At 41.0% G+C, this 54,122-nt stretch overlaps 6 protein-coding genes across 7 annotated transcripts; 3 read left to right on the forward strand and 3 right to left on the reverse strand.

Moving 5' to 3' along the window:
- Nucleotides 1-4,227: 4,227 nt before the first annotated feature.
- LOC311133843 (uncharacterized protein) lies at nt 4,228-4,947 on the forward strand (the record flags this gene model as incomplete). Its single annotated transcript, XM_084167439.1, has 2 exons — nt 4,228-4,331; nt 4,776-4,947. 2 exons carry the CDS (start codon nt 4,228-4,230, stop codon nt 4,945-4,947), a joined length of 276 nt encoding a protein of 91 aa, XP_084023565.1.
- A 9,144-nt stretch (nt 4,948-14,091) lies between these two features.
- LOC311128105 (endonuclease domain-containing 1 protein-like) lies at nt 14,092-19,407 on the reverse strand. The gene is made up of 2 exons (XM_084160077.1): nt 18,880-19,407; nt 14,092-16,498 (listed from the first exon to the last, which is right to left on the reverse strand). Exons 1-2 carry the CDS (start codon nt 19,159-19,161, stop codon nt 15,872-15,874), a joined length of 909 nt encoding a protein of 302 aa, XP_084016203.1. The 5' UTR covers nt 19,162-19,407; the 3' UTR covers nt 14,092-15,871.
- On the reverse strand, nt 16,828-17,880 carry LOC311128116 (type-1 angiotensin II receptor-associated protein-like). The gene has a single exon (XM_084160088.1). The coding sequence runs from the start codon at nt 17,673-17,675 to the stop codon at nt 17,208-17,210; it is 468 nt and encodes a 155-aa protein (XP_084016214.1). The 5' UTR covers nt 17,676-17,880; the 3' UTR covers nt 16,828-17,207.
- Nucleotides 19,408-24,276: 4,869 nt separating the features above from the next.
- On the forward strand, nt 24,277-29,816 carry LOC311137142 (UDP-glucuronosyltransferase 2B31-like). Of its 2 annotated transcripts, none has more exons than XM_084171489.1 (2): nt 24,277-24,424; nt 27,663-29,816. In XM_084171489.1, exon 2 carries the CDS (start codon nt 27,673-27,675, stop codon nt 29,278-29,280), a length of 1,608 nt encoding a protein of 535 aa, XP_084027615.1. In that variant the 5' UTR covers nt 24,277-24,424; nt 27,663-27,672; the 3' UTR covers nt 29,281-29,816. The 2 variants fall into 2 exon arrangements, with proteins under 2 accessions (XP_084027615.1, XP_084027614.1); XM_084171488.1 differs by having other exon boundaries at nt 24,277-24,429; nt 27,663-29,815.
- Nucleotides 29,817-38,646: 8,830 nt separating this feature from the next.
- LOC311127223 (receptor activity-modifying protein 1) lies at nt 38,647-41,029 on the reverse strand. Its single transcript, XM_084159019.1, has 4 exons — nt 40,975-41,029; nt 40,383-40,436; nt 39,897-40,026; nt 38,647-38,938 (listed from the first exon to the last, which is right to left on the reverse strand). Exons 1-4 carry the CDS (start codon nt 41,009-41,011, stop codon nt 38,692-38,694), a joined length of 468 nt encoding a protein of 155 aa, XP_084015145.1. The 5' UTR covers nt 41,012-41,029; the 3' UTR covers nt 38,647-38,691.
- Nucleotides 41,030-47,271: 6,242 nt separating this feature from the next.
- On the forward strand, nt 47,272-50,753 carry ccr10 (chemokine (C-C motif) receptor 10; the record flags this gene model as incomplete). The annotated part of the gene is made up of 2 exons (XM_084169821.1): nt 47,272-47,368; nt 49,462-50,753. 2 exons carry the CDS (start codon nt 47,272-47,274, stop codon nt 50,751-50,753), a joined length of 1,389 nt encoding a protein of 462 aa, XP_084025947.1.
- Between the last annotated feature and the right edge of the window lie 3,369 nt (nt 50,754-54,122).

The raw sequence follows: 54,122 nt of genomic DNA on the forward strand, positions 1-54,122 counted from the left end.
AAGAAATACACTTTTTTGTGTGCCTGTCACAAATTTCCAAGAAGCAATTTGTGTCTATTTCACAATAATCTGTGATACTGGGTTGTAAAACTGATATACTCTCGGGTGGCAGCAGGAAGTGCATCTGTGTAAATATTACAGATGCACTATGCAGAAATCACTCCACCATCTCTTGATCGGTGGTTAGGCTATTAGCTGGCCAAATTAGGCTACATGAAAAGTGCAATACTGTAATATAACCGTGGGTTTTCAGTGAATTTATGTCAATCATGATGCTCATTTGCATTTCCTGCGGCGGAAAATTCTCAGCGACAACAGAGTGATCAGATTTAGATCAACATCTGTAGGACTTAACTTAAAAAGGCTTCAAAGTTACTGTATCCTTAACTTTTGCCTTAGTAGAGTATAGGGGTGCTATTGAGCCAAAATGGGTAAATGGATAGAAATATTTTCCAGAAATTACTTTGTTGAACAGAAAGGGGTACACCTCCACCCACCCATGAGCAAAAGTATATTGTTTGCCAAAAACTAAGGATTTGTGTGGTGTTCATTAGATAAGAAAAAAAAAAGCCAAAATTGGATGCAAACAATTGGCTTCCATACTGGATCTTAAACAGCAGGTCTAGTTTCTTGGCCATTTATTATTAACATGCTGTCCTTCGTGTAAAACGTTTAGTCTAAAGTTTTAAAAAACGTGCGTTTAATAAAAAATAAAAAATATATATTTTATTTCTCCCTATATAGGCTAATTAGATATTGAAGTGATTCCAGACATCTCTGTTTGGGTCCAAACCTAGCTGAGATCAGTCAGTCTCCAAACCATTACCTTTTCCATACAACAACATCCTGACCTCTACACAGAACTCTTCAGTGATCCTCAGTGGTGTATTCCTATTACAATGTGAGTTCTGCTTTGATGAAGTGGGTCTCTCAATCAAATGTATAGAATATAAGCATGTCTCTTGGAGCTCGGAGCACTGTGTCACCAACCGGAGGGTGTTTGAGATGTCAGACAGAGCAAAGCCAGTGGAGAGTTACTCAATAATGCTGTTATGGCCTCCGACAGTATAGCTTCATAAATGCAGGGGGCATAGCAAAGATGATTCCTCTTTCTCCTATTGGAACCTGACATCATGAAATGTTTGTAACGGTTGTAATGGTGTGTGTGTGTGTGTGCGTACGTGCGTGTGTGTGTTGTTATTAATTAATAAATTACAAAAGGTTTAGATGAAACTGTGATGGTGTTTTGTGTTGCACAGATAATACATGATCAAATGTATCTTATGTACAAAAGAGGTCAAGGAGGAAAAGGGTGATATTATGGCCTAGTTCACTAAATTCCTTACAGTCACTTTTTGGTTAAACGTATAGACATTTAAATACAGCAAAATGTGCTCTCAAACAAGTTGTATATCTTGCTACATTAGACAAGGACTCCCCCTAGTGGTCAAATGTATACTAGATTTAGGTGTGTTACTGCTTGGCACTGCTCACAGACATGTATAAAATTTAAGGACAAAAAGAGGACATCAACGTCTTGATATCTTGCCTTCTAATACATTAGACCATTTTTTTTTGCCCAAAAATATTGGCATATCACCAAGTATATAAGGGCAAGGGGTCGATTTGGAATGGGCATTAGACAGAATTATTCCGTCTACCATTGACAACATTGTCTTCAATTACACTGTGAGTTCTACTGGGATAAAATGTTTCTCACTCAACCATAGCTGTATCTCATACGAGCACAGGGGACATGGAAATGTTTTGTGTGGGTCAAGGAGCATTGTGTCATCAACCGGAGGGTGTTTGAGACACAACAGAGGGGACGGTGACTCAATAATGCTGTCATAACCCCCGACAGGATAGCCTCAGAAACGTGGGGGAGTAGAGATGAGGATTCCTCTTTCCCATTGGCAAAGAACAACATATACCCTAAGCTAAACACGATGAGCATACAGTATAGACTTGTCTATGGGACAAATGTAATGAGATTGTTTTTTCTTGCATAAAACGGTAACTGCTGGCCTTTTTCTGAGGCACCTCTAGGTATGCAATTGATATTTTAATGCTAATAATGCATAATCATGTACAACATTATGTATAATAATGTGATAATGCCTCAGACCTTGCGTGGGCTCACTGTGTGGAAACAGAGCAAGCTGCTACATGCAGACTGCAGAGGAATATGGAACTACTATGCACACATGAATTGTCTCCTTGTCAATCAATCTTTCCCTTGGTAAGCATTATATGTATTGCAAAAGAAAAATACTTCAGCCATTACTAAGAGTCTGCTAGTAGGTGGATACCATAATGTGTCCCAAGAGATAATGTATGTCCAATACAGATCATTTATGTGTCCTTTTATAAATAAGGCCTCTGTTTCACAGGCCCACAGAGTAGGGTAGACACATGCACAAGACAATGGATGCGTTCTCCTTTCATAGGAACTGGTCCATGAAGTTGAATCTTCCTAAAGTGACTCAGGGGTAGAGGTTTAACAGCACAGCCCTAGAAGTGCATGGTATTATCAACTCACACTTGCCAGATACCACATTTCATTAAAGGTGCAATATGCAGAAATTGCTCCGCCATTTCCTAGTTGCTAAAATTAGAATATTCGTCTAATTTCAGTTTATGTGACAAAACAAGCAATGTGAAGAGTAGAGCATCATTGTACCATCTAAACTGCTGTGAAATATCTTTTCAATAACCAAAACTATTGTATTTTTAGCTTTTTGAAGCTGGTGTACAAAACCGAATGTAAAAACGCAAAAAAATTAAACTTAAGATTGGGAAGCATAGGAATAGCGCATCTAGAACATATCTACCGCTTCTTAGACTTGCTTTCAATGAGAATTACGGATCTATAACTCTTTTTTCTATATGAATTTGGTTGGGTCGCCTAAAAGGTTACATATTGCACCTTTAAACAACAGCCAGCCAAATATGTGTTGGCTTTCTGGTTTCATCCCTGGCAACCTGAAGCCACAGAACCTGCTCTATGCACAAACAGTACTGGTAGCCAAGTATGTCTGTAAAGGCTTTTAGATTTCCGACCAAACCTGGCAACCCTAAGCTACTGAACCTGCTTCATGCACTAACAGTGACTGGCTGTTTGGGATGTTTTTCCACTTACCTTAATTGTACTTTATGTACCCTGTGATGAACGTGACTATTTTGGCTGTAGAGTATATGGCATTTTGCATTGGGTTTTTTCTGATACATAAAACAAGAGTAAAACAACATATACATTTAGAAATAGAAATTCTATCCAATCATCCTGAATAATTTTATTGATAAACAATTAGTTATTTAATACAGTTTTGTTATTTTAAGAATGCATTTCTATGTTACTATTAGTTATCTGTGGTATATTGTTTTTGAAATGTGTAGTAATTAAAATATAATTCACAATACAGATGTACCAATGTACCAATTATTTTCTGCATTTTCTGCAAAAAGCAGAATTTATCTGGAAAACACTAGTTCCTTCATTACTTCCTTATTAATTCACTGCTTTGATGTCATTGTTTGATTAAACAACATTTACAACATTTGTGAGTGGAATTTGTGTGTTGAACCGACAACAAAAATCACTAGAGTATAGCCAAAGTAATATCTTAAACCTTAGAAAATGGTTGCAGACATACCCTATGTGTGAGGGTGTGCCTCCAAGTTTGTGTCGTTTCCTCACCTGTACATGTTGTCAGAGAACTTGCAGCTTTCTATGTGAGACTTTTGAAAAGTACTGTAAGTCTATAGGTACTTTCAATTAAATGCACAGTACAGTTGTTCTGAACTCAATAGTGTAGACTAATATGAAATAAAGGAAATATACAATAATGCATCTTTATTAGGTTGTAAGTGTCATTTTCAGAGGAAGATAAAAATTCAACAACAGATAAGTACAACAATGTAAAAAAAAAGTGTGCTTTTGTATTTAGCCTTTTCAAATTGCTTGTAAGATAAAAAAAGGAAAATTATTGAATTGATACTGATAGTTTTTTCGGGGATAACTTTCAGTTAAACTTAAACTTAACGTCAGTTTTCACTCATAATAGTGACTGTCTCTCCACATAGACATTTCTGACATATTGTATCATTCTAATGACAGTGTTATGTTATGTTATGCTAAGCTATTCTATGCCTAAGACCTCACCATGGTGCTGTCAATGACAGGTCCCCCCTCTGTTTCTAGTCTAGCCATCTAAACCAGCCAACATGCCTGAGACTGCCGAATCCCACGCCGCCTTATTGACCACTAACCGCAACTGCACCGTCGAGATCACCAATGTCAGCGCATCTTATTGCCTCATCAACCCAAAGTAAGATGTGACCATTTAGCTTGCTTTAAACATGAATGCAATTCTAAACCAGCCAACATGCCCGAAACACCGAATCCCACGCCGCCTTACTGACCACCAACCGCAACTGCACCGTCGAGATCACCAATGTCAGCGCATCTTATTGCCTCATCAACCAAAAGTAAGATGTGACCATCTAGCTTAGTAAGATGTGACCATCTAGCTTGCTTTAAACATGAATGAAATTCTAAACCAGCCAACATGCCCGAATCCCAAGCTGCCTTACTGACCACCAACCAAAACATGTTTAAAGCAAGCTAGATGGTCACATCTTACTTTGTGGTTGTCTTACCTAGTACCTTAGTTGAATGCAATGACTGTAAGTCGCTCTGGATAAGAGCATCTGCTAAATGACCAAAATATAAATGTAGTTACCCATGGCATTTCTTTCTTGTGTCTTACTAGGATCTACATGTCCAGCGGCTTCAGCTTCAACCCACCACAGCCCACGGTGCGCACAGCCAAGAACGAGGTGTGCTCCTTCGACAAGGACGATAACACGGCGTCAGGTGTGGTGGGCGTGCTGACTTACGAGCTGTCCGTCATGTTCTCCGTGCCCTTCGACTATAACATCTAAGAACCTACTTGGCCACTGTTATAACTGTAACTTAAAGCGGGTACAGTAAACGCGCGCCAACAGTTGCACAGAATTTTCACAGCGTTCAAGTTTGCACTCAACAGACCTCAAATTTGCTCCCCAAAATTAGAGGGAACATTGGTGACACTGACACAGTTGCAAAGATCCAAATCTTTAGAATTCCTCAATTAGAATTCTTAGACAAGGATGCCCCCTAGTGGTTCACTCAAATTGATGCATAAGTGGTTCCAGTTTGTGAAATCTGCGGGCATTTTAAAACATTTTAGAGATTTCACAGTCTTTATTATTTAAAATCATGTTCAACATCCCTTCAATCATATTCTAACATTTTCTGTTTCAATGATACTGTAGACCAGGGGTGTCAAACTCATTTTAGCTCAGGGGCCACATGGAGGAAAATCTATTCCCAAGTGGGCCGGACCGGAAAAATCATGGTATACATAACTTAAAAACAACAACTTCAGATTGTTTTCTTTGTTTTAATACGATCAACATACAACATAAAGCTGGAGCCTGAGGACAGTGTGTCCAAAATAGTACAAGCACAACATCACTATTAATCATAAAACACGTCAAGTTTATTTGAAAATTCTAAAGAAAAAGAACACACAAACACACAATGCCTCAGTGATTAACAGAACTGTTTCACAGATCACAGAACTATATCAGGGTGTCATTTCTCAGGCGGAAATGTAGATAAAAATAATGAAATCCTGTTCCCCAAACAAGTGCAAGAACCACAGAGTCAAGAATAGGTTAAATAAACAAATAAAATAAAAACAATTAAAAACAATAGCACATCAACATAAAAACATATAAACATAAAGCTGGAGCCTGAGGACAGTGTCCAAAAGCACAACATCACTATTAATCATAAAACACCTCAAGTTATTTGAAAGTTCTGAGGACAAAGAACACACAAACACACAATGCCTCAGTGATTCACAGAAGTATATCACAGATCACAGAACTATATCAGGGTGTCATTTCTCAGGCAGAAATGTAGATAAAAATAATGAAATCCTGTTCCCCAAACAAGTGCAAGAACCACAGAGTCAAGAATAGGTTAAATATACAAATAAAATAAAATCAATTAAAAACAATAGCACATCAACATAAAAACATATAAACATAAATCTGAAAGCGTTGCTCAAACTCCCGTAACAGTCCAGTTATTTTATCTTTGAACCGCTTCATGTCTGCCACATGTTGGGTCGCGCACACATTTTTCAGACAGGGGAAGTGAGCTGCATCACCACCGGCAAGTTGCGTCTCCCACAATGACAGCTTCAACTTGAAAGAACGTATGCTGTCATAATACTGCGTGACAACTTTGTTGCGCCCTTGCAGCTGTTTGCTCAAGTTATTCAGGTGCTCTGTAACATCCACCATAAATGCAAGGTCCGGCATCCATTCTGCGGAATGAAATTCTAACACTGGTTTGCCCTTTTCTTCCATGAACTGTTCAATTTCTTCTCGTAAATCAAAGAAACGCCTCAGCACAGCACCTCGGCTTAACCATCTTACCTCAGTGTGGTATGGCAGGCCATAGATGTGGTCTTTCTCTCTGAGAAGGCTGTCAAACTGACGGTGATTCAGGCTTCTGGATCGGATGAAATTAACAGTTTGGATGACCACCTTCATGACGTTATCCATCTTTAATGACTTGCAACACAAAGCCTCCTGGTGCAAAATACAGTGAAAAGTCAAAAAATCACGTCCTCCATTTGCAGATTGCACTTTCTCTCTGAACTTTGTCACAACGCCTGCTTTTTTCCCGATCATTGAGGGGGCACCATCTGTAGCCAGGCTGACAGCGCGGGACCAGTCCACTCCGACCCTGTCCAGCGCGCCGACGAGTACGGTAAAAATATCAGCTGCTGTCATTGTATCTGTCATCGGCACCAACTCCACGAACTCCTCGGTGACGGTCAATGTGTCATCAACTCCGCGGATGAAAAAATGGCCAGTTGTGCAACATCTGTAATGTCCGTGCTTTCATCAATTGCAACCGAAAACGCAATAAATGACTTTACTTTTTGCTTCAACTGGCTGTCCAAATCCACTGAAAGATCGGAAATCCTGTCTGCAACTGTGTTTCTTGTCAGGCTGATATTTGCAAAAGCCTGCCGCTTTTCAGGGCACACAATCTCCGCTGCCTTCATCATGCATGTTTTTACAAATTCACCCTCACTAAATGGTTTTGAAGCCACTGCGATTTCATTAGCAATGAGGTAGCTAGCTTTCACTGCAGCGTCACTGATGTCTCGGCTGTGAGTAAACACAGACTGCTGTTTCTTCAGACCCGCCAACAGTTCATTCACCTTCTCTCATCTCCGCTGTCCTTGAAAGTTGCCATATTTGTCGGCATGAAGACTCACATAGTGGCGACGAAGGTTATATTCTTTCAGCACTGCAACATGCTCTGAACACACCAAACATACAGCTTTCCCATTCAATTCCGTGATTAAATAGGATTACCATTTTTCTTGGAACACTCTGCACTCTGCGTCCACTTTTCTCTTTTTTGACAGAGACATATTGGGGCAATGAGGGTGCCAAAGCACATAATGTTAAAAGTAGAAGCCGTAATAAATATCGCGGGCAAAACAAAGTAGCTCATTGGCTGCACGTGCTTGACCTACTTGCTCTGCCCCGGTATAAACAGTTTGCTTGCTTAACACAATTGCTATTGCGCCATCCAGTGGACGCAATTGGAACAGCAGTTTATTTTATTGAAAAATTGCAGCGCATTTTTATACTTAAAAAAAAACAAAAGAAAAAAACATTATTATTATTATTATTTTTAAATCATCTCGCGGGCCGGATTAAACCCCTTTGCGGGCCTGATCCGGCTCGCGGGCCGTACGTTTGACACCCCTGCTGTAGACAGTGAAAGAGAGTGGGTTCGGTTAGACTGAACTGGGGTGCATCGCTTCATTTTGGCCCGTCACGTGAAAAACCAGTGAGACAGAGCGTCCTACTGAAATGGAACCAGTAGAGCTGAAGGGTTGGTCAGATGAAGAGTGTGAAGTGAGGAGTTTCATTCAGTGTCTACCCTACATCTCACTGCTGAGGTGAATCAGAAAACACTATTACATCTTGCAGAATTATAACATTGATTAGAAATCTTTTAAATTATGCCAAACCTAAAGAAATATCTGACTACATCAAGCTTGTAACTCTACAAACTTGTTGGATGCATTCGCAGTTTGTTTTGGTTGTGTTAGCATAGAACCATCACCTCTCCCAAAGAACCCTTGAGGAACTCGGGTTCTTTAGTGTGAGCAGCAAAACAGTCAACAGACATTTTCTTTATATTGGAAATGTTTGTCCATGCAGCTTCTGTGAAAGGTTTGGAGTCATTAGGCCTACATGTACGATGCCCATTGAATGAAAATTGAATGAAACCCCCACTCATTATCAGAATTAATTTCAAACTGTTCAGAAACATCTTATCTACTCACTTAGAAAGACAATTACGCCAGTCATCATTCACCATTCCGTTACTATTGGGCAAAACACAACCAAAACAAACTGTAAATGCATCCAACGAGTTTGTAGAGTCACAAGCTTGATGTAGTTATTGTGTGCTAGGAATATGGAACCAAATACTAAACTTTTGATTACTTGAATACATTGTGGGCTCTATTTTAACGAACATAATGCAGCAGGTTAGCATTTTCCGTCATGAATCTTGTTCTGGAGGCAGCTCTGCAGAGTGGTTACTAGCTGGCACAGCCACAATGTCATAACATATGATTGAAACCTAACCCTAACCTTAACCTTAACCACACTGCTAACCATAATGCCTAACCCTAACCTTAAATTAAGAAATATAGTTGCTATTTTCACAGCTGGAATTATGGGCACAGTAGCAGGCAGTGGAGCGAAAGGGCTGGGTTTTATGTGGGCGGCAGGTAGCGGGCGGCAGGTAGCTTAGTGGTTAAGAGTGTTGTGCCAGTAACCGAAAGGTCGCTGGTTCTAATCCCCGAGCCAACCAGGTGAAAAATCTGTCGATGTACCCTTGAGCAAGGCACTTAACCCTAAATTGCTCCTGTAAGTCGCTCTGGATAAGAGCGTCTGCTAAATGACCAATTTATTTATTTTATTTTTTATTTATGTTGAGGCAACTTATTTTCACAGGAGCTGTACAAAGATCCAATATAAAGAGAAAGGGGGAATGTCCTCTCACCGTTACACTGCTCCCAAATGTAACATTTTTTAAACATCATGGAACCATCTTACAGATCATATTTGCACTTCTCCAGAGATAGCAGACAAAATTGCATTGCATTCCAGCCATGTAGGTTGTCAACATAAACCCATGGATTGTGAATCTTTCTAATACATTTGGTTTTATCAAATTAAACGAAAAACGATTAATCTGTTTTTTAAAACAACAACAACAATTCTAAATTGGATTGGGTGAGCTTAAATTATATACAGTAACCATACAATAGGCCTAGTTATAACAAACATTTAGCCAATCTAGTTTTTTTTTTTTTTTGGGGGGGGGGGGGGGGGGTGTTCAAAATTGAAATATTCATCTATACACATTGCATTCGGATTTCGAAAATGCACTGCCTGGTCGAGCCATGGACAAATGTGACATTGACAAAACGTTATAATCAGTTGCGATTTTAGCATGTAAATGTTGGTGGGGCAAACAACAACAAATGTTTGAGATGCATGCCAGCAAAACCACTACACAACACAGCACTAAACAATACATGAATTGCACTATAACGGTGACAAACGGTGCCCACAAACTGTTAGGGCCTACATAAAGCTGTCCCAACAGCAGAGTCCCAACACCTCACCACTGCTAAACCTGGCTATCAGCGGAGCCTTGTCTGGCAGCGAAACAGTTAATTCAGCCTCATTTACTGCCTTACAAAAAAACAGCTGATATGGCTGACTTGCTTAAACAAATGTGGTTTCTACTGACAATAGAGATGTACAAACTATGGCATAAGGGGACGACGAGCGGATAAGAGGCAATCCGTAATTTCGATTAAGACATTAATGAGCGAGCTAGGATGGACGTAGTCAATATAACTATTTGTTCAGCACTTTTGAAATGTATAGCGACAGAATTCAGAACATGGGCCGTTCTTACAGTGTTCTCCCTGTACACCAAGTCAGAACCCTAGGATAAATAAAGGGGGCATATAAGCAGACAATGAAAGCTCTTACAATATTCGATGATTACATTTCTCTAAAACAGGTTATAGGCTACATGTGCACCACCAAGTCAGAACAGTAGGCAAAATTAAGAGGAGAAAATAGACCAAATTATTAGGTTGAGGCACATGGGCTACAGTGGCGGTCAGTGCCGTTTAAGATGAGGGAGGACAATTTTTTTTCATCAGCATGGCCTTATTTCTATTACAGTATATTGGATGACTCTCATTCATATTCCATTCACCCAGTTCAATGTAACAGCGATAGGTTTAGGCTACTACATGATACTCACATTTTCCCTATACCCATCATGAGGTAGCTACAACCTAGCCTATGAATGAAAGTTTACAGAGTAGATGCACACAGGTCGAGAGACAAATTTGAGGTGACAGACAGTGACATTCAATACCGCCTTGCACACTCTTGCCTGCATCTAGTTTATATAGGGTGTAATCATTAGTCCAACAGTTGCAAACAAGAGTTTCTATTGGACAAATTCAGGTATGTTTATCCCTGTTTTGTTCTGTTTGCTTCCGTTTAAGAAATGTTTTTCAACAGAGTTGGTGGAATGAATATACCCCTGATCAAGCGTAAACAGAGTTCACTCTCATAACAGTCACATTGTATTCCTTCTCTTCACTTTGCTTGTGGACTTGCACAACAAATCAGTTGTATGTGACCAGGCGAAAAATCCTTTCCAAGCCTAACTTCTACAAACAGCCTACAGCTAATAGAACTAACGTGTTAGTAAACCCGCTACAATCATGCAGTAACGTTAATGTACAGTCAGTAAGCAGTTACACCGGTGGGCCCCGGTGGCAATAAATTAGTAATACCAAAAGCTTACCTTGACTTGAGTTCCAGTGTTGTGTTGGAAAGTCATAGCCAGCTAGCTAACATAGCATCCTTCTGTTTGAGCAGGGTGTTTCAGTAGGCTAAACTAGATAGGTGCATTTGCTAGCTAAGTAAGTGAAACTGAAAGTGAAAAGAAATAACGAAATCTCTCTCTCTATTTCTCTTTTGCTTCTCCTTCATTTTGGAAGAAATTACATTTGTTCAAAACTGTTTAACTATTGTCTTTCTCTCTCTTTGAGTCAACTACTCACCACATGTTATGCACTGCAGTGCTAGCAAGCTGTAGCTTATGCTTTCAGTACTAGATTAATTATCTGATCCTTTGATTGGGTGGACAACATGTCAGTTCATGCTACAAGAGCTCTGATAGGCTGGAGGATGTCCTCCGGAAGTTGTCATAATTACTGTGTGAGTCTATGGAAGGGGGTGAGAACCATAGCTGTGTTCGAATACTCATACTAACTGCACTAACCATACTATATGTGACGTAAATTGAGTATGTAGTATGCTTCGGTTACTGGCACAACGCTCTTACCCACTAAGCTACCTGCCGCATAGCACAATCCTTTGTTGGTGCTATACATAATATATTTTAATGGTTCTTTATAGAACCTTAGGAAAGGTTCTTTATAGCACCATGCAGGTTCCATTTAGAACCGTATAAGCATGGTTCTTTATAGAACCTTCAAAAAAAGGTTCCATATACAGTGCATTCGGAAAGTATTCAGACTCTGACTTTTTCCACATTTTGTTACGTTTCAGCCTTATTCTAAAATGGATTAAATAGTTTTTTCCCCTCTTCATGTCACACCCTGATCTGTTTCACCTGTCTTTGTGATTGTCTCCACCCCCTCCAGATGTCGCCCATCTTCCCCATTATCCCCAGTGTATTTATACCTGTGTTCTCTGTTTGTCTATTGCCAGTTCATTTTGTTTCGTCAAGCCTACCAGCGGTTTTGCCCTTGCACCTGTCTTTCTCAAGTTCCTGTTTTCTAGTTTTCCCAGTTTTGACCATTCTGCCTGCCCTGACCCTGAGCCTGCCTGCTGTTCTGTACCTTGTCACACCACCCTGGATTATTGACCTCTGCCTGCCCTGACCCTGAGACTGCCTGCTGTTCTGTACCTTTTGGACTCTGATCTGGATTACTGACCTCTGCCTGCCCTAGACCTGTCGTTTGCCTGCCCCCTGTTTTTGTAATAAACTTTGATTACTTCGACACTGTCTGCATCTGGGTCTTCTCCTGAAACGTGATACTTCAATCTACACACAATACTCCATAATGACAATGCAAAAACAGGTTTGTAGAATTTTTTGCAAATGTATTAAAAATAAAAAACGGAAATATCATATTTACATAAGTATTCAGACCCTTTACTCAGTATTTTGTTGAAGCACCTTTGGCAGCGATTACAACCTCGTGGAGTCTTTGGTATGACGCTACAAGCTTGGCACACCTGTATTTGGGGAGTTTCTCCCATTCTCCCACATCTTCTCTGCAGATGCTCTCAAGCTCTGCCAGGTTGGATGGGGAGCATTGCTACACAGCTATTTTCAGGTCTCTCCAGAAATGTTCGATCGGGTTCAGGTCCAGTAAACTGTGTCTTAGTAACCAGAGCTTACAGTCACTATGCCAATATTATGATGTAGATATTGTTATTATTTATTAAATGTAATGGCTAACTTTCATGGTTTATAATCAAGTGTGGCTAGTATGATTCACATTATCAAATATTTTATTTATACTCCTTTAAGCAGGGGAATTGCTAGGATTTTAAGACACTGGGGGCTTAGCCCAAAGCCAGTAGCTCATAAAACATGGGACCAACAATTTACATGTTGCGTTTATATTTTTGTTCAGCATAGCTTCAGCCTGCTGTGCGACCTGACTGTGGATAGCCTATCTCCAGAGCTAGTTAGGGACCATCAATAAATTACACAATGTAAATGAGACGATTTTTCATGTTGCACACCTTTTAGTTTTCTTATGAAATGCTTTAATATTTCTATACGAATTTCTACAATTTTATTGTTTAGGTTTGAGGTTTTTAAGCCATTGAAGTTTGGAGCTATTGGAATTTTTACATATAGTCCCATGTACATTGTGTAATTAACAGATGGTCTCTAATTAGCCCCATAGGGATATCCAAAGTCAACCCAAATTTACCAGAGGCATTACGATGGGTCACGTGCAGCTGCACTCCAAATTGATGATAACTTGTGTGCTGCCAGCTGTGGGCATGTGGGCATGTGGGCAGGATTGAAACAAACCCAACCTTACTGACTTTATGACCAAAATTATCCTATTTACACTTTGTAGTCAATTTTGCAGTAGAATAAATGTTTCTGACTCATATCGATGTCACATAGGCTGTTTTCTAAATGAGAAGTTGGTTTTAAGGGGCAGTTGCTCTTTAAAATTACTGTATACTGATACGACCAGGGCAACTCAACTGTAAAGACAAATTCAAGTGTCCACATAACAGCGCAACACAACTCCAAACATGACAGATAAGAAGCTACATAGCCCCTATGCTACAGTATATGAAAATAAAGAGACATGAGCAAAAAAAATACCTGTATAATGGAATAAGTTATAAGACCTCTATGATTCATTTCATTTTGTCAGTTCTACCAGCTAATGTTACATTTTTAGATGACATATTTGAGGACACATAACTTATGGGCCTATGTATTTTCAATGTTTTGTTCACCTACAATCTAACCACAAAGTTAGCCATCTTTTCCCCTCTCTTTCTGGCTGCCCTCCCCCTTCCCTTCTACGTTCAAGTTCAAGTTTGTTTATTTGTCATCAGTGGAGGCTGCTGAGGGGAGGACGGCTCATAATAATGGCTGGAATGTAGCAATGGAATGGCATCAAACACATGGAAACCATGTATTTTATGTATTTGATACCATTCCACTGATTCCGTTCCAGCCATTACCACGAGCCCGTCCTCCCCAATTAAGGTACACAGTGCAATCCAATGCTTACTTGTAGGGTAACCTCTCGACAATGCAACATCAAAAGAAAAAGTAAGTATTGTAGCTAAGTGAATAAAAAGAGTCATACAAATAAAAGCTAAATGAAATAATTTCACCAATTTAATAATGGGCAGTTTTTTCACAAATAGCTACATAGCCTATATGGAAATAACAGACATAAGCCAAGCATGTTTACCTGTAAAATGGAATAGGTTATAAGACCTCTATGATTCATTTTTACTTTGTCCGTTCTACCAACTCATCATTGCCCATTTTAAAGAGGGTTAAATATCTAGTTGCATTAAAGTTCAGCGGATGCTGAGCGCTATATTCAAATGTTAGTATGCATTCTACAAATGATGGAATAGGCAAAATATGATAATAACACAACAACAACTAATGGAAGTAGCTAACTACTGTAGCTAACTAGCCAGCTAACCTCTTTAGCTAGCCAGCACGCTAGCAAGCAATGCTAAAGAGATTGCAAACGGGTTAGCCAAACCAAAAATTGTTTTTCTAAATATTAGCTAGCTGGCTAGCATTTATGAGGCCAGCAAACACCTTCCTCACACGCTAGGAACGTATTTCCTCCAAGGAGATTTGTGGGAGGAGTGCTGATGACGTCACCCACTGTATGCGCTTTCGAAGTGGTCAGCCAGATCTGAACTCAATCAGACCACAAAGCGACTTTTGTGGGTCTAGACCCGTCTTTTCAATGCAAACTTCGTATTCTGATAGCAGAAGTCGCATGTAAGTGTCAAGTGTAGACACAACCTCAGTTACTGTTCGATTGAACGTTAGAATGGGTAAAACTAGTGACCTACGCAACTTTGAGAGTGGTATGATTGTTGGTCCCAGGCTTGCCAGTTCCAGTATCTCAGAAACGGATGGCCTCCTGGGCTTTTCATGCATGACAGTGTCTAGGGTTTACCGAAAATGGTGCGACAAACAAAAAACATCCAGTCTGCGGCAGCGCTGTGGGCGAAAACAGCTCATTGATGAAAGAGGTTGAAGGAGAATGGCAAGAATCGTGCAAGCTAACAGGCGGGCCACAAACAGGCAAACTACGGCTCAGTACAACAGTGGTGTGCAGAATGGCATCTCGGAACACACAACTCGTCGGTCGTTGTCACTGGGTTCCACTCCTAACAGCTAAAAACAAGAAGAAGCGGCTCCAGTGGGCACGCGATCACCAACCCAGGACAATTGAGGGGTGGAAAAATATTGCCTGGTCCGACGAATCCCGGTTCCGGTTGCGTCATGCTGATGGCAGAGTCAGGATTTGGCGTAAGAACCATGAGTCTATAGCTCCATCCTGCCTGGTGTCAATAGTACATGCTTGTGGCAGTGGTGTAATGGAGTGGGGAATGTTTTCCTGGCACACGTGGGTCCCTTGATACCAATTGAGCAACATTTGAACGCCACACCTTGTAGAATCCATGCCCTGAAGAATTCAGGCTGTTCTGGAGGCAAAGGGGCATCTGATCCGATACTAGATGGGTGTACCTAATTAATTGGCAACTGAGTGTATGTCATAACTGTTTCCAATGCTTCTCTTGTAGCTTGACATTCAGTGACATCTTATTATGACATTTGGGACACATTTAATGCGTATTACATTATTTTGACACTGTTATATATAAAGTGTTACCATATTTTTGATGTCCATGATTTACTTCTTACCTAGACTGTTGAGCAATCCTGACAGTTTTAAGAGCACATGTGTGCTAAAATTGAGGACATACTACTTGTGATATTAGTGCCAAATTGATTGAAAAAAATGTAATTTTGCTGTCTATGCACACATGATTCATAACAATACATCTCCCTTAGAACATGAACTTGATCATCTATTAGATATGCATATGGTAGATTTGGTCATCGTAAACCAGAGCATTTTTCATAGAACACACTGATGACGGTCCCCAATCGCTCCTTCAGGTACATCTCCAACGTATCCAGAGGCATACGCCTTACATCGTAACCCCAGAACTTTTTGTGACTGCTTTTGACAATGGGCACAATCTCTTCTGTGCTGTTAGGGTCGTTGCGTCCAATAGCAGCATACGTGGGGAAAACCTTGCTAAGATGAACCTTGTTAAGTAGACTCTCGTTGTACTTAGGGCAGCAGTAGGCTGACCACAGGTACTCCGGCACCGCCACTCGATGACCCTTGATCCAGTGCTTGTTGTCCTGGTAGGGAATAACCCCTGTCACAACATAGGCCACACCGAGGCAGTAGGACCCCAGAGTTTGGTTGACCTGTTTCTCCAGTGTCGCCCAGGGCCCGTCGTTGGAGCCGACCTTCTGAGGGACCACGTTGGTCAGGGTGAAGGTGGACGAGCGGTCCTCGTAGGTCCGGTGGTGAAGGCTGGGGTTGAGGTGCCCCCGCGTGTAGGAGGAGTTGATATAGTCCAGCTGGACAGCCTGGCTGTTCACCACGTTTGGGTCCAGCTCACCTAGAGGGAAGGGGATCATGTTGCCGTCTGCTGTAGCGTTGGCTAACTGGAAAGGGGAAACGTTAAGGGTTAGAAGCGTTTTTGAAGAAGCTATCTTGTGTTGAAGTAAGTGGGGGCTTTCCCAACAAGACATTTACATTTTAGTCATTTAGCAGACGCTCTTATCCAGAGCAACCTACAGTTAGTGAATACATATTTTTTTATACTGGCCCCCCGTGGGAATCAAACCCACAACCCTGGCATTGCAAACGCCATGCTCTATCAACTGAGCTACATCCCTGCCGGCCATTCCCTCCCCTACCCTGGACGACGCTGGGCCAATTGTGCGCCGCCCATGAGTCTCCCGGTCGCGGCCGGCTGCGACAGAGCCTGGATTCGAACCAGGATCTCTAGTGGCACAGTTAGCACTGCGATGCAGTGCCTTAGACCACTGCGCCACTCAGGAGTTATCTCCATATGCCAGTGTGTGACATTACCCAGAGCATCAAGCATACATGTCCTATTATTTTACCATGACAGTGAGTATTTAGATCAGGACATTATTGGTAAGGAATTGAATGAAGCACAGAATAACAGACAAAGGACAGATACCCATATGAAAAGAAGACTGAATTGGCTTTGAAAAAACACATCATTTACCAAAAACATTATGGATGTGATGGATTCCTTCATGAAACCATGCATTTCCAAGAGAATAAAGTGAGTGCTGTGCTGTGCTGTGCTGTCTCTCAGTAGGAGTTTGCTGCTTCAGGCTTTTAGGGGTTGGCTGAGCTGGTGGTCTGGTCCTGCTGGTCCATGGACTGGTACGCATCTCTGTTTTGTGTTACACTGGGGACGCCTGCAAAGTTGACGTTGTAATCTCCTCCGCGCTCTCTGTACATTTGGTAGATGAAGAAGCAGGAGACAGGTTTGAGTAGCAGGCCCAGGATGGCCATGCCCGCACTGAAGCGGAATGTGTCCCGGTTCCTCTCAGATAGACCCTCAATGAGCGGGTAGTTGATCCCAAAATGGATAATGTCTGTCAGTATCGTCACTGCAATCCCAATCAGAAACATAAGTACAGCATCAATGGAGTCCCTCTGAGCGATGGCCCACACGCCCACAGCCAGGACACTGAAGTTACCCCAGGCATAGGAGGACGGCAGCCAGGCCATGCAGCCCCAGACGGTCAGTAGCCAGTGCACTAGTACTATGGCCTTGAGGCTTATGGCAGGAATTTTCATATTTTCAGGCCAATGCAGATGTAGTTTGGCACCCTTCGTTTTTTGAGGACTTCATAAATAACTGTTCAACTTCTCTCTGACTAAAACTTCTCAACCACTCCTAACCCGGCAGGAAACACAACCCATGTGACAAACCATGGCACAGTACATTTTGGTTTCAGTGAACTGAGAAACAAAATCGTCTGCAGATTATGAGGCTCTGTGCCAACCACAAATGTGTCTGTTCTCATTTTTAAACTGAGCATTTCCTCTTTTTAATCTAGTACAGAACACTCCAGTTACGCTTGAAATTCAGTGTCATGCGTAAACCAATAGATTGTGATGGCTGTTTAATCACCCTCTGAATCCCAATTTCATTAAAGGGACATTACACTCTAAAATCTAATTTTGTCAGATGTTTTTATAACTCCAAAGTAGTCTAATGTAAATATGAGAAAATCTTGAAATTATTTGGTGCGTACCTGTTCTATTCATTTTAGATTATAGCATATAGCTGGATCTCCAAAACAGATGGCTTGGGACGTGGACTCATCTTGTCAATAGACTACTTTGTAGTCTGAAAACCTCTAACAAAGTTTGATTATGGGGTGTAATGTCCCTTCCAAGGGTTAGTTCATAATTTTACAACTTAAAGGGATACTTCGGGATTTTGGCAATTATACCATGTATGTAGTTCCCCAGAGTCAGATGAACTTCTGGATACCATTTTTATGTATCTGTGTCCAGTATGAAGGAAGTTAGAGGTAGTTATGTGAGCCAATGCTAACTAGCGCAATGACTGGAAGTCAGATATGCTAGCAGATGCCCATATACTTCCAGCCATTGCTCTAACGCTAGTTAGCATTGGCTCGCGAAACTACCTCTAATTTCCTTCATACTGGACACAGAGACATACAAATTATATCCACAAGTTCATCTGACTCTGGGGAAGTAAATAAAGGGCCTCATTGCCAAAATCCCAAAGTATCCCTTTAACTTTAAACAGCCACAACAAACATCAGCTAACTTTTGGCATTGCTAGCTAAAAATCAATAGGAGTGATAGGAGCAACCGTGTATTTTCCAAAATATCATGGCCAAATCAAATGCTATCTGCTCAATTATTTGGTTTGACACACTTAACGGTGATAGACTACTTTCAGGGTAAGGAACCATCTAACATCAAGTTTTAAAATAATTAACTTTCCTTTTAAGTCAATTGTTACCTGTGGCTCAAACTTCCAGTTTGCTGAGGGCCTCTTCCCTTCTGGCGGGCTGAACATGTAGGCAGAGAACCATGGCGAGCGTCGTGGGCGGCTGTATAGCGAGGCGAAGTGGTACTGGTTCCCATAGCGCTGACAGATGGGGGTCCCCGACAGGCCCTTAGGGGGCCAAGACCTGTAGAAGAAGTTCAGACATGGAGCGAAGTCCCCCACATCAGCAGCACACAGGGACCACCAGCCTGCCAGAGCTAGAAGGGCCAAACCCACAGCATGAAGATATGGCATTCTGGCAAATATGCTGGAGCTGTTGCTGTAGTCTTCCAAAAATATAAAAGATAGCAACAACCAAAAATTGACTACAACTAGATGTATTCTTTCCAATTCATGGAATTCACAGCTTCAGAGATACACGATCAGAAACTGTCCACAAAGCCACAGAAAAACAACTAGAGAGGAGAAATACGTATCTGCTATAGGTTCTCAATGTGCCACCCCTGTCCCATGCTGTCACACACTCGTTATACTTGGGGATTGGGAGGGGTGGATTTATGGTTGACTAAGCGTCTGACAATAACACTTATGCAAGGAGAGCGAGGGGGCGTTACGAAAGCAGCTTCCTTATTAATGGCGCATGACTCTCTCACTGAAAGAGGAAGGATGGCTGGCCGCCTGCCCTCTTATGCACTTTCACTGCACTATGTCTCTTACTAGAGAACAAGAAGAGCTGAACCAGCTAAGAGTGAAATAATTATTTGTATGCACTCACTTCACTGAAGTGAGTTTACTAAATGGCAGTATGAAAAATGTATGCACTCACTAACTGTAAGTCGCTCTGGATAAGAGCGTCTGCTAAATGACTCAAATGTAAAAAAATATATTATTCTTATTTTGTCGAGTTCGATTATGTTTATTTCATCTGGGATTCAATCAAAGGTGCATTGCCGTCAATGGGTCTTTAAAGGGAATTTCCCTGATGTTCTTGAATCACATTCATGGTAAACACTACGGATGTCGGCTCAAGCGTAAACTACCTTTAGAAATCAAGTACAATGTCGACAATGCTTCTTTAACTGAATCCCGGTGTAAGGTTCTTTATTTATTGTCTTAGTTCACCTTGTGTTCTTGTACGTATCCCTGTTTCTTTGTGTTCTTGAACGTAGCCCTGTCTTTCATTTTTGTTCATTGATTTCACCTGTGTTAGTTACTCACCTGGTCTCATCAGCTCCTTATTTAGTTCAGTTCTTTCTGTTTGTGCCTTGTGAGGTATTGTTTGTTTTGACTCTACTAAGCCTTTTCCTAGCTCGTTTGTGAGAACCAGTTTTAGCCTTCAGTCCTAGTTTTGTTTCACCTGCCTGTTTGCTTACCTATGTATGACCATTGCCTGCCTGTGACCACGATTCCAGCCTTCTGTGAAGGCGAAATAAATACCTGCCGCGCGTGAATCTACACCCTTTTCTCCCTGAGTATTCGTTACACCCGGCCTTAGTTAACACAGGAGTTAATCATTGGACAAATGTTGAAATCATTGCAGAGCTGTGTTGTTGTTGAAGGTAAATCCACAATAGCATGTCATCTCATGGTTAAACATTGGCTTGCACTTTGTAGTTAGTGCAGTCAAAAACATGATTTTCTTGTGTTTTATATACACTGGGTGTATAAACATTAGGAACACCTGCTCTTTCCATGACATAGACTGACCAGGTGAATCCAGGTAAAAGCTATGATCCCTTATTGATGTCACTTGTTAAATCTACTTAAATCAGTGTAGATGAAGGGGAGGAGACAGGTTGAAGAAGGATTTTTAAGCCTTGAGATATTTGAAACATGGATTGTGTGTGTGCCATTCAGAGGGTGAATGGGCAAGACAAGAGATTTAAGTGCCTTTGAATGGGGGTATGGTAGTAGGTGCCAGGCGCACCTTTTTGAGTGTGTCAAGAACTGCAACGCTGCTGGGTTTTTCACGCTCAACAGTTTCCCGTCTGTATCAAGAATGGTCCACCACCCAAAGGACATCCAGCCAACTTGACACAAATGTGGGAAGCATTGGAGTCAACATGGGCCAGCATCCCTGTTGAATGCCTTCGACACCTTGTAGAGTCCATGCCCTGATGAATTGAGGCTGTTCTGAGGGCAAAAGGGGGTGCAACTCAATATTAGGAAGGTGTTCCTAATGTTTTGTACACTCAGTATATCTCCACACTATGAGGTTGAAATCATACTGTGAAATTATGAAAATGATGATAATGCTCTTTTAGTGTAAGAGCTGTTTAAAAAGGTAGCCAGAAATTTCGGCCTATTTTGGTGGGATGGAGTTTTGGCCTGCCTGGTGACATCACCAGGTGGTAAATTAGTTAATAGACCAATAAGAAAGAGTTCCAAACCTCTGATAACAGCTAGTTTGGATTTTCCCCCTTCCAACTGGGCACAATTGGGTAACATTTCAGTGAGGGGAATTGATTGATCTTGAGTGCTTTTTCAGTGACACACAACACCAGTATTAGTATTTTTCTCAATTTGATTTAATTAACCAAGATTAGAGTTTTCACACACAAGATTACATAATCAGACACACACAAGCACGTGAGTTAGAGGGCTTTCACACCACATTGGCTTGGAGTGGTCTTTCCTAACTCTGGCACGTTTCCCCCTTAGTTAGTCAGTTTGGACTGGTGTGAACACTCTATCCACACTCGGGAGCGCACTAAACAACGCACTATGGTTCGCTCAAAAAGAGTGGTCTCTGTCCTATTCCATTCGAACCGTGGTGCGGTTCAATGCAGGTTAGAACGCAGTCCAGACCAAACACAGGAAAAGAACCAGAGGCGCGCAATATTATTAGTTGTTTGACTGCGAGCATTTGATGAAATGCACACAGTACCATAACTTGATATCTCTGAAACATTCTGTGAGTAGCAGCGTATTTATGAGTGCATCCGATGCAGATTAGGGGAGATGTGGGCTATTCCGGGTATATAGGCAACTGAATATAGGCTATTCACGTTGCAGTTAGAACAGCTATTGAGCTGTTTCCTCCCGCATGTTGTTGGAAGACCAAAACGAAAGTAAAATAAAGTTTGGGAACATACAAGTGATGCTTCATGATTATCATAGATGGATTAAACGTGAACATTTTTCTCCAATAAACAAATTACTTGCATGGACATGTGGTTTTGTTTGGGCATTTTAGTTCGTGTGACATTTGGCATTGTGAAACAAAGAAAAAAGAATACAACTCTGATTCGAGCTATAGCTGAGAACTACAGTGCATTCTGAAAGTATTCAGACCCCTTCCCTTTTCCAACTGTTCTTACCTTACAGCCTTATTCTAAAATTGATTTAAATAGATTCTCTGGTCTGATGAAACCAAGATTTAACTATTTCGCCTGAATGCCAAGTGTCACCTCTGGAGGAAACCTGGTACCATCCCTACGGTGAAGCATGGTGGTGGCAGCATCATGCTGTGGGGACGTTTTTCAGCGGCAGTGACTGGGATACTAGTTAGGATCCAGGGAAAGATGAACGGAGCAAAGTACAGAGAGAAACCTGCTACAGAGCGCTAAGGACATTAGACTGGGACGAAGGTTCACCTTCCAACAGGACAACGACCCTAAGCACACAGCCAAGACAACGCAGGAGTGGCTTCGGGACAAGTCTCTGAATGTCCTTGAGTGGCCCAGCCAGAGGCCGGACTTGAACCCAATCGAACATCTCTGGAGAGACCTGAAAATAGCTGTGCAGCGATGCTTCCCATCCAACCTGAAAGAGCTTGAGAGAATCTGCAGAGAAGAATAGGAGAAACTCCCCAAATACAGGTGTGCCAAGCTTTTAACTTCATACCCAAGAAGACTTGAGGCCGTAATCACTGCCAAAGGTGCTTCAACAAAGTACTGAGTAAGGATACTTATGTAAATGTGATATTTCCTTTTTAAATGTTTTATACATTTGCAAACATTTCTAAAAACCAGTTTTTGCTTTGTCATTATGGGGTATTGTGTGTAGATTGATGAGGAAAAAAATCAATTGAATCAAATTTAGAATGAGGCTGTAAAGTAACAAAATGGGGGAAAAAGTCAAGGGGTCTGAGTACTTTCCAAATGCACTGTATGTGTGAATACACCCTTTAGTGGGGGCTATTGATTGATCTTGAGAGTTTTTTCAGTGACGCACAACACAAGAGTGTTTGTATTTTTCTGAACTCTGATCTGTGAATTTATGTGTCTGTGTATGTCTTGTGTGAAAATTCTGTAATCTTGGTTGATTCAATCAGATCAGAGTTGAGAAAAATACTAAACACTTGTGTTTTGTGTCACTGAAAAAGCACTCGAGCAATCAATTGCCCTCACAAAAATTCTTAAAGGTTCAATGCAGCCCTTTATATCTCAATATCAAATCATTGCTGGGTAACACTTAAGTCATTTACTGTGATTGTTTTCAATTAAAATGGTCAAAAAGGAACAAAAATGGCTTCTTAGCAAAGAGGAATTTCTCAAGTAAGAATTTAGCTAGGACTGTCAAAAGTGCAAGCCAATCTTTAAAGGGATATTTAGGGATTTTGGCAATGAGGCCTTTTTTCTACTTCCCCAGAGTCAGATGAACTTGTGGATACCATTTTTATGTCTCTGTGTACAGTATGAAGAAAGTTAGTGGTAGTTTCGCGAGCCAATGCTAACTAATGTTAGTGCAATATAGACTTCCAGTCATTGCGCTAACGCTAGTTAACAATTGCGCTAGCGCTAGTTAGCAACTTCCTGCAAACTGCATGCAGAAACATAAAAATGGTATTCACAAGGTCATCTGACTCTGGGGAAGTAGATAAAGGTCCTCATTGCCAAAATCCCTAAGTATCCATGAGATGACATTCAATTGTGGATTTACCTTCAACAACAATGCAGCTCTGCAATTTCAAAATTTGTCCAATGTTTAACTCCTGTGTAAACTAAGGCCGGGATTCAATTAAAGAAGCATTTTCGACACTGTATGCACGCACGCACACACGCACACGCACACACACACACACACACACACACACACCCAATGCACCCAATGCACCAGCTTGTGTAAATAAAGATTCTTAGTACAAGGGTTATCCCTGATGTGTGTGAAATGTGTCTCTATTTACGTTTAGCGATTCATTCCAGTACTTTGTTATAGAATGTTGTTTCCCTGAGAATGCCTCAGTCAGAAGTTTCTCTCAGTCACAGCAGGCTATGTTTTATCTATACCTTGGGGTGGGAAAATATTTAATGTTCAGTGCACGGAAGGAAATTGAGGGGGTGGAGTCGGGAAGGGGTGGAAAGGTTGTTGCAGTGGGTAAGACAGGCTGTCTAGTTGTTCCTTTCCCCCCACTCCCCCCCCCCCCCCCTCTCTCTCTCTCTCTCTCTCTCGCTCTCTTGCTCTCTTGCTCTCTCTCACACACACAAATCTGCTGTCCATTGTGAATAGACATTATTTTCTCCCCTCACTTTAACCTCTCCCACATTATATAACATTAATACCGAGACTGCCAGCTCCAGTAAGCCAAAGTACACTGCTGCTCAGAGTTTGAGAAGTAAGGTAGGCTACAACATTCTCTTCCTTCTCTAATCTTTACAATAACTCAATGTTTTTGCATAGGATATTTGATATAGCTACTGGAACACTTCTGTATTTTTATTTCCTATTCGTGTACTGTTGGATTGTCTCTTCTTCATGCATTTACTGTATTATTTTCATGTGTTGCAGGACAATTTGAATAGGTAGTGTTGTCTTTTAAATGCATAGTTCTCTGAGTTAAATGTTGAGGTTTACCCCTTTCCCCCCATGGGACTTTGGTGAACAGGAAATGTGCTCGACCATAGTGGTCACTTGGGGACCATGCTCTTGTATGCACATGCTAGTGTTAAGTCCCCCCTCTGCTATAGTGTATGCCCTATAGAATAGTGAATGTGTGTGTTTGTATAGAAGATTAGCCACAGTACATGCATTTCATCAGGACTTTAAACTCTCAGTCCATCTCTTGACAAAAGTACATAGCCTACTTCTAAGGCTGAAATGTGTAATCCACAGTTCCAATGTTTTGCTTAGTTGCATAAGACGAGAACATCACTAAGAGAGCCTGAAATGCTTAGTGCACATTCTCTGCCAGTTACTTTTTTTTCTCCCTTTTCTTTCTTTTCTTTTTACAAGAAAGAGTCATGTTTTTCCCCAATCTGAGCATTGTAGCTTTACCATCAGCAGTATAAGGATTACTTATGGACCATTACTGTGTCATGAAATGAAATGATCATTTCTGCACATAAAGGCCTGCTATATTAAATGAAGTGCCCTTTAATATAGACCACATGTCAAATTCAATAAATCTGATTTTTAACATGAATAAAGACTTACTAAAGTGCCAAAATTCAGCATTTTGACATGTTCCTCTGTGCCCCTCCTGTGACTTCCTATTAATTTTGTTGCTTTGACAGAGTGATTCATTTTAAGGTAAAAAACAACAATAATCTGTCCCTCATTCTAAGGTCAACACTGTTATGTGAACTGAATTTTTGCGGTAATATGGTGAAACTATTATTTTTAAAATATTTTTTTCAAAACAAACATCGCACATCTAATAGTAAAATCATTGTGTAAATGCAGGTGAGCTGGTTCTACTCTTTTGGCCATTTTCTGGTGTTTTGTGGTGGAAACTGAGCGGGTCGAGCGTAACACGTCAATCTTACCCAAAGATAGACGAGCTAGAAATGTTTTAAGATTATACTTTTTTTTGTGAAGCTTGCATTCAACTGCCCCTCCCTGTTGCATACAACAATCTTCCATTCCTCCTGTCACATGGGGATTTGTGGCTGATTTAAAATGACATCGTCAACCCTGTTACTTTCTTTGGCACTTTATAGGCACTTACTATATATACAGTACCAGTCAAAAGTTTGTACACACCTACTCATTCAAGGCATTTTTCTTTATTTTTACTATTTTCTACATTGTAGAATAATAGTGAAGACATCAAAACTATGAAATAACTCATATGGAATCATGTAGTAACCAAAAAAGTGTTAAACAAATCAAAATATATTTTTTCAAATATCATCAAATAGCCACCCTTTGCCTTGATGACAGATTTTCACACTCTTGGAATTCTCTCAACCAGATTCACCTGGAATGCTTTCCAAAAAAGTATTGAAGGAGTTCCCACATATGCTGAGCACTTGTTGGCTGCTTTTCCTTCACTCTGCCAGGTCATCTGATGCAGCACTCCATCACTCTCCATCTTGGTAAAATAGCCCTTACACAGCCTGGAGGTGTGTTGGGTCATTGTCCTGTTAAAAAACAAATTATAGTCCCACTAAGCCCAAACCAGATGGGATAGCATATCGCTGCAGAATGCTGTGGTAGCCATGCTGGTTAAGTGTGCCTTGAATTCAAAATAAATCACAGACAATGTCACCAGCAAAGCACCCCCACACCATAACACCTCCTCCTCCATGCTTTATGGTGGGAACTACACATGCAGAGATTTTTACCTTTATTTAACTAGGCAAGTCAGTTAAGAACAAATTCTTATTTACAATGACAGCCTACCCTGGCCAAACCCGGACGATGCTGGGCCAATTGTGCGCTGCCCTTTGGGACTCCCAATCACAGCCGGATTGTGATACAGCCTAGAATCGAACCAGGGTCTGTAGTGATGCCTCATCCGTTTACCCACACCGCGTCTCACAAAGACATGGCGGTTGGAACCAAAAATCTCCAATTTGGACTCCAGACCAAAGGACACATTTCCACTGGTCTAATGTCCATTGCTCGTGTTTCTTGGCCCAAGCATGTCTCTTATTCTTATTGGTGTCCTTTAGTAGTGGTTTCTTTGCAGCAATTCGACCATGAAGGCCTGATTCACACAGTCCCCTCTGAACAGTTTATGTTGAGATGTGTCTGTGACTTGAACTCTGTGAAGCATTTATTTGGGCTGCAATTTCTGAGGCTGGTAACTCTAATGAACTTATCCTCTACAGCAGAGGTAACTCTGGGTCTTCCATTCCTGTGGCGGTCCTCATGAGAGCCAGTTTCATCATAGTGCTTGATGGTTTTTGCGACTGCACTTGAAGAAACTTTCAAAGTTCTTGAAATGTTCCGTATTGACTGACCTTCATGTCTTAATGTAATGATGGACTGTCGTTTCTCTTTGCTTATTGAGCTGTTCTTGCCATAGCATGGACTTGGTCTTTTACCAAATAGGGCTATCTTCTGTATACCTCCCCTACCTTGCCACAACACAACTGATTGGCTCAAACACATTAAGAAGGAAAGAAATTCCACAAATTAACTTTTAAGAAGGCACACCTGTTAATTGAAATGCATTCCAGATGACTACCTCATGAAACTGGTTGAGAGAATGCCAAGAGTGTGCAAAGCTGTCATCATGCAAAGGGTGGATATTTGAAGAATCTCAAATCTAAAATATATTTTGATTTGTTTAACACTTTTTTGTTACTACACGACTCCAAATGAGTTATTTCATAGTTTTGATGTCTTCACTATTATTCTACAATGTAAAAAATAGTAAAAATAAAGAAAAACCCTTGAATGAGTAGGTGTGTCCAAACTTTTGACTAGTAGTGTATATATTTGTTTTACCTCTTAAGATGCAATAAAAAAAATGTATTAAGTTGACCATGTGCTCTTTATAACGAATGTTAAAATTATGTGAAATAAAAAGTATACTTCTTTTCACAAAGTTGCACTACCCTAAAGGGACTCATTTAGTGGAATGACACTTATACATTCTGACATCATTCCTCTCATTCTCCCAGGAGCAGAACAATGAGTGGCCTGAATGGGGTGACTGGTTTCATCCTTGTGGTTTCGGTGGCCTTCCTCGGTGGCTCTCCAGGGGCCCTTGGGGGCAACATCCTGGTCTTCCCCGTGGACGGCAGCCACTGGGTCAACATGGAACTCCTGATCGAGGGACTCCACGCCCGGGGTCACCAGGTCACTGTGGTGCGCTCGGCCAGCAGTTGGTACATCAAGGAGTCGTCGCCCCACTACCGCTCTGTCTCCATCACTGTGCCTGGGGGCATGGACATTGAAAAACAAGACTTCTTTACGTCCTTCCTCGTCAAAATGCTGGAGATCCAAAGGGAAGGCGCGTCACCTTTGGCTTTTGTGTCCTTCTACTCGTACTTGCTGTCGGCGTTGTCGGGCATGCACCAGCAGGCCAGTCAGTTTGTGGTAGAGATGTTTGAGAACAAGGCTTTGATGCAGAACCTGAGGGATAGCCAGTACGACGTGGTGCTCTTGGACCCGGGGCTGCCCGTCGGGGTCCTGGTTGCCCACAAGCTCGGGCTACCCACTGTCTTCAATGTTCGCTGGATCACCAGTGGAGAGGGGCATTTCGTGGTGGCCCCCTCGCCCGTGTCCTATGTCCCCACCTCTGGTTACGCCACTTCGGACAAGATGACCTTTGACCAGCGAGTTGGGAATGTGTTAATCTACCTCCTCAACATGATCATTGATAGGTTTGTGATCAGCCCACACTACGATAGGCTGGTGAAGAGATACTTTGAGCCGGGTACGAACTTCTACCACCTTCTGCAGGGGACGGACCTCTGGCTCATGCGGGTGGACTTTGTGTTCGACTTCCCCCGGCCCACCATGCCTAACATTGTCTACATTGGAGGATTCCAATGTAAACCCTCCAATCCTCTACCAACAGAGCTGGAGGAGTTTGTCCAGAGCTCGGGGGAACACGGGGTCATCTTGATGTCACTGGGAACTCTGGTCAAAGGCTTGCCCATGGAGATCACCTCGGAGATCGCAGCCGCTTTCGCCCAACTTCCCCAGAAGGTCATCTGGAGGCACCCGGGCAAGCAACCCAACGGCCTGGGCAACAATACCCTGCTGGTCAAGTGGATGCCCCAGAACGACCTCCTGGGCCACCCCAAGGTCAAGGCCTTTGTGGCCCACGGTGGCACCAATGGCCTTTACGAAGCCATGTACCATGGGGTGCCGGTGGTGGGGCTTCCGCTGCTGTTCGACCAGTTCGAGAACGTCTTACGCCTGGAGGTGCGTGGAGCGGCCAAGGTGCTCGAAGTCACCAAGATCTCCAGCCAGAGCTTCTTGGAGGCTGTACAGGAAGTCCTCCATGATCCGTCCTACAGGACCAATATGGAGCGGCTCTCGAGCCTGCACCGGGACAAGCCCATGCATCCTCTGGACACTGCCCTCTTCTGGATCGAATTTGTCATGAGACACAAAGGAGCCGCCCACCTGCGAACGGAGTCTTACAAGATGCCCTGGTACTCCTATCATTCTCTGGATGTGATTGGATTCCTACTGGCTGTTTTGTTTGTGCTAGTAGCCATTACTGTGGGTTCAATCCACTTCCTGTGCCTCAGAGTATGCAGGAAGCATAAACCCAAACAGGAGTAATGATTGGCTCTTGAATACAACAGGAAGTGACCTCACTTCTTACCATATGACTGTGAACAAATAAGTTACCATTTTTCCTCTCAAACACGTCTGTTAGTTCTCAACAGGATAACAACAGGATATCTTCATAAAGCACAGTGGCGCAGCTGTCTAAGGCACTGTTTCTCAGTTCTTCAGGCGTCACTACAGACCCCCTGGTTCGATTCCAGGCTGTATCACAACCGGCCGTGATTAGGAGTCCCATAGGGCGGCACTCAATTGGCCCAGCGTCGTCCGGGTTTGGCTGGTGTAGGCCGTCATTGTAAATAAGAATTTGTTCTTAACTGACTTGCCTAGTTAAATAAAGGTTAAATTAAAGAAAATAAACAGGTGTGTTCTTTTTTGTTATACTTAATAAGTTAACATGTATAAAGAAAGCTCGCTTTGATTTTAGCATATATTTTGTATTACCATTGTGCTTTAGCCTTGTAAATGTTTAACTCCTATAGTGCCTGGGATGACAATGAGCACTACAGTTCGATTCAATATAATTAAATAAAATGGTTAGAAATAACGATATCTGGCACCTTTATTGTGGTCTTCCATTTGCTTGGAGATTTTAAGACACTGGTACTTAGACCTAGGACAGAATAAATCCTAACCTGAGATATACACATATGATATCAATGCATGAGTTATGAAAAGTTCTCAAGTTCAAGAATCCGGCCCATTTGGAAAAGCATACTTTTTTTTATATACACATGGATGCTAAACAAATGGCCGTATCAAAAGAGTTGAAAATATTGGTGGGATATTTACATTAGGATGAAATTGGATACTGTATAAAAGTTCATGGGAGTTGTTTTAAATACTTCTTTCACACATCCATCTGTAGGGGGAGTCACATGATCCATCCTGCCAGGAGTTAAGCTCTCTCTCTATGGTGTCAATGTGTTCACAGACCTCCCCCAAAGGGTTGTCTAACTTCCAGTCATCTGGCTCTCTTCCTCCCCCAGGTCTGCTCAACCAGTACCTATAGGAGTTGATGATACAATTCAGTTATTTGGTAACACTTTATAGTGACTCTTATAAATAAGCTTTAATAAACAATTCATAAGAGATTAAAGTGAGACTCAGCGATATGACGTTGCCACGGGCAGCACCGCAGATATTCAGATGAATGCACTGCAAGACTTTGTGCTCACACAGTCACACAGAGTACCTGTGCATGTGAATGGGTGCGCTTCACGCTGCTACAATGTGATTGATATGGGGCCAACATTTCAGAGAAGTTTAGCTTTGCGCTTCAACAGTTTAAAAAAAAAAGTATATATTGTTTTTTATTGGCCCATCCACCACCACCCCTCTTCGGAGGACAAAAATGAACTTTGTTTTTACAGCTTTTTATTTTTTTGTTACATGTACAGTACCAGTCAAAAGTTTGGACACACCTACTCATTCAAGGGTTTTTCTTTATTTGTACTATTTTCTACATTGTAGAATAATAGTGAAGACATCAAAACAATGAAATAAGTGTTAAACAAATCAAAATATATTTTATATTTTTGATTCTTCAAAGTAGCCACCCTTTGCCTTGATGAGAGCTTGGCATTCTCTCAACCAGCTTCATAAGGTAGTCACCTGGAATGCTTTACCAACAGTCACTCTGCGGTCCAACTCAGCCTAGTGTGTTCTGGGTCATTGTGCTGTTGAAAAACAAATGATAATCCCACTAAGCGCATACCAGATGGGATGGCATATCACTGCAGCAAAGCAGCCCCCACACCATCACACCTCGTCCTCCATGCTTCACGGTGGGAACCACACGTGCGGCGGTTGGAACCAAAAATCTCAAATTTGGACTCATCAGACCAAAGGACATATTTCCACCAGTCTAACGTCCATTGCTTGTGTTTCTTGGCCCAAGCAAGTCTCTTCTTATTGGTGTCCTTTACATTTACATTTACATCATTTGGCAGACTCTCTTATCCAGAGCGACTTACAAATTGGTGCATTCAACTTATGATAGCCAGTGGGACAACCACCTTTCTTTCTTTTCTTTTTTTTAAGGGGTGGGGGAAGAAGGATTACTTTATACTATTCCAGGTATTCCTTAAAGAGGTAGGGTTTCAAGTGTCTCCGGAAGGTGGTCAGTTACTCCGCTGTCCTGGCGTCGTGGGGGAGCTTGTTCCACCATTGGGGTGCCAGAGCAGCGAATAGCTTTGACTGAGCTGAGCGGGAACTGTGCTTCCGTAGAGGTAGGGGAGCTAGCAGGCCAGAGGTGGATGAACGTAGTACCCTCATTTGGGTGTAGGGTCTGATCAGAGCCTGAAGGTAAGGACGTGCCGTTCCCCTCACAGCTCCGTAGGCAGGCACCATGGTCTTGTAGTAGATGCGAGCCTCAACTGGAAGCCAGTGGAGTGTGCGGAGGAGCGGGGTGACATGAGAGAACTTGGGAAGGTTGAACACCAGACGGGCTGCAGCGTTCTGGATAAGTTGTAGGGGTTTAATGGCACAGGCTGGGAGCCCAGCCAACAGCGAGTTGCAGTAATCCAGACGGGAGATGACAAGTGCCTGGATTAGGACCTGTGCTGCTTTCTGTGTAAGGTAGGGTCGTACTCCGCGAATGTTGTAGAGCATGAACCTGCAGGATCGGGTCACCGCTTTGATGTTAGCGGAGAACGACAGGGTGTTGTCCAGGGTCATGCCAAGGTTCTTTGCACTCTGGGAGGAGGACACAATGGAGTTGTCAACCGTGATGGCGAGATCATGGAGCGGGCAGTCCTTCCCCGGGAGGAAGAGCAGCTCCGTCTTGCCGAGGTTCAGCTTGAGGTGGTGATCCGACATCCACACTGATATGTCTGCCAGACATGCAAAGATGTGATTTGCCACCTGGTAATCAGAAGGGGGAAAGGAGAAAATTAATTGTGTGTCGTCTGCGTAGCAATGATAGGAGAGACCATGTGAGGATATGACAGAGTCAAGTGACTTGGTGTATAGAGAGAATAGGAGAGGGCCTAGAACTGAGCCCTGGGGGATACCAGTGGTGAGAGCACGTGGTGCGGAGACAGATTCTCACCACGCCACCTGGTAGGAGTGACCTGTCAGGTAGGACGCAATCCAAAAGTGAGCAGTGCGGGAGATGCCCAACTCAGAGAGGGTTGAGAGGAGGATCTGATGGTTCACAGTATCAAAGGCAGCGGATAGGTCTAGAAGGATAAGAGCAGAGGAGAGAGAGAGTTAGCTTTAGCAGTGTGGAGAACCTTCGTGACACAGAGAAGAGCAGTCTCAGTTGAATGACCAGTCTTGAAACCTGACTGGTTTGGATCAAGGTCATTCTGAGAGAGATAGCAGGAGAGTTGACTAGAGACGGCACGCTCAAGAGTTTTGGAGAGAAAAGAAAGAAGGGATAATGGTCTGTAGTTGTTGACATCGGAGGGATCGAGTGTACGTTTTTTGAGGAGCGCCGAGGCACATATCATATCATAGAAGTGGTTTCTTTGCAGGAAATCGACCATGAAGGCCTGATTCACGCAGGCTCCTCTGAACAGTTGATGTTGAGATGTGTATGTTACTTGAACACTAAGAAACATTTATTTGGGCTGCAATCTGAGGTGAAGTTAATTGCCAATTTCTGAAGCTGGTAACTCTAATTAACTTATCCTCTCAGCAGAGGTAACTCTGGGTCTTACTTTCCTGTGGCGGTCCTCATGAGAACCAGGTTCATCATAGCGCTTGATGGTTTTTGCGACTGCACTTAAAGAAACCTTAAAAGTTCTTGAAATGTTCCGTATTGACTGACCTTCATGTCTTAAAGTAATGATGGACTGTCGTTTCTCTTTTCTTATTTGAGCTGTTCTTGCCATAATATGGACTTGGTATTTTACCAAATAGGGCTATCTTCTTGTCACAACACAACTGATTGGCTCAAACGCATTAAGAAGGAAAGAAATTCCACAAATTAACTTTTAACAAGGCACACCTGTTAATTGAAATGCTTTCCAGATGACTACCCCATGAAGCTGGTTGAGAGAATGCCAAGAGTGTGCAAAGCTGTCATCAAGGCAAAGGGAGCCTAATATAAAACATATTTTGATTTGTTTAACACTTTTTTAGTTACTACATGATTCCATATGTGTTATTCCATAGTTCTTATGCCTTCACTATTATTCTACAATGTAGAAAATAGCAAAAATAAAGAAAAACCCTTGAATGAGTAGGTGTGTCCAAACTTTTGACTGGTACTCTGCCTTCGTCAAAAGTCAAGGTGTTTGAATTCTTTCCGAAGTTTGTTATGTTACAGCCTTATTCTAAAATTGATTAAATAAATAAAAATATTCAGCAATCTACACACAATACCCCATAATGACAAAGTGAAAACAGGTTTTTATACATTTTTGCTAATTTATTAAAAATAATAAACAGAAATACCATATTGACATAGGTATTCAGACCCTTTGCTATGAGACTCGAAATTGAGCTCAGGTGCATCCTGTTTCTTGATCATCCTTGAGATGTTTCTACAACTTGATTGACTGTGGTAAATTCAATTGATTGGACATGATTTGGAAAGGCAAACAACTGTCTATAAAAGGTCCCACAGTTAACAATGCATGTCACAGCAAAAACAAAGCCATGAGGTCGATGGGATTGTCCGTAGAGCACAGATCTGGGGAAGGGTACCAAAAAATGTCTGCAGCATTGAAGGTCCCCAAGAACACTGTGGCCTCCATCATTCTTAAAGGGAAGAAGTTTGGAACCACCAAGAGTCTTCCTAGAGCTGGCCGGTCTGCCAAACTGAGCAATTGGGGGAAGAAGGGCCTTGGTCAGGGAGGTGACCCGTTGGTGACTGACAGAGCTCTAGAGTTCCTCTGTGCAGATGGGAGAGCCTTCCAGAAGGGCAACCATCTCTGCAGCACTCCACCAATCAGGCCTTTATGGTACAGTGTTTGACAAAAGGCACCTAAAGACTCTCAGACCATGAGAAACAACATTCTCTGATCTGATTAAACTCTTTGGCCTGAATGCCAAGCATCATGTCTGGAGGAAACCTGGTACCATCCCTACGGTGAAGCATGGTGGTGGCAGCATCATGCTGTGGGGATGTTTTTCAGCGGCAGGGACTGGGAGACTAGTCAGGATCGAGGCAAAGATGAACGGAGCAAAGTACAGAGAGATCCTTGATGAAAATATGCTTCAGAGCGCTCAGGACCTCAGACTGGGACAAAGGTTTACCTTCCAACAGGACAACAACCCTAAGCCTACAGCCAAGACAACGCTGGAGTGGCTTCAGGACAAGTCTCTGAATGTCCTTGAGTGGCCCAGCCAGAGCCCGGACTTGAACCCGATCGAACATCTCTGCAGAGACCTGAATATAGCTGTGCAGCAACGCTCCCCATCCAACCTGACAGAGTTTGAGAGGATCTGCAGAGAAGAATGGGAGAAACTCCCCAAATACAGGTGTGCCAAGCTTGCAGCGTCATACCCAAGAAGACTCAAGGCTGTAGTTGCTGCCAAAGGGGCTTCAACAAAGTACTGAGTAAAGGGTCTGAATACTTATGTAAATGTAATATTTCAGTTCTAAAAACGTGTTTTTGCTTTGTCATTATGGGGTAATATGTGTAGATTGATGAGGGGAAAAAACAATTGGATAAATTTTAGAATAAAGCTGTAACGTAACAAAATGTGGAAAAAGTCAAAGGGTCTGAATACTTTCCCAAGGCACTGTATATACATCTGAGACAACAATCATCTTTGAAAAAATACTATTTTTGTTCATAGCCAAAACCACCAAACTGAAGGCCTATTGTGTTTTAATTGTTTGTTTTATTTTCATCTCAGACAAGCATTGCAGACAGAAAGTGTCTGATGCTTCAAAGGTTGTGGTCTACAGATTTGACCTTAGTGATGTCTCACTGAAGAACTGTGGTGGGTTTTGAATTACCCTGGATTGTGGTATTCCTGTTATGCATCATGAATGCCATTCCCCTCTAATGCTATCACATTTTCTGCCCTAACCTTTGCTAACAAAATGTCCAATATGCATCCTATTTTTGTTTGCCTTAACCAAACAGCTCTCGTTTGTGCTAATATAGAGAAAAATCATTGTAGGGGGAGGGGGTAAAAATCACTATATCCTATAGCAGTTGTAAGCACTGCATTCTATGTATTATATATATATATATATATATATATATATATATATATATATATATATATATATATTATTTTCAGATACAGGAGAAGAATCAGGAGCAGTCATGTTAACAGTAGCCTATTCTTCAGCATGTAGGCCTATCTTGTACTGCCACCACGTGTTGGTGTGTCTTTGGGTCTGTCTTCGTATTTAGTTGAAGGGATAGATATTCAGTACAGATGGAGAAATATTCAATAAATACAGAGGGATCTGAGAATAAACATCCACAAACTGGAGGGGAAACACTGAGAAGGTCTTTGTAGATAGTTAAAGGTACCTCAGACTAATGTTACTGTGAATGGTCCAGTTTGGAGGTATCAGACATTAATAATGCTGTTTATTACCCCCCATGCCTCTCCCTCAAACAGGCCGGGGAGACTTGTTTATGGCCTCCTATTTGGTTTCTCTGTTATTTTTCTCTGTGAGCGAGTGTTTTTACTGTGTTTACACTGACATCCTAATTTACACTTATACATGTAGGCTATCATAGTTTGTGTATAACATATTTGGTAAGTCAGTTATAATTATGTAAGATATGGACATTTCATCCATGGTGGGCATAACCAAAGGTATTTACATTCAAAGAGACTTTTATCTTATTTGACATGGTTCCTTTTCTTGCATTTTCATCATTAGAATAATAGATTAAAATAAAATGGAGACCAATATATGTTAATAGACCCAAAACCTACTCCAACAATGACAAACCATTTGTATTTGTGCTCGAAACTTGGTAGAATGAAACATGTACAGGTAACTGCCAAAATAATGGAAAGTCTTGAGTAAATGAGGGATACAAAGTATATTGACAGCAGGTGCTTTCACACAGGTGTGGTTCCTGCGTTAATTAAGCAATTAACATCCCATCATGCTTACGGTCAATTATAAAAATGCTGGGCAGGACATTATTTTTGCTATTTTGGCTACCATGGCTATAGGATGACAATGCCCCCATCCACAGGGCACGAGTGGACACTGAATGGTTTGATGAGCATCAAAATGATGTAAACCATATGCCATGGCCGTCTCAGTCACCAGATCTCAACCCAATTGAACACTTATGGGAGATTCTGGTGCGGTGCCTGGTACAGCGTTTTCCACCACAGTCAACAAAACACCAAATTATGGAATTTCGCGTGGAAGAAGGGTGTCGCATCCCTCCAATAGAGTTCCAGACACTTGTAGAACATATGCCAAGGTGCATTGAAGATGTTCTGGCTCGTGGTGGGTGGCCCAACGCCCCAAGACACTTTATGTTGGTGTTTCCTTTATTTTGGCAGTTACCTGAATGTGTATACCAAACTGCGTATGGTTGACTGGAGTTGTCTTTACAGCTTTGAGACAGTAGGTGGCGCCTTATGCCATCTCGACACAGCCTCCCGAAACAACTGTGAAATGGCAAATGGCTGATTGTCATCAGCATGTCTAACCAGAACAGTTGGTGAAACGGTGAGTTTAGATAAGAGAGAGAATGCTCTTTCTCTATGGTTTAATCACCCAAAATAATTTGCCCTATTCCAAGCAATCCGCATTTCCCCACTGAACTTATAACTATGTGTAAGTTAACAAGACCATCGTTATTCAAACAACCACTTAATCTATCTCTCTGTCTCTCGACAATGCAACTGCATTGGCCCATGTTGAGCCACTGTATTCATTCAGAAAAACGGTGAGAACTAACTTCTTGATTATTCAAATAATAAGTTACCCCTCTCTGTAACTTAAGTTAACTTTATATACTCACCTCTTCACTAGCACAGGAAACATCATACAACAGTAGTCTTAGTATTGAAAATAAAGGTACATTTGCTATTGCACTAAATTATAGTGTAATAAAAGGCTAGTTTATGCAGGTACCGCAGCACTAGAAGACCCGAACCAGGACTAGTCTACTGCCTAAAGATCTTGCGTATCAACAACTGGCTGTATGACATGATTGAGTTGGATGCACTTCATTGATACCCAGAGTGTCAGGCAGTGCTCCAACAGAGATATTTAGCAGCACACAATGAACACTCCAACAGACCAATAGCAGGTTTGGTTGGCTGAGCACAGTATGTTATTTAATTCACTGACTATATGACAGTCACCAGGGTGGTTCAGTAGGAAATTGGCCTGGCTTAAACTGACCTCTGACCTGATTACCGGACCTGGGTCAAATACTTTCATTTGATTAAGCTTGGGGTTTGCTCTTTTGGGACTATTCCATTGGTTCCATTGTAATTGTATAGGGCGGCAGGTAGCTTAGTGGGTAAGAGCGTTGTGCCAGTAACCGAAAGGTCGCTGGTTCTAATCCCCGAGCCGACTAGGTGAAAAATCTGTCGATGTGCCCTTAAGCAAGGCACTTAACCCTAATTGCTCCTCTAAGTCGCTCTGGATAAGAGCGTCTGCTAAAGACTAAAATGTAAAGTCAGTCAAGTGCATCTCAAGTATTTGAAAGTATTTGACTCGTATGTATGACCCAGGTCTGGTGATACTACAATGTATCTGCCACGCATTCACTCTCATGCATAAGGTAAACAAACAGTGTTCTGAAAGACTGATTCAGTGTTAATGGCTGCTGTATACCTTCTCTGTATCATTCCCTAGAACCTCCAAGCAGGAGACCAAGGGAAGACAATGTATATGTATAGCATGAGCTATAGTGACACTGAGAGTAGGGGAGGGTCAAAAAAGGGTCCAGAAAACAAGATGTCCCTGTAGTTGCAGTTGATATCCGGCCACCTTTTCACTTTTATACTATGGGACTATTGTGGATAATTTTTCTGTCCATTTGTTTTTTGTTTTAGTTTTATTTCAGTGTACATGACAGCTAAATGTGCGGGACCCCTTTTGAAGAGCATCCCCAGTGGCTTAAATTCAGTATAGTAAAAAGTAAATATGTTAATAGAATATGCTAAAAGTTAATATAAATATTACTACAGACAATATACAGTAAATAAATTGCAGGTACTTATTGCCCTTATACTGTATTACAATATACATATATTGACATGGGGTTGTTTCAGATTAGAACAGATACAATTATAATTTTTATTTTTATTTTTATTTTAAGAAATAAGTAAATGTATTTTGTAACATTACAAATATACAAATAGAAACAATCTTAATATACATACAATATAAATATTTAAAAAATAAACACATTATTAGAAAATACTTGGAATTATTGTTAGGGGCTGTTTCAGGAAGGGACCTAAGACACATTCAAACAGCACATATTCAACATTCCCAACTTAGTGCCTGATCTTGCTCTTCCAGACCACTAGGAAAACCAGAATGGGGATGAGACTGACTGGAATGAGGGTAAGGGTAAGCACAACGCCCGAGGGGGCATCAGGAAATAACTGCTCCTCCTCTGGACATGCCTGGAAGAAGTGGGAATGGATCTGGATGAAGAAGTCTTGCACCACTTGGTTCGGGAAATAACATCCTAAGTAGGTGGTCCAGCTCTCGATACATTTGGTCAGCTGATTGTATGGTCTGCCGTGGAGAGATCAAATCAAGTTTTACAGTAAATGCAGAGTAACTCTGTTAGCTAATACATTTTACAGTAATTATAGGTTTTTGCTCAATGAAGACTATTGGAGACTATCGAGTTATTCCTTATTTTTTAGAGCAAGATTAAATTGGTTACGTATGATCAGATATTTCTACTATCATGGTAATTGTCATAATATTTGAGAGTTGAAGAATGGTAAAGAGAGTGTGCCTGGCTGTGTGTGAGCCCGTGTGCGCTGCAGTGTGAATAGCCTCTACACACTCTCTATCACATGCTCCATCTCTCTCAAAGTGGAGCTGGGAAGTATCGATCATCATGGAGCCTGCCAAGTGAATCACCGTGCCAAGTGTGTCCCTCCCGCCCACTGTCAACTAATGACTCTTTGCCGACAAAGTGACTGAATGCTTTTCCTCTGCCCCTGCATTAGAGGCACCTACTTCAACTATTCTATTTCATATAACTCCATGTGCTGTTACTGTTTACATTGAAAGAGGAAGTGGTCTAATGAGAGAGGTACAAGTATAGAGATAAAATGATTTGTTCAATGGGTCCAAGTATGAAACTACTTCAGCACCAGTGGAACCGAAGAGAGCAATGTAAGTAGTAAAGTGTGTGCAGGTTGTTTTAACCAGTTAAAACTAATGTATGGAGATTGAACCAATAATCTAACAGTTTGATGGGATTCAACCAATAATGAAGGAGCGATGTAGATTACATCTAAAACAGGATGTCAAACAATAAACTTGCGATGGAACTATATATGTAATGTAAAAAGTTACCAGATCTGATCACATTTGGTATTAAGATGCATTTTAGTTATTTGGTTCTGTATTCTGGATGTAGATCGCATTTTGATACTAAGTGTAAATAGGGTCAAAGAGTAGTAAGCACATAATGTTTGAAAGCAACATTTAATCAGAAAGCAACATTTAGATATACCTGATGACTTGGTCCCATTCACACCAGAGTTCCTTGTTGATGTCTTTCATTTCAGTGTGAAACATTTCCCAGCACATGCTGTAGCTGCCTTGCCCTAGCTCATTGCACTGGGGAATGACATCGAAACTTTCTAGGGGTACAACCAGAGAGAACACACATTTTACCCCATTTATAATCCACCCATCCATTTTATTGCCTATGCATAGATGAAATCAGGTAGGTATACAGTATTGTTGCAATGTTGGGCTGACACTATCTGGCCAGGGTAGACGAATAGAAGTGTGTCACATTCTAACACATAGTACCTTATTAATTATTTTTATTTCTTTTACATATTTGAGCATTTTAACTGTTGATTTGGGAAAAAATCCAACAGCAAGGTACAATACAATACAAATTGATTAGGAAGATACATCATGCATTTTGAAGTAGGTACTATTATTTTGCCAAAAGTGCTTTAAAGTTCTAGATCATTTGAGCACTTACCATCATCTTCAAATGTTACGTTGGATGATACATTGCTTTGTAATTGAATTTCACCTGGATATTAAGAGGTGTTTAACGTTAAAGTGTTAAAAGAACGTGGTAATGCATTGTCATGTGTGGTCAAATATGCCTTCAAATATGTCTTCTTACTCCCACTAATATACAAGAGAGTTTGGCTTAATTTCACCTTTGTATAGTCAGTTAAACACAATGGGAAAACATTCCACCGTGACAAGGCAGCTACTCAACAAGAAGAAGAAGCAACAAGAAACCACCAATATGATTAGATCAGAAGTCTTGTCTTATCGCTCACACACCGCCCAGACAACAGAGTCAGGGTAACACTTAATAGCAACAGGTTTAAAGCATTATAATACATCAATAATGTATCGTAAGACTTGTCATAAGCATGCTTGACCCCTTTATAATGTCTTATGATCTTCTTATAATGATTTTGACTAAATAACAGCTCCCCATACAGTATATTAGCCACATAAAAATACATAACATATTACAATCCTTATAATAAGACATTATAAGGGCTTGTACATGCCTGTTAACTTTCAGTAAAGTGTTACCATAGGAAACATACCTAAGACCAGGACAGGGAAGAGCAGTAGGAAGATCATGGTGGAGGAGAGAGGACACTGGAGAGCCTCATGGCCAAATTAAACTCAAGGACCAGTGAGTAGCAGCCAATAGCGTCAATACGCTGTTCTCTTCCGAAATGTACACGAGTGGGTTAAGGAGCGAGCCCTAAGCCCACCCCTGATTTTCCTACTATTGTTCACAGAAAAGTGCTGACGTAACATCCTACTGTTCTGTTGATGTTGATTTAATGGCCTGATGGACACCGACTTCGGGGAGACATTTCCCCAAGGTACAGATCTATGATAAGCTTCCCCTTCCCCAATCATAACCTTAACCATTAGTAGGGGAAATGCAAAGCTGACCCAAGATCAGCGTCTAGGGGTAACTTCAACCTACACCAAGATGGAGTCAGAGGAGAGTGGATGTGGGAAGGGTTAAAGACAGAGATTGCTATGTGACTTTGGAGAGACCGGCCTATCTTGATTCAGATAATCTACAAGGAATTAACGTTTTGTATACACTTGTGGGAGTGTTGCTATGCCAGTTGCTACGGGGTCCATTTGGGCGTAGGGGCCACTTGGGCTAGTTTCCTGCCGTCTTATTGGCTCTTGAGCGATTTCCCTCCACTAAGTGGCTCAGAAGACAACTCGCAATGGAAACAGGAAGCTGGATGGACATGAAAGATAGCCGTGTTAAAACAAACACAAATAAAACACATACAAGAAGCACACAACAAGGCACACTGCATGCACTGCTTGGGCGCACACTGACTCACATACAAATGCATGCACGTATAGTATGCTTGCACACACACACACACACACACACACACACACACAAATTCATACACGCACGCACACAATTTCAGGAGTAAAAATGTGCTTAACTAGTCACATAATAAATTGCATTGACTCACTCTGTGTGCAATAATAGTGTTTAACATTATTTTTTTATGACTTTGTACCCCCACACATACGGTACAATTATCTGTAAGATCCCTCAGTCGAGCTGTGAATTTCAAGCACAGATTCAACCACAAAGACCAGGGAGGTTTTCCAATGCCTCGCAAAGTGGGGCACCTTTTGGTAGATGGTCAAAAATAAATAAAAAAGCAGACAATTAATATCCCTTTGAGCATGGTGAAGTTATTAATTACACTTTAGATGGTGTATCAATACACCCAGCCATTACAAAGATACAGGCGTCCTTCCTAACTCAGTTGCCGGAGAAGAAGGACACCGCTCAGGGATTTCACAATGAGGCCAATGGTGACTTTAAAACAGTTACAGAGTTTAATGGCTGTGATAGAAGAAAACTGAGGATGGATCAACAACATTGTAGTTACTCCACAATACTAACCTAATTTACAGAGTGAAAAGAAGGAAGCCTGTACAGAATATAAATATTCCAAAACATTTGTCCTGTTTGCAACAAGTCACTAAAATAATACTGTCCTCAATACAAAGTGTTATGTTTGGGGCAAAACCAATACAACACATTACTGACTACCACTCTCCATATTTTCAACCATATGGGTGGCTGCATCATGTTATGGGTATACTGGTAATCAGGGGCGCACCTTTGGTTTTAGAAGTGGGGGGACATATGTATATACAATATATATATATATATATATATATATATATATATATATATATATATATATATATATATATATATATATATATATATATGTATATACAGTATATATATATATATATATATATATATATATATATATATATATATATATATATATATATATATATATATATATATTATCCAGTCGGATAAACACTCCAAACAGCCTACACGACCACTCGGAGGTGTCCGCATGGTCATAAAGCACACCGTTGCCTCATTTTGTATCACATTCCAATGATAAAACTGGAGAATTTGTAAAAGTTGCACCCCTGCTTGTAATCGTTAAAGACTGGGCAGCTTTTCAGGACAAGAAATTAACAGAATGGCAAAATCCAAGAAGAAAACCTGGTCAGTGTGCTTTCCACCAGACACTGGGAGATTAATTCACCTTTCAGCAGGACAATAACCTAAAACACAAGGCCAAATCTACACTGGAGTTGCTTACCAAGAAGACAGTGAATGTTCCTGAGTGGCCGAGTTACAGTTTTGACTTAAATTTAAGGCAAGCCTTGAAAATGGTTGTCTAGCAATAATCAACAACCAATTTGATAGAACTTGAAGAATTTTGAAAAGAATAATGAACAAATATTGTACAATCCAGGTGTGCAAAGCTCTTAGAGACTTACCCAGAAAGACTCACAGCTGTAATCACTACCAAAGGTGATTCTAACATGTATTGACTCAGTGGTGTGAATACTTATGTAAATTAGATATTTCTGTATTTCATTTTCAATAAATTAGCAAACATCTCAAAAAACATGTTTTCACTTTGACATTATGGGGTACAGTGTGTAGAATAAGTCAAGGGGTTTGAATACTTTCTGAAGGCTCTGTAAGTTACTGTGAATATTCACAGTAACTTACCCGCCACACTGTAAAAGTAACTGCCTAAGTCAATAAAGAAATTGAGTAGTGGCTACTCAAACATCTCCAATGGGCAGATGAACTCAAATCATAAAAGGTGTGCTAACTCATGTCAATAAGATTTCTCATCATTTAATGTTTTTGAGTACTGTTAATAAAAAATAAGTTATTGAGTAAATATAACTTTGTGTTCTGCTAATCTAAAGTTATTGAGTTTTTACAGTTTATGATAATTGAATATTTTAAAGTCAATCTAACGATTATTAAATAAGTTGTTCTTACTTGATTCTATTATTTTTTAAGTCTTTACTTAAAATATTAAAGTAGTAGTCAGACACATTGATATTTGAGTAAAAAACACTTGATTTATCTGTATTGTGCTGATAATTATAAAATGTGTGCAAGTTATGAATGTTTAATAGTGCCACCTGGCTCTGTTTTTAGAGGATTGTGGGTAATTCCCCCCAAAAATATTTGATTATACTTTTAAACAATGTTATATGCTAGTTTGAAGAAATACAAGTATGTTTCTAAAATAGTACTAAGCAGTTTAATGTGCTATGAGGTGCAATTGATCATGATGTACGGATATCAAAATAATGAGACAAGCCATTCCCACCATCAACAAGGTCATGTGCACCACTCTTAATGCAGGCTAATACAACGTCCCGTAAGACTTACAGCTCTACCTCCAGTTACTGCAAGAAGAATGAGCAAAATGCCTGCTAAGGTGGGCTAAAATGACAAATCGTTGAATACATAAAACAATGTTAAACATTAATACACAACCACTGAAAATTAATAAGCAGAACTACTTAGTAGTTACACTTGAAAAAAATGTGTAATGAAGGTTAACAATTTAAGCAGAAGGGACCCTACATTTTTTGTTCTAAGCTAACATATGGAAATGTTTTAAGATGGTCATACCAAGGATTATTTAGCTATTTGATTCTGAATTTTAAGGCCCCTTAAGGTGTAATATTTTGTATTTATTGGATGAAACATGGAATTTGGCATTACTGCTATTAGCCAATAGAAACGCATTGAATAACAGATTCACTACATGGGACAACAGATAGTCACAAAAAAAATCTAAAGGAACTTTGTTCTGAAGTGTCTGTCCTATTTCTGAAAGATATAAGAAAGGAAACATTTTTTATTTTTTCCGACATGTATTTATTCCCTTATTTTAGGCACTAAATTATCTCCATACATACTTTCATTCATTTTTTAAACTGGTACATGGGACCTAAGACGAGTCTTGTGGGCGTCCTAGAGCAAAACGGAGAACATTGTGTTTGTAAGAGTCTCATCTTTCAGTAGGGTGGTCATGATAGTTCGTAGGCCAAACCGCTCGGACGCTACATACGTTTTTGTGAGAAGACCGATTTTTAGGATGTCTCATGGTCTGACAAACACTTCTCTATCTCTGCCACCTTTCACTGCAGATGAGGAAGGGCGATATCGGCGCATGAGGTGGATTGAGACGCGGGCCATGCAAAAAAACAGATATCTCTAGCTTAAACAGACACATTTTGATGGGGATTATTATGTTAACTAGATATCCGCGGGGGCGCAGAAATTGTAGGCAAAGGGCCCTTAATAACCTGCAGGATGTCAGGAGAGTTCAATGTGGGCACTGTCTACACCTTTGTCTGCATTCGCAGGAAACACCACAGCACTCTGGCACTCAGGAGCAGGTCGAGTCGGTCAACGTTGAAAGAAATTGTTTAGAAACCCCTCTCAAAAAGGAGGACCTGGAAAGACAGTTAAGGATGCATAGCAAGTGGAGTCATTGTATCTACTTCCTGCATAGGAGAACTCATTAGGGTGTGATGACTGATCTGGTATGTTGCTCTACAGTAGGGTCGTTAACACCGAACATAGTGTATTGGGGTGGGATAAATTATAGGTTTGAGTGCGACCAATGGGTAAGTTTGACCATCTCCCCATCAAGAGTTTAAGAATGCAGGTGTAATACTCCTGAGACCCTAAATAAATAGTACATTTATAGCAAATTAATAGCAGTAAAGTTTCCAAAATAGAGCACTTTCAGTACAAACCAAAAGGTGTGATGATGATTCAAAATCCATGATATGATGCAAAACGCATCACACCTTTAGATTTCTACTGAAAGTGCTCTATCTTGAAACCTTACTGCTGACATGCACAATGTTTGGGGCCCATATCAACATTGCACTGATTAACAAAATACTAAACAAGGATCTTTGAGTAAAATATCCCTTTAGTCATTCAGAGACATTGACATTTGGAGTAAACAATACATAGAGGTAAGATTGGCTTCAAAACAGCTTGTAGACCAAATGAAGGTCGTTCGTTGGTTCCCATCAACTAGTCAACCACAGAGTACAGAAAGATAACAAGGGAGGTAGAGAAAACAAATCAGTGGTGCCAAAGCCTAACGAGAAACCACATCTCACACCTCGGTGAACTCGAAAAACATTTCCCATATGCGAAACTAAAAAAGACAGAAACACAACACTTCGGTGTCTAACCTTATCAGCAAATGGCAAGCTGCAGTATTGAAACATTACCTTGCTGTTCTATGCCACCGCGGTAAAGTAGCGGGCATGGTAATGATGTATTTCAGTGCAGTGGTGAATTTGGTGCACAGCTCCCGTGGGAAATTTGGAGGTGCACAAACCATCTTCTATCCATTTCATCGGGCAAAGACATCAGATAACATTTTATGCTGTTGACATTTGAATAAGCTGTCAAAAAAACTTTAATTCAACTTGAAATAAAACAAGCTTTGAAACCCTGTTGTTGATTTGTGGTTACAACAGGGTCAAAATGTGAAATAAACTGTACTAACTTATGAACTAAGTTTTGCATGTGTTTATTTCAACAGGGAATTGAACATTGAGGACAGATCAAAGGTATAAAATAAAAGTTCAGATAAAGGTAAAAGGTAAAGCGTAAATTAAGACAGTTTGGTTTTTCTACTTTATTTGGGGGGTTTATACGTTACTAAAAAGATGGGTGCAAACCAGGCAAATGTTTAGTAAATTTGGCCCGATGTTAACTCAACCAACTTTTGCCCATAGAGTTGCTTACTGTATATTCCATCACTTGCATAGTTCAGTGTAAGATTTGCCCTCAGGGTGTTCCCTTAGGGGAACACTGCTCATAGGGGTCAGGCAGGTTAGTGAAAGGTTGTGAACTGTCCTGATCACAACTACCAGGTAACACCCATGTCCTAAACCTCCCATGCACTCTGAACCATCAACCCCAATGCACCAAGTTAAACCAGTATGACCTAAACATGACCACAGACTTTAAACACCATACAACAAACAATACAAATATTTATTTTGTGAGCATCTACCTTATACATGCATTATAACACATATTTCTATAGGCACTTATAAGGACCCATTAGCTTTTATGAATGGTTATTTCTGCTGGATATAAAATGATAAACATGGTATTGAGTTTCTGAATTTAGTTAACAATAGTACTATTTTGTGAAATTGTGTCTGAAATAGATCGTAAAATAATAAAGAAAGATGAATCTCTGTATTACATTATGTGACTATGAAATATATGAATCCTTTATTTAGATTGCTACTGTAAATATGAATGATAGCTCATCATATACAACCAATTGAGGGAATAACCTTTGCCAAGCAAATGTTGACCCCCAAAAAACACATTTGAATGACAAACATCCTTTTTGCTGACATTGTGGTGCATGTCTTCAGTGTCATGAAAAGTTTGAGGGTCATGGGGTCAGCAACATCTTCTTTGATAGGCTAAAGATGAACATATGGTAAAGGTGTGTGTCCTAGAGAGTGACATCTTCCAAACAAGTCACCGCTACAGAGGAGGGCTTCAGGTCATGTCTGTCACTGTAGACAGCAGAAGTAAGTATTTATATGAATGGAAATTAAGAAATGGGTATTACATTGTTCAAATATAGTTGTTAGGTTCAAATATAGTTGATTTTCTTTATTGGTAATGCAATCTTTAAATTCATGCATCGTTCTGCAGAAATAAGTAAGTATATTAGGAAAAAGTTACATGATGTAATATAATAAATGTACCAACTGTTCCGTGGGATGTTTGTGTGACAAAATAACATCATCACATTATTCTTACTTTGGAAAGCACTTATTATTAGTATTATCATTAATATCGTAAATATATTTGTTGATAATCCTTGCTGTTATTCTAGCGCATGCAAAAGTGGTGATGATTATGATCACACCTTTACAACTATGAAAGAAGGAAGTGTGGTTGATTCTCCAGTACGCTTCATTGTCTGACTAATCCATAGACTTGAGGAGGGTTGCTGTTTTGGTACCAATTTCACTCAGCTGCCAACGTATTAGCTATGAATTGTCAAAGTTAGACTGAATTACATTGATTGATTGATTTTATTTGATAATTTAATGCAATTGGAACTAATTAGCGGAGTTAAATTATTATTTTAATTTTTTTAAGTCTGACTTTTCACAATAATGTCAAACTTTACAATCTAAATTGATATTATAACAGTTAGTAGATTAGTATAACGTTGCATTTGTTGCAAAATAGGCGGATATAATATCAATACATTGAGTAATACACAGGCTAAATTGAAGTAAGCTACTTCTTAATTGAAGTTCAAACATGCACACTTGGGGGAGATTCTGGAAAATCTTCCACTTAAATCGAGTTTTCACTTAGTCATGCATTGATGTGAATGTGGGACTACATGAAAGTTTCACTAAATAGGAAATTAGGATTCGCCCCTTGGGCCCTTGACACAGAGTTTATTTCACAGCGGTGAACATCGAGCATAATGTTTAAGGTTTTAATAATAAATTCTCTTAATCTGTTTAATAACACACTTTGCATGCATCCTAATTTAAAGTTTAAAAAAGTAAACTACAAATCAGGCGGAGCAAATACGTGTTTATTGATTTAATGTTAGGATATAGATAATCTTATCCTCTTCATTCAATCTCAATGTCTCATAAAATAATTAACTAACCAAACAATTCTACAACAACAAACCAGCCATTCATTTTTCAACAAAAAAGTAGATTACTCTTGTCATAATTTGCTCTCTCAGTTTCCTCTTACCTTTCTTGGAAGTCGACTATGCCCATTTCCACTAGAAGCTAAAGTCACGAATGCAATAAATAAGAAATATTATCTGCAACTAAAACACAGCTAATTTCAGTTATCAGGTACATGTATCAGAGATAAAATGGAACATGGTGGTGGCAGAAAGCAAATTTGAACACTTCAAGCACGCGACAGTGACTGATTTCTAGACATTTAGTCAACCCACGGTTTCCCTCTCACCAACGGACTGCAGCTGGTGGCACGCAACCTATTCTCTTATGACTGAAATATAAGGGCTGCTTACTCAAACTACCCAAAATGAACAGGGTGTTCGTGACAATGTTTCAGCTCTAGGGTATTGAAATAGGAAAATGTACAGTATATGTAAAAACATTTGATAATACTCACATTTGTGGGGCCATATCTGTGTATACAACACAGTGTCCATATGGCTTTGTGTCGCTACGGCCTATGGACAAGTGTGTGAGAATGGTAACTTACCTAAGTGGGCAATAGTACGGATAGAAAACAGCACTCAACTCTTTGGGACACATTTTTATTGCTATGAGCAAATGGTATAGATGTAGAATGACTAATTGGTTTATTTGATTTATTTGATTATGCAAACACACATTTGTAAGATGTAGAAGAAATATGTACTCGAAAGGACTTGTAGTTGGACTAAGTTGTCACATCTTCAAATGGGTTATACAGTATAACCCATTTGAAGATGAATCCTAACTTATTTTGTGTGTGTGTGGAAGTTAGACCTGAATACCAAGGTATCCTATCTCTCACAAGCCTCAAGTTGACATTATCTTACAAATATCAATAGCCTACAAAACGTATGGATAGGCTAACTCTCTCAGTGCTGCTTTGGCTGATTTGTCATTATGTTACCCAGGTATGGATCTCACAAGCTTTTTTGCCATGGACTACGATTACAGCCTGGTGACAGGGGACGACTTTGACTACAATGACACCTCCACCAGCGGCTACGAGCTCATTGAGCGTTGCGAGGCCAGCGAGCAACAGCTGACGATCAAGGTCTTCCAGACCTGTGTCTTCCTCCTGGTTTTTCTCCTGGGCGTGCTGGGCAACTCCCTGGTCATCGCCACCTTTGTTCTCTACCGCCGCCTGCGTCTCCGCTCCATGACTGACATCTTCCTCTTCCAGCTGGCCCTAGCCGACCTCCTCCTCCTCCTCACCCTGCCCATCCAGGCTGGAGACACCCTCCTGGGCCACTGGGCCTTCGGCGACGCCCTGTGCAAGGCAACACATGCTAGCTATGCTGTCAACACATACAGCGGGCTGCTGCTGTTAGCCTGCATTAGCGTAGACCGCTACGTGGTGGTGGCTCGGACCCAGGAGGCGCTGAGGCTACGTAGCCGCATGCTAACGGGCGGCAAGCTGGCCTCGCTGGGCGTGTGGCTAGCCGCCCTGCTCCTTAGCCTGCCCGAGATCCTCTTCTCCGGGGTGGAGGAAAGAGAAGGGGAGGGGGAGCTGCACTGCGGCATGAACGTGTGGGTGGAGGAGAGCTGGCGGGTCAAGACGGCCGCCCGCGGCGCCCAGATTGCCGGCTTCTGCCTGCCCTTCCTTGTCATGGTAGCCTGCTACTCACTGATTGGCCGTGTGCTGTGTGAGGGGCGGGGGCGCTGGGGCTGGCGGCGCCAGCGGACCCTGAGGCTGATGGTGGTGCTGGTGGCCGTCTTCCTGCTCTTCCAGCTGCCCTACACCGTGGTGCTCTCCCTCAAGGTGGCAGGGCCAGGGGCTGCCGGGCAGACTTGCGATCAGTGGGCCGCCACACTGCTGAGGGAGTATGTGACTTGCACCCTGGCATATACCCGCTGCTGTCTCAATCCCCTCCTCTATGCCCTGGTGGGCGTCCGCTTCAGGAGCGACGTTCTGAAGCTTCTCCACGGCGTGGGCTGTTTGTGCTGGGCCGGGTCTGGGCCTCACCCGGAGAGCTGTACCTCGGTGTCACCCTCCTCCCCGGGCATAACCACCCTCTCTCCCCTGCCGCCCACCTCACCTCTGCTCCTACCCCCCGACACCCTGGCACACAGCATCAAATATCAGCCTCAAACAGCAAGCCACCCCTTTGGCCAGACCAAGGTGTTTCTCCTCCCTAGTAGGCCTTCCCTGCCCTCAGATGGCCTGCTTCAGTCCACTGTCTCAAAAACCAAACCGGTCTAAACCGGTCTTTGTATACCTTGTGCGATCCTTATCAGGACTCACTTTTATCATTCATATTAAGATTAGCATTAAATCGATAATTGATTCTATTCAATTGTGTTTCATTATAGTGTCCACTTTTATAATATATCTTATGTGCATTCATCGTGTATTACTGTAATCAAACAGTGCCTGTGGGACTGTGATTGTATGTTCCCACTTGTGACAGCCCTACCTGAAATTACGCTACAAAAATAAAAATAAATAATGCTTCATGTGATATATTGGCCCGAATGTATGATATTTTTTAAAGCTTCACCACATTCATCTTTGCCTCACTTATCTTTGTAACAGAAACATATCATTTGGAAAATAGTACATACACTAATACTACAAATAATAGATATAGTATGCATTTATGTACTACAATTTTACAACACAAGGTTGTTAATGTACCTATTATTAATGGCAAGTTAATGTCCAATGGTTGATGGAAAATGTCTGAAATTAGTATTATGTGAAGATAGGTTCAAACAAGTGCAATATAGACAGATATGTAAATATCTGTATCAGTGGAGGCTGCTGAAGGGAGAACGGCTCATAATAATGGCCAGAACGGAGCATTGTGTGTTTAATGTATTTGATACCATTCCACTGATTCCACTCCAGTCATTCCCATGAGCCCATTCTCCCCAATTAAGGTGCCACCAACCTCCTGTGATCTGAATGCATGTCCTCATATATTATAGAATCATGAAGTGTGTCTTTAAGGCCAACTGTTTTAACTAAATGTATAGCATGGCATTGTTGAATACTCGTTTCTGATTGGCTTCAAGGGCATTATATTTGCTATAACACAGCACGGTAGAATTCAATGGCTATAGTTCATTCTTACATGCTCTATGTTTGAGCTGCTTTTGAAAGCAAAATTCTAATTGAAAACATTATTGGCATTGTTGAATTCGATTTTCATAATGGCAATCTAGGACTGATGGTTTGGTTAGCTAAACCAGCAAGTATGTTTGTTTGGTTACCAAGGCAACTACTGTAAACTTGCTAGCTACTTCAGTGACTTCTACTAGCGCGTCATGGAACACACCGTAGCCCCTTGATGATTATCCCTTACATAATATGATGCAAAATACGGAGATTGCCGCTTATACACAAAACAGTTCGAACAAACTATTTATTTGGCTGTTGTAACAGTAGGCTATTGCAAACATAAGCACGACACAAACAGGTTGTTTTGCAATTTCATGTTATTTTTTCAGGAGAGTTACATGCAGCTATTTAGGCAAGCTACAGTGCCTTCAGAAAGTAGTCACAACCCTTGACTTTTTCCACATTTTGTTGCATTACAGCCTGAATTTAAAATTGATTTAATATATCTTTTATGGCACTGACTACACACAATACCCCCATAATGTCAAAGTGGATTCATGTTTTTCGTAATTTTTTACAAATTAATTAAAAATTAAAAGCTAAAATGTCTTGAGTCAATAAATATTCAACCCCTTTGTCATGGCAAGCCTAAATAAATTCCGGAGTAAAAATGTGTATGGACTCACTCTGTGTGCACTAATAGTGTACAACATGATTTTTTAATGACTACCTCATCTCTGTACCCCACATATACAATTATCTGTAAGGTCCCTCAGTCGAGCAGTGAATTTCAAACACAGATTCAACCACAAAGACCAAGGATGTTTTCCAATGCCTCAAAAAGAAGAGCACCTATTGGTAGATGGGTAAAAAAAAAAAGCAGACATTGACTATCCCTTTGAGTATGGCTCAGTTATTAATTACACTTTGGATGGTGTATCAATACACCCAGTCATAGGGTTTTGCCGAATAGTCGGACAAAACGAGTATGGTAACCCAGCCAACATGTCCAGGTGGGCCCCACCTGGGTTTTAGATGGTCTTCATGGGTTTCAACTAGGCAAAGGCTCTAAATGATTATTTTAGCTGGTACCCAGTTGGGTTAACGTTTTGAGCCAGACATGGACAAACCTATGTGGGTTATAGTGTGGGTCCCAGATGGGCCCTAAAAAAATAAATAAAAAAGGTCTGTAAGTGGGAAATCTGGTGTTATATTTTCAGGAATAATGATTGGGAGCCAATCGGGTTTAACCATTTGGATCACAAACAGGCAAACTCATGTGGGCTATAACATGGGTCCCAAATGGACCCTGAATACATTTTTTCATGAGCTGTAAGTGGGCTATCTGGTGTGAATATTTTCAGGGACTGTCTATGGGAACCAGTACTATATTGATATTGATCACTGCATTGTTGGGAAAAGAGCTTGCAAGAAAGGCATTTCACTGTCCTTGTGCATGTTACACAAAAATGTGAAACTTGAAACTTGAGTTGTGCATACCAACTTGGTCACAAATGGGGAAAACCCATGTGAGCTATAAAATGGGTCCCAAATGGGCCCTGACATTTTTTTTTCATGGGCTGTAAGTGGGAAATGTGGTGTTATTTTTTCAGGAATTATGTATGGGACCCAATCGGGTTAACCATTTGGGTCACACACAGGCAAACCCATGTGGGCTTCAACATGGGTACCAAATGGGCCCTGAATAAAAATGGTATGTGTTGTAAGTGGGCTATCTGGTGTGAATATGGTCAGGGATTGTTTCTGGGACCCCTTTGGGCATAGCACCTGGGTTAGAAAACCTCTCTATGGAGAAAACCCATGTGGGTTATAGGACTCAAGTATTTTTTGAGTGGAATCGATTTAAGGATTCAAGTCTTTTTTTGTAGAATTTGTCTTTTTTTAAATTTTATAACGGTTGTTACTTTCGTAAAAATGAAAAACTGAAACAAACCCCAAACTGAAATTAGAAACTAGGCCTCTTACACTAACTGAAGTAAAAATAAATACCATGGTAAATTATTGTGCTAGCTAAATCAACCTGTTAGAACAGTCTGACCAGAACAGTTCAAATTGATTCTGAATGGTGAAAAATATGAAGATTAGTCTTTCAAATGAAAAAAAGCATGATTATAAGCTAATAAGGTTACTGTATGTCAACTACAGCCCTTTAAAAATGGTAGTCCATTTGGCTGCAGCTCAATTCTGTCTTTTGCCCTTTATTGTCAAAAGAGCTGATCTGATTGGTCAAAAGACCAATTAGTGGAAAAAAGCATCAGATTTGGGCTGCCCGTGTAAACATGGCCATATAGACTCATGTTGTAGCCCGCATGGGTTTGTCTGTCTGGCCCAAAAGGTTATTAACCCAATGTGGTCCTCTGTAGCTCAGCTGGTAGAGCACGGCGCTTGTAACGCCAAGGTAGTGGGTTCGATCCCCGGGACCACCCATACACAAAAATGTATGCACGCATGACTGTAAGTCGCTTTGGATAAAAGCGTCTGCTAAAT

This window comes from Coregonus lavaretus, assembly GCF_964263955.1.
Source record: "Coregonus lavaretus genome assembly, chromosome: 1".
Classification (NCBI taxonomy): domain Eukaryota; kingdom Metazoa; phylum Chordata; class Actinopteri; order Salmoniformes; family Salmonidae; genus Coregonus; species Coregonus lavaretus.

Bases quoted from the DNA above. Each gene is read 5' to 3' on its own strand.
- LOC311128116 (XM_084160088.1), bottom strand. From the start codon at position 17,675: ATGAAAATTCCTGCCATAAGCCTCAAGGCCATAGTACTAGTGCACTGG.
- LOC311128105 (XM_084160077.1), bottom strand. From the start codon at position 19,161: ATGCCATATCTTCATGCTGTGGGTTTGGCCCTTCTAGCTCTGGCAGGC. The intron at 16,499-18,879 runs GTAACAATTGAC...TCCCCTTTCCAG, and splicing joins ACTGGAAGTTTGAGCCACAG to TTAGCCAACGCTACAGCAGA.
- LOC311137142 (XM_084171489.1), top strand. From the start codon at position 27,673: ATGAGTGGCCTGAATGGGGTGACTGGTTTCATCCTTGTGGTTTCGGTG.
- LOC311127223 (XM_084159019.1), bottom strand. From the start codon at position 41,011: ATGATCTTCCTACTGCTCTTCCCTGTCCTGGTCTTAG. The intron at 40,437-40,974 runs GTATGTTTCCTA...CTTAATATCCAG, and splicing joins CTTCCCTGTCCTGGTCTTAG to GTGAAATTCAATTACAAAGC. The intron at 40,027-40,382 runs GTAAGTGCTCAA...TTGTACCCCTAG, and splicing joins CGTAACATTTGAAGATGATG to AAAGTTTCGATGTCATTCCC.